The 58,232-nt window shown below is 42.6% G+C and overlaps 3 protein-coding genes across 3 annotated transcripts; 2 read left to right on the top strand and 1 right to left on the bottom strand.

Moving 5' to 3' along the window:
* Positions 1 to 3,221: 3,221 nt before the first annotated feature.
* On the top strand, positions 3,222 to 6,555 carry LOC120030231 (gastrula zinc finger protein XlCGF7.1-like). Its single transcript, XM_038975576.1, has 3 exons — positions 3,222 to 3,246; positions 3,788 to 3,832; positions 4,763 to 6,555. Exons 1-3 carry the CDS (start codon positions 3,222 to 3,224, stop codon positions 5,539 to 5,541), a joined length of 849 nt encoding a protein of 282 aa, XP_038831504.1. The 3' UTR covers positions 5,542 to 6,555.
* Positions 6,556 to 21,253: 14,698 nt separating this feature from the next.
* Positions 21,254 to 27,662, bottom strand: LOC120030230 (5-hydroxytryptamine receptor 3C-like). The gene is made up of 6 exons (XM_038975575.1): positions 27,548 to 27,662; positions 27,286 to 27,443; positions 26,965 to 27,175; positions 23,993 to 24,151; positions 23,663 to 23,834; positions 21,254 to 21,269 (listed from the first exon to the last, which is right to left on the bottom strand). The coding sequence occupies exons 1-6, from the start codon at positions 27,660 to 27,662 to the stop codon at positions 21,254 to 21,256; spliced, it is 831 nt and encodes a 276-aa protein (XP_038831503.1).
* A 16,119-nt stretch (positions 27,663 to 43,781) lies between these two features.
* On the top strand, positions 43,782 to 47,935 carry LOC120030229 (U2 small nuclear ribonucleoprotein A'-like). The gene is made up of 4 exons (XM_038975574.1): positions 43,782 to 43,957; positions 44,138 to 44,329; positions 47,269 to 47,346; positions 47,791 to 47,935. The coding sequence occupies exons 1-4, from the start codon at positions 43,782 to 43,784 to the stop codon at positions 47,933 to 47,935; spliced, it is 591 nt and encodes a 196-aa protein (XP_038831502.1).
* The last annotated feature ends 10,297 nt before the right edge of the window (positions 47,936 to 58,232 follow it).

Below are 58,232 nucleotides of genomic sequence, written 5' to 3'. Positions count from 1 at the left end.
AGCATTGTAGTGGCTGCATCATGTTATGGGAATGCTAATTGTTAAAGACTGGGGAGTTTTGTGGATAAAAAATAAATGGAATGGAGCTAAGCACAGACAAAGTCCTACAGAAAAATTTGGTTCAGTCTGCTTTTCACCAGACACTGAGAGATGAATTCACCTTTCAGCAAGACAATAACCTAAAACACAGGGACAAACCTGGAGTTGCTTACCAATAATACAGTGGATGTTCTGGGTGGCTGAGTTACAGTGTTGAATCTGATTGAAAATCTATGGCAAGACCTGAAAATGGTTGTCTAGCAATGATCAACAACCAATTTGACAGAGCTTGAAGAATTGTGAAAAGAATAATGGGCAAATGGTGCACAATTCAGGTGTGGAACGCTCTTAAAAACGTACCCAGAAAGAAACAGCTGTAATCGCTGCCAAAGGTGCTTCTACGCAGTATTGGCTCAGGTGTGAATACTTATGTAAAGGAGATATTCTGTATTTTATTTAATAGATTTGCAAAAAAATCGAAATATGTTTTCACTTTATCATTATGGGGTAGTGTGTGTAGATGGGTGATATTTTTTTTTATTTCAACTATTTTGAATTCAGGCTGTAACACAACAAAATGTGAAATAAGTCAAGGGGTATGAATACTTTCTGAGGGCACTGTAGATTAATAGAATTTTGCATTTCTTGATTCCAACGTTGAAATGTCTTGAATGTGATTTGGATATAGCTAAATTAATTTGATTGGACACACCTACTCATTCAAGAGTTTTTCTTTATTTGTACTATTTTCTACATTGTATCTCAAATTTGGACTCATCAGACCAAAACACAGATTTCCACCAGTCTAATGTCCATTGCTTGTGTTTTTTGGCCAACGCATGTCTCTTCTTCTTATTGGTGTCCTTTACTAGTGGTTTCTTTGCAGCAATTCGACCACGAAGGCCTGATTTATGCAGTCTCCTCTGAACAGTTGATGTTGAGATCTGTCTGTTACTTGAACTCGGTGTAGCATTTATTTGGGCTGCATTTTCTGAGGCTGGTAACTCTAATGAACTTATCCTCTGCAGCAGAGGTAACTCTGGGTCTTCCTTTCCTGTGGTGGTCCACATGTGAGCCAGTTTCCTCATAGCGCTTGATGGTTTTTGCGACTGCACATGAAGAAACTTTCAAACTTCTTGAAATTTTCCGGATTAAATGACCTTCATGTTTGAAAGTAATTATGGACTGTTGTTTCTCTTTGCTTATTTGAGCTGTTCTTTCCATAATACGAACTTGGTCCTTTACCAAATAGAGATATCTTCTGTATACCAACCCTACCTTGTCACAACTGATTGTCTCAAACGGATTAAGAAGGGGAAAAAATCCACAAATTAACTTTTAACAAGGCACACCTGTTCATTGAAATGCATTCCAGGTGACTACCTCGTGAAGCTGGTTGAGAGAATGCCAAGAGTGTGCAAAGCTGTCATCAAGACAAAGGGTGGCTACTTTGAAGAATCTCAAATTTGTTTAATACTTTTTTGGTTACTACATGATTCCAAATGTGTTATTTCATAGTTTATGTCTTCACTATTATTCTACAATGTGGAAAATAGTAAAACTAAAGAAAAACCCTTGAATGAGTAGGTGTGCCCAAACTTTTGAATGGTGTTACATGTAGGAGCATTAGATATTTATTTAGCATTGCATATTTATATATCTGTTTATCTGAATAATCAATCAACACATGCTTCTCTTTGTACTTCACCATTTAATATTGAAAAATGAAAAAATAAAAAAAACATTTACATTAGATTGACATTTTAGTCATTTAGCAGACACTCTTTTCCAGAGCGATTTACAGTAGCTCCCCCGTGGAAATCAAACCCACAACCCGAAATGTTTTGTAAAAAATAAAAACGTGCTCCTTACCTACTCCAGTCAGCAGAGTGTGTGTGTTTATATACGGTTGAAGTCAGAAGTTTACATACACTTAGGTTGGAGTCATTAAAAATTGTTTTTCAACCACTCCACAAATATCTTGTTAACAAACTATAGTTTTGGCAAGTCGGTTAGGAGATCTACTTTGTGCATGACACAAGTCATTTTTCCAACAATTGCTTACAGAGATTATTTCACTTATAATTCACTGTATCACAATTCCAGTGGGTCAGAAGTATACATACTGTGGTGTACAGCAGGTCAGCCACCAGGGGGAGACTTGTCGAGGCCTGGTGACAGACGGAGTATACATCACAACAAATTTGTGCACAACATTTTAGAGAAATAAGCTTTTTATGCGTATGGAACATTTCGGGGATCTTTTATTTCGGCTCCTGAAACATGGGACCAACACTTTACATGTTGCATTTATATTTTTGTTAAGTATAGTTGACGGGACGCTTCTTCAACAACAACAACCCTTCTAGCTATGACTGGCTACCTTTATAGATCCCCACCGTGGAGGTGTCATAATACCCTTAGCGGTCAAACAGGGAAATTGTTCCAATCGTTTTTCCACCATTCATTTGTCCAATAGGGGATTTTAGAAAACCTGTTTTGTGTAGGCTTACCCTGGCGTGACGCGTTGATAACCATTTAAATCTCTCTCGGACAAGGTGACTTTTATCAATATTTTCAGATTCGAAAACGCTAATTAGCATTAAAGTAGACATCATGCAAACTTCAAATCCCTGCAAGCTCCTGCATGTCATCTCTAGCAGACACCTTTGCTAACAGGTATTGTGTTAATTTAAAACTTGCACAAGACAGTTCAGAATTGTCCATTTAAAGAAATGTAGGCAATTTATTAATTACTACATTTAGTTAGTTCATCCCAAGATTTTTACCTTTGCCTCGATTCAGCGGTCTCGGCCAGATCCTTATGGCATTTGTAGTTCTTTATTATAGCCACATTAGCAGCTAATTTCATTTTGGTGGGGTAAATACTGCAGCATATTTTTATAAATCACCTTGTACTAGAAACATTTACACGGTATCAAAACTTCCGCCAGGGTAAGCCTACATGAAACACAGCCCTTATTAGTAAGTGTTTCTAAAATCCCATATGAATGGTGGAAAAACGATTGGAACCATTTTCCTGTCTGACCGCAAGGTTCTATAGGTATTATGACGCATACTGAGGTAATCTATTATTTAATGAAATTTATGAAAAATACGTTTCCCTCAACTGCGTTACCTAATCCAGTCAGCAGTACCAACTCCAGTCGGTAGATGGCGATATGCGTCTTTCAGCCGAAGCTACCAGTGTGACGTACAATCTAGTTAACCTGACGCTTCTTCAACAACAACAGCTAGTCAGCCACCACCGTAGCTTGCTAGCCAACATAGCCGAAGCATTGGAGATCTTTAGATCAGTTCGTTATATATTAGCCACTGTGTTTTAAAAACACGTCTGTCGTCGTACAGTATAAAGTTAGCTAGTTACCCCCTTTAATTTCATATTTACGTTGCTATAGCTAGCTGGGTAGCTAAAACAGCCTAACAGGCTAGTCGCTCAGGCTAACTAACTAGCCAACCTCTCTGAGCATGAGTTTACTAAAATACTCTCCATCTGCTAAAGAGGAGGTCTGCTGGACGGAGAAAGAAGCTCTGGGGCTGGACATTGTCGTAAAAGAGGAGGAGGAGGATGTTCCAGTGAAAAAAGAAAATAAAGAAATTACTGTGAAAGAAGAGGAAGGAGAGTTCAGCGTGAAAGAGGAGGAGGAGGATGTTACTGTGAACGAAGAGGAGAAAGAGAAGGAACAGGATACCGTTTTTGGAGTGAAGGAGGAGGGGGAGATAACTGTCACATTGAAAGAGGAGGATGAGACTGGAGATCTGATTAACACCGGTAAGTACTATATTAAAAACAGAGGCACAAATTCTGTCTGAAGTTGTTGAACTAATGTGTGGTTTTATAGCAGCATTCTACTGACGTTATAGGCTACATTTGAATATGTTGTTCTGTACTGTATTGTTAAAGCTACACTGTAAAATGTATATACCATCAAATAGTGGGCCACCAACAAAATGCATGAATCAAATGCGGGTGGGTATAATTTGTGAAACGTTCCAACAGAAATCTGTTCAAGAATACAAGAATGCCAACAAACAACGCATACAGAGGAGCATGATCAATTCACCTAGCTAACTAGCTGCCGAATAAGCATCAAATCACCACGTAGCTTATTATTGTTTGTCCATAGGCGCCCAGAGCGAGGACAGACATTTTTCGGAAATAATGGTGGTGAGTGAAAAACTTAATTAAATTCCACTCTCCTTACCCGGTATCTTAGTCTGCCGGTATACAACTTTGTATGCTTTGTTTGTTGGCAACCTTGTTATTTACGAAGTTTTGGGAACAGATTCCCTTTGGAACGTTCCAAAAATTATGCCAATGCATCCAATGATATTGATTTAGCTAAATACTGTTGTCCACAATATCTATTATTTTAGTGCTCTGCTCAGCCTAAAAACTAACCTAATAAACCAGACTCTAATACCAGGTCTTGGTATACACTATACAGTCTGCAACATAGCACTGCAAACAATTTATTAGGCAACCTAAAAACATGACTTTCCGTGAGAGCAAGATTACATTTGAAGTTCTACATTATTATTATGGCCATCAAGTTTTTTAAATTGATGAAATGTTATGAAAACTGACTTCAGGTGATTGAGGGACCTAGTTCTGGATTAAACCTCATAGGAAGAAAATTTTATCATGTGTGGGTTTCATTCAGGTATCTGTTTAACTAAATACTCTGTTTGTTTTTGGCAGAAGAGGGACCAGACTCTCACTCTGACAGCGGGGAGAGTCCTTCAGAGGAACCAGATGCAGAGACGTCCAAACAAGCGAGACGACACCACTGTTCCCAGTGTGGAAAGAGTTTTACTCAGTTAAGGGGCCTGAAAATGCATAGGAGAATACACACAGGAGATACACCTTACCACTGTATCCACTGTGGAAAGAGTTTTAGGTGGTTAGGGAGCCTAAAGGACCATAAGAGAATACACACGGGAGAGAAGCCTCACCACTGCTCCGAGTGTGGAAAGCGCTTTACCCGATTACTACATCTGACATCACATCAAAGGACACACACAGGAGAAAAGCCTTTCCCATGTTCCCAGTGTGGAAAGGGTTTTACCCAGTTAGGGAGCCTGAAGGAGCATGAGAGAATACACACAGGAGAAAGCCCTTTCCCATGCTCCCAGTGTGGAAAGAGTTTTACCCGTTTAAGGAGCCTGAAGGGGCATGAGAGGACACACACAGGAGAAAGGCCTTTCCAATGTTCCCAGTGTGGAAAGGGTTTTAACCGGATAGGGAGTCTGAAGGAGCATGAGAGGACACACACGGGAGAAAAGCCTTTCCAATGTTCTCAGTGTGGAAATAGATTTACCCGGTTAGGGAACCTGAAAGGGCATGAAAGAATACATACAAAACCACAGGAGGAGGAGAAGAAATACCACTGCTCTCATTGCGGAAAGACATTTTTCCGATCAGAGGACCTGAAAACACATGAGAGAATAGAGAGGCTGTGTACTGACTTAAGTTTTTGACTGAGAATGTGTGTTTTGTTCATGCCACATGAAATCAAATTGTAAATGCAAAAGCTTGCTAAGAAATAGGCCTACATTTGTTTTTCATTTTTAACCTTGAGACATACAGGGTGTTTCTCAATATGCATACGTTCTCTTGAGTACTTTCTTGTGAGGATGAATGTGGAGAAGGCATAAAACATTTGATTTGAGAAGCAATCGCACTCCCCGTACTGTATTACCTCACGCTGCATCTCCCCATTCACTGAACCTTCTTCCAGCCAGGACAATGGAAACAATAGAGACGAAACAAGAAATACACAAAGCAAAAGTTTTACTTCATAATTATCAGCTAGATATGTGTGAATCGTAATCCAACTATCCATCTAGCTAGTAAACAGGCAAAAATGATCTAAAACGAATGTTATGCAAGGTAGATGTCAATTCTTCATGGCTTGCTAGCTAGCCAGTTAGTCCTATTGACTTACCCATTCACTGAACCTTGCTTTTTATAGGCAGGACAATGGCAAGAGACAAAACAAGATATACACAAAGCAAACGTTTTACTTCATAACTATCAGCTAGCTATATGTGAATCGTAGTAATATAGCTAACCAGATAGTATAACAAGCAAAAATGACCTAAAACCAATGTGATCCAAGGTAGATGTCAATTCTTTGTGGGTAGCTAGCTAACAATTTGTGGCTATCTGGCTAGCTAACAGTAGTAGCTAGCCAGTTATCTCTATTGATTTACTATGGGCTTAGGACCTACGCACACTACAGTGGGTATTGTAGGCGGGTAATCATGCCAAAATTAACACTGCGTGTATTTATTAACGTAGCAAGATAAAATATTGCAGCCAGGCAACATATGAGATGTGAATAGGCAACATTTCATTCCGAAGGCAGAGTATATTTTCTCTTTCTTCAGCTCAAATAATGGTCGCCATTGATTTCAAGAAAGTATTCACATCCCTTGACTTTTTCCACATTTTGCTGTTACAAAGTGAGATTAAAATGGATTTAATTGTCATTATTTGTCAACAATCGACAGAAAAGAATCAGTCAAAGTGGAAGAAAATGTATTACTTTTTATTAATGGAAAATAAGACACTAATATATTTTTAATTCAATATGTATTCAAACCCCTGACTAAATACATGTTAGAATCACCTTTGGCAGCAAGTACAGCTGTGAATCTCTTAAGAGCTTTGCAAACCTGGATTGTACAGTATTTGCCTATTATTCTTTTAAAAATTCTTCAACCTCTCAGGTTGGTTGTTAATCATTGCTAGACAGCCATTTTTAAGTCTTTCCATAGATTTTCAAGCTGATTTAAGTCAAAACTGTAACTAGGCCACTCAGGAACATTCAATATCGTCTTGGTAAGTAACTCCAGTGTATATACAGTTGAAGTCAGAAGTTTACATACACCTTAGCCAAATACATTTAAACTCAGTTTTTCACAATTCCTGACATTTAATCCTAGTAAAAAGTCTCTGTCTTAGGTCAGTTAGGATCACCACTTTATTTTAAGAATGTGAAATGCCAGAATAATATTATTTTATATCTTTCATCACATTCACAGTGGGTCAGACGTTTACATACACTCAATTAGTATTTGGTAGCATTGCCTTTAAACTGTTTAACTTGGGTCAAACGTTTCGGTTAGCCTTCTACAAGCTTCCCACAATACAGTGAAGGAAAAAAGTATTTGATCCCCTGCTGATTTTGTACGTTTGCCCACTGACAAAGAAATGATCAGTCTATAATTTTAATGGTAGGTTTATTTGAACAGTGAGAGACAGAATATCAACAAAAAAATCCAGAAAAACGCATGTCAAAAATGTTATGAATTGATTTGCATTTTAATGAGGGAAATAAGTATTTGACCCCTCTGCAAAACATGACTTAGTACTTGGTTGGAAAACCCTTGTTGGCAATCACAGAGGTCAGACGTTTCTTGTAGGTGGCCACCAGCTTTGCACACATCTCAGGAGGGATTTTGTCCCACTCCTCTTTGCAGATCTTCTTCAAGTCATTAAGGTTTCGAGGCTGACGTTTGGCAACTCGAACCTTCAGCTCCCTCCACAGATTTTCTATGGGATTAAGGTCTGGAGACTGGCTAGGCCACTCCTGGACCTTAATGTGCTTCTTCTTGAGCCACTCCTTTGTTGCCTTGGCCGTGTGTTTTGTGTCATTGTCATGCTGGAATACCCATCCACGACCCATTTTCAATACCCTGGCTGAGGGAAGGAGGTTTTCACCCAAGATTTGACGGTACATGGCCCTGTCCATCGTCCCTTTGATGCGGTGAAGTTGTCCTGTCCCCTTAGCAGAAAAACACCCCCAAAGCATAATGTTTCCACCTCCATGTTTGACGGTGGGGATGGTTTCTTGGGGTCATAGGCAGCATTCCTCTTCCTCCAAACACGGCAAGTTGAGTTGATGCCAAAGAACTCCATTTTGGTCTCATCTGACCACAACACGTTCACCCAGTTGTCCTCTGAATCATTCAGATGTTCATTGGCAAACTTCAGACGGGCATGTATATGTGCTTTCTTGAGCAGGGGGACCTTGCGGGCGCTGCAGGATTTCAGTCCTTCACGGCGTAGTGTGTTACCAATTGTTTTCTTGGTGACTATGGTCCCAGCTGCCTTGAGATCATTGACAAGATCCTCCTGTGTAGTTCTGGGCTGATTCCTCACCGTTCTCATGATCATTGCAACTCCACGAGGTGAGATCTTGCATGGAGCCCCAGGCTGAGGGAGATTGACAGTTCTTTTGTGTTTCTTCCATTTGCGAATAATCGCAGAAACTGTAGTCACCTTCTCACCACGCTGCTTGGCGATGGTCTTGTAGCCCATTCCAGCCTTGTGTAGGTCTACAATCTTGTCCCTGACATCCTTGGAGAGCTCTTTGGTCTTGGCCATGGTGGAGAGTTTGGAATCTGATTGATTGATTGCTTCTGTGGACAGGTATCTTTTATACAGGTAAAAAACTGAGATTAGGAGCACTCCCTTTAAGAGTGTGCTCCTAATCTCAGTTCGTTACCTGTATGAAAGACACCTGGGAGCCAGAAATCTTTCTGATTGAGAAGGGGTCAAATACTTATTTCCCTCATTAAAATGCAAATCAATTCATAACATTTTTGACATGCGTTTTTCTGGATTTTTTTGTTGATATTCTGTCTCTCACTGTTCAAATAAACCTACCATTAAAATTATAGACTGATCATTTCTTTGTCAGTGGGCAAACGTACAAAATCAGCAGGGGATCAAATACTTTTTTCCCTCACTGTAAGTTGGGTGAATTCTGGGCCATTCCTCCTGACAGAGCTGGTGTAACTGAGTCAGGTTTGTAGGTCTCCTTGCTCGCACACGCTTTTTCAGTTCTGCCCACAAATTTTCTATAGGATTGAGGTCAGGGCTTTGTGATGGCCACTCCAATACCTTGACTTTGATGTTCTTACGCCATTTTGCCACAACTTTGGAAGTATGCTTGGGGTCATTGTCCATTTGGAAGACCCATTTGCGACCAAGCTTTAACTTCCTGACTGATTTCTTCAGATGTTGCTTCAATATATCCACATAATTTTCCTCCCTGATGATGCCATCTATTTTGTGATGTGCACCAGTCCTTCCTGCAGCAAAGCACCTCCACAACATGATGCTGCCACCCCTGTGCTTCACGGTTGGGATGGTGTTCTTCGCCTTGCAAGTCTCCCCTTTTTTCTCCAAACATAACGATGGTCATTATGGCCAAACAGTTCTATTTTTGTTTCATCAGACCAGAGGACATTTCTCCAAAAAATACGATCTTTGTCCCCATGCGCAGTTGCAAACCATAGTCTGGCTTTTTTATGCCGGTTTTGGAGCAGTGGCTTCTTCCTTGCTGAGCAGCCTTTCAGGTTATGTCGATATAGGACTCGTTTTACTGTGGATATAGATACTTTTATACCTGTTTCCTCCAGCATCTTCACAAGGTCCTTTGCTGTTGTTCTGGGATTGATTTGCACTTTTCACACCAAAGTACATTTATCTCTAGGAGACAGAACGCGTCTTCTTCCTGAGCGGTATGACGACTGCGTGGTCCCATGGTGTTTATACTTGCGTACTATTGTTTGTACAGATGAACGTGGTACCTTCAGGCATTTGGAAATTGCTCCCAAGGATGAACCAGACTTTTGGAGGTCAGCATTCTTTTCCTAAGGTCTTGGCTGATTTCTTTTGATGTTCCCATGATGTCAAGCAAAGAGGCACTGAGTTTGAAGGTAGGCCTTGAAATACATCCACAGGTACACCTCCAATTGACTCAAATGATGTCAATTAGCCTATCAGAAGCTTCTAAAGGCATAACATAATTTTAGGGAATTTCCAAGCTGTTTGAAACTTCTGACCCACTGGAATTGTGATTAAGTGAATTAATCGGTCTGTAAACAATTGTTGGAAAAATTACTTGTGTCATGCACAAAGTAGATGTCCAAACCTACTTGCCAAAACTATAGTTTGTTAACAAGAAATGTGTGGAGTGGTTGAAAAACAAGTTTTAATGACTCCAACCTAAGTGTATGTAAACTTCCGATTTCAACTGTAATTGGCCTTGTGATTTAGGTTATTGTCCCGCTGAAAGGTGGATTTGTCTCCCAGTGTCTGTTGGAAAACAGACTGAACCAGGTTTTCCTTTAGGACTTTGGCTATGGTTAGCTCTATTCCATGTATTTTTATCCTAAAAAAACGCCCTAGTCCTGCCGATGACAAGGATACCCATAACATGATGCAGCCACCACCATGCTTGAAAATATGAAGATTGGTACTCAGTTGTGTTGGATTTGCCCCGAACATAATGCTTTGTATAGAGAACAAAAAGTTACTTTCTTCGCCACATTTTTTGCAGTATTACTTTAGTGCCTTATTGCATACAGCATGCATGTTTTGGAATATTTGTATTCTCTTTAGGCTTCCTTCTTTTCACTCTGTAATTTACAGTGCATTCGGGAAGGATTCAGAAGTAGATTTTTTCCCCCCCACATTTTGTTACGTTACAGCCTTATTCTAAAATGGGTCGAATAAAAAAAATCCTCATCAATCCCACATACACACAGTACTCCATAATGACAAAGCGAAAACAGGTTTTTATACATTTTTACAAATTTATTACAAATAAAATCAGATACCTTATTTACAAAATCGAGCTCAGGTGCATCCTGTTTCCATTGATCATCCTTCCAATGTTTCTACACCTTGATTGAAGTCCACCTGTGGTAAATTCAATTGATTGGACATGATTTGGAAAGGCACACACCTGTCCATATAAGGTCCCACAGTTAACAGTGCATGTCAGAGCAAAAACCAAGCCATGAGGTCGAAAGGAATTGAGCTTCGAGCCCGGATTGTGTCAAGGCACAGATCTGGGGAAGGGTACCAAAACATTTCTGCAGCGTTGAAGGTCCCCAAGAACACAGTGGCCTCCATCATTCTTTAATGGAAGAAGTTTGGAACCACCAAGACTCTTCATAGAGCTGGCCGCCTGGCCAAACTAATCAATCAGGGGTGAAGGGCCTTGGTCAGGGAGGTGACCAAGAACCCGATGGTCACTCTGACAGAGCTCCAGAATTCCTCTGTGGAGATGGGAGAACCTTCCAGAAGGACAAACATCTCTGCAGCACTCCACCAATCAGGCCTTTATGGTAGAGTGGCCAGAGGGAAGTCACTCCTCAGGAAAGGCACATGAGAGCCCGCTTCCGAGTTTGCCAAAAAGCACGTAAAGACACTCAGACCACGAGAAATAATATTCTCTGGTCTGATTAAACCAAGATTGAACTCTTTGGCTTGAATGCCAAGCGTCACGTCTGGAGGAAACCTGCCACCATCCCTATGGTGAAGCATGGTGGTGGCGGCGGCATCATGCTGTATTTTTTTTTGCGGCAGGGACTGGGAGACCAGTCAGGATTGAGGGATAGATGAACGGAGCAAAGTACAGAGAGATCCTTGATGAAAACCTGCTCTAGAGTGTGCGGGACCTCAGACTAGGGCGAAGGCTCACCATCCAACAGGACAACGACCCTAAGTGCTGTCATGACTTTCCCTCCTGGGTGAGGATCAAAGAGAGACCCCCCCCCCCCCCCCCCCTCTCTCCCACCAGAGTCGAAGGGGGGGAAATTGGTCCGGTTGTATGACTTAACGACCTGTTGTAAACTTTCTCTCTCTCTTGCCTTTGCAGTATGGAGAATGGAATGTCTGAGTGTTACAACAGAAAGAGACTTTGCAGTACTTTAACATCAAAGATTGGACATTGAAACAATATTTCTAACATAAATAATGTAGGAAATGGTTGGTGGGGACCCAAACAATAATAATTTCAAATCAATTGTTGTTTTGTGATGTCATTAAAGATGGTATAGCAAGATAACGGTAACTCTACAAATGCATATGTCCCAGTTATCAGATTTACATCTAAATGTTGTGGAACTTATATGATTAAATATGAAACTATTTGTGAGAAGATGAAATGTGATTCTAGCCTTCTAAATGAGAATTGTTTTTCATATAGACTTTTGCCAAGTCAGTAACCACGCCCACATGAGCACAGACATTGTGGCAACATGATGGAACCACCCTTCAAGGCGAGTGCATAAAAGGACTGCTAACGAAATTTACATTAGACCAGAAAGCGTGGAGCGGTGGCTACACGTTGAAATAAATACAGACCAGTGTGACCGGCAGCGTGAGCTACATGTCACGAAATGGTAAGACCCTCTGAAACTTAACAGAGAAGAAGAATGCACCGCCTGCAGCTCTGCATGTAACATAGTCTAGGAAACTCGACCGAAGACGAGAAAAGAAGAACATTTCCCTCTCAACACCGTGCGGTACGTCTGATGTATCCAGTCCAACGAACAGTCAGGAACAAAGAAAGCCAACTACTACAACTGAGGACATTGTGACCTCTGGTGGACAACCAGAGACTTACACAACTAGAGACTTCTGTCGTACTGTCGAAATCTGGCGATTTCAGCAGAGAGACGACAAAGACATGCAAGCGTAAATATGTTTAATTTCTAAATCCGATTGAGCGGTGGTTAGGGTGCTAAATATCCATATTGATGATGAGTGTATTTTCCACATGTATGTACAATGGGTCCCCTCTCTGTCTCTTCCACTCTCTTTCCCCACCCCATTCATTGTGTAACAAGCCGTCATATCGGGTTAGTCCCCTCGGGACTTTTCATTGCATTATGTGAGTTATCGATGTATAATCTATCCTGTGTGTGTGTGTTTATGTAATTCTGTGTGATGTTAGTAAATAAATAATTAAGCCAATTTGTGTAGCGCTGAATCATCATTTAGACTAGGGTTTGTGCAGATTTGAAGTCAACGACGTTCAGAATGAGACTATGAGGTAATAATAATAATGAATGGATGACTGGTATGATAACGATAAAGTCTTGAGTTAATTTAAGAAATGGTAACTCATTAAACTTTTTCCGTGGTGCCCCAAGATTGCTAATGAGTTCATTTTTACATGATTAATGAAGTGGCTGGAGAGGTGGCCTGAGAGGCAGCTGGAGAGGTAGGCTGGATAGCAGTAGGCACAGGGGCCTGAGAGGTGGCTAAAGAGGTGACCTGGAAGGCAGCTGGCATGGCCAGTGTGTCAGCTGGAGCAGGACGATTAGTGACAAGTGAGGGTGCAAAGTCACATTCCTGAAATATATCAGGGTTGTATGCCCAAATGTCTTTGCACCTGAGTCCAGCCTGTATATTGGTGGGTGTTGTGCTGTTTTGACAATGCCTGGAATGTCACATATGGTCATGGTCTTTCCGGGGTTCATCCTCATCCAGGCATCACTGGCAGAGTTCACAATTGTCTTCAATGGCCCGTACACACTCCTGTCCAGGGACTGGAGCTTTTGTGAAAAGTGTAGGGGGAAAGAAAGCAAGACTATGCCAGAGCACCTACAGAAATCAATGGCCCTGATAGACAGGTGTGAGCTGTGGTTGTCAAGGAGAAGGACCATCTTCCTTTCCAGGCTGACCTTGGTATGTTTGGGGAAGTGTTCAAGGAAAATGAGGAAGTTATCCTCCTGCATCCAGCCAGATCCATTTCCACTTCCAACACATCCAATTGGTCCATCCCGTACAAAGTGGTTCTGGTATCTTTTGCATGGGAAAACAAAAGCTGGGGGGGATTTAGTTTCTTATTGCATTTATAGCACATGCCACTGACACTAGTGTACCCCTTTCTGCTGAGGTGATTGATCCAACCTGTTTGGTGCCACGTTTCGCGACCATTTCTATCAGGTGTTTGTACTGTGGTTATTCCTGTCTCGTCACCATTCCATATGTCATTTCCATTAAAGCTGTATTTATTTACCACCTCTTCTAGTTTGCTGAAAAACTCTGCTTCATTTGTTCTGTTGAAACGTGTGGCCCGTGACAGACAAGTTGCTTCAGCACTCCTAATGGAGAGAGTAGGGTGCCGCTTTAGGTAAGACGAGAACCAGTCTGCTCCCGCCATAGAGTTCTCATCCCATGACTGAGGATGCTTGCAACCATATTGTACAGCGAGTTGGTAGGCACATTTTCTGACTTGAACAATATAATAAAATATGTTAATTACTTTTCCCAATTAATACTTTACATTAATAATTTACATTAGTACTCCCTCCATTGACCTTAATTGCCACCATTGTTAACTGCTAATTTTGCCCTGACTTACTCCTCACTAATTCCTATCAAATGCTTTTCTCACGAGGTGACAATCCATAATATAGATCAGCTGCTCTCAAGAGATACTCTGACAACTTCTGCTCCTGCTCATCCATGAAGACCCTGTTTCTACTGCGGTAGCCAACATGAGGAAGCTCTCTCGACCCCTTCTCCTGTAGCTTCTTTCTCTCTTTGCAGAGTCACATGACATATGCCATACAACTTCGCAACCGATCTGATTAACTTCCCCTACTCTGCTACATAATTTGATGCTCTTTTCAAAGTGTGGAGAGATACTCCCCTGTCTGTCTTTCTTGTCCATGATCTAGACATGCTGAAGTAAAAGAAAACGTACCAAAAACATCCAGTTTTACTCAGGGTTAGTTGTAACATTTTCTCACGTTGTTACAACTAATCCTGACCCTTGCTGCCATTAGCTAGCTTCCATTTGAGCTAAATGTTAAAACTTTAGCATTGCTAACTTGCATAAAATATCTCTCCACAAACTGGTTATAAACCTGATATAAGTTTGGTGAATGGAACTACAAAGCAGTTGATGTCATCACAAATACAAATATGGTTAAAATAATTACTTTCTTACCTCAAAATCAGATATCTGTCAATAGAATCTGCAGAGTTTTTCACAGGGACTTGCCTTTTCACATGAGGGTTCAGGACTAAACTGAACATGTGCACAGTGAATCACATGATTCTACCTCACTCCTGGCTTTGCAAGTGTTACAACTATCCCGTGTTACAACCATCACCGGTCTCCCCCTGCATAATGAGTAACGATAACTTGGCTGTATACATGGGAATGCCTAGCACCAATGTTCCCTCTAAAATCATTGCGTGCCCACAGTAGCCCGAGACTGCCACGCAGCACAGAAATATCAGCCCACAGAGAAAAGCACAAGATTGAATTTCACTCAACTTTCTAGAGCAGTTGTCACCACTACAGCCCGACATCGATGGGGCTGTAGTGGAGCAGGTCAAGTTCCGGTGTCCACATCACTAAGCAATTATCATGATCCACACACACCAATACAGTCGTGAAGAGGGCACTACAACGCCTCTTCCCCCTCAGGAGGCTGAAAAGATTCGACATGGGCCCTCAGATCCTAAACATTTTATACAGCTGCACCATTGAGACAATCTTGACTGGCTGCATCACCACTTGGTAAGGCAACTACTTGGCATCTGACCAATAGGCGCTACAGAGGGTAGTACGTATGGCCCAGTACATCACTCGGGCCGAGCTCCATGCCATCCAGGACCTCTATACCAAGCGGTGTCAGAAGAAGGCCCGAAGAATTGTCAGACTCCAACCACCCAAGTCATAGACTGTTCTCTCTTCTACTGCACGGCAAGCGGTACAGGTGCACCAAGTCTGGAACCAACAGACCCTGAACAGCCTCTACCCCCCAAGCCATAAGACTGCTAAATAGTTAGTCTGGGTAGCTATTGGTTAACTCTTTAACAACCTGCATTGACCCTTTTTGCACTCTTTTGACTCATCACATACGCTGCTGTTACTGTTTATTATCGATCCTGTTACCTAGCCACTTTATCCCTACCTATATGTACATATCTACCTCAACTACCTCGTACCCCTGCACATTGACTCGGTACTGGTACCCTAGTCGATCGCCAAACATTTCTGTAAAAAAACAACAATAAAGCCTTGTGTTCCTATTTTGTTTTATTTGTCGCGGGCTGTTGACGGTAGGTGCACCCGATTCAGCTGCCATGTGCGCCGGATAGGCGAACTGTTGCCATTTTGAACCATTTAATGTTTCTGAAGGTACAAACTCTGCCTTCCCGGCGGGCCCAGAGAGTAGATCGGGTGTACTATGGTCATACCGCTGGCCAATTGGATGGCTCAGATTATCGTGTCTGCAGTAAATTAGCAGGCATTAAAGAAAGTTACAGAAACATTGATACTGTAAGATTCAAAAAGTTTAGAACCATGACTAGAAAGAGACTTACAGTGAATACAGCAAAGAGCTGCTGTTTTTATCCAATCAAATCAAATGTTATTTGTCACATACACATGGTTAGCAGATGTTAATGCGAGTGTAGCGAAATGCTTGTGCTTCTAGTTCCGACAATGCAGTAATAACCAACGAGTAATCTAACCTAACAATTTCACAACAACTACCTTATACACACAAGTGTAAAGGGATGAAGAATATGTACATAAAAATATATGAATGAGCGATGGTACAGAACGGCATAGGCAAGATGCAGTAGATGGTATAGAGTACAGTATATACATATGAGATGAGTAATGTAGGGTATGTAAACATTATATTAAGTGGCAATGTTTAAAGTGGCTAGTGATACATTTTTTTACATACATTTTTCCATTATTGAAGTGGCTGGAGTTGAGTCAGTATGTTGGCAGCAGCCACTCAATGTTAGTGGTGGCTGTTTAACAGTCTGATGGCCTTGAGATAGAAGCTGTTTTTCAGTCTCTCGGTCCCTGCTTTGATGCACCTTTACTGGCCTTGCCTTCTGGATGATAGCGGGGTGAACAGGCAGTGGCTCGGGTGGTTGTTGTCCTTGATGATCTTTATGGCCTTCCTGTGACATCGGGTGGTGTAGGTGTCCTGGAGGGCAGGTAGTTTGCCCCCGGTGATGCGTTGTGCAGACCTCACTACCCTCTGGAGAGCCTTACGGTTGTGGGCGGAGCAGTTGCCGTACCAGGCGGTGATACAGCCCGACAGGATGCTCTCGATTGTGCATCTGTAAAAGTTTGTGAGTGCTTTTCGTGACAAGCCGAATTTCTTCAGCCTCCTGAGGTTGAAGAGGCGCTGCTGCACCTTCTTCACAACGCTGTCTGTGTGGGTGGACCAATTCAGTTTGTCAACATTTTTAGTCACCTCCTTGTCTTTAGGAGTCTCATTGAAATATAGGCATACATTGAACACCACACATTGGCTGCTACTGTAGGCTGAATGATAGAAAAATTTAAAATGTTATTGTCAGGCTTCGAAGAGTGATGGGTGTGGAGTCAGGCGCAGAGAGCAGAGGATTCGGAAAAACCATTTATTCCGGAACAATCACAGCGAACAAAAAGAGGGTAACGCCGAACACAGGCGTAAAACACTCCAAAATGTACAACACCGGTACACACGCTGTACAGCGGAAATAAACGAAAGGACACTCCTTAACCAAAAACAGCAAACAAGCCCGCACAAACACAGGCGGGCCAACTGAACTTAAATAACCCCAACCCAAAACCCCAAACAAGGAACAGGTGAAACCAATTAGACCAAACAAAACGAAAAGGGGAAAAGGGATCGGTGGCAGCTAGTAGACCGGTGACGACGACCGCCGAGCGCCACCCGAACGGGAAGGGGAGCCACCTTCGGTGATAGTCGTGACAGTTATGAGATGCATTTCCTCCATTGTTTTTTATGGTAGGCCACTCTGGAAGGCCTACATTATGATCAAATAGCCACAGTAGCCTACATGGCCACTATTAAAACTGTAACTTAAAGTGGGTACAGCCTCAGTGTTCACAGTAAACGTGCCCTTGAAGTTGCACAGAATTTTCACAACGTTCAAGTTTGCGCTCAGCAGACTTAATTTGCTCAATGCCCCCCAAAAATTGAGGGAACATTGCCTGGTACCACACTGCCAGGTCTCTGACCTCCTCCCTGTAGGCTGTCTCATCGTTGTCTGTGATCAGGCCTACCACCGCCGTGATGTCTGCAAATTTAATGATAGTATTGGAGTCATGCGTGGCCACGCAGTCGTGGGTGAACAGGGAGTATAGGAGGGGACTAGGCACACACCCCTCCCACGTGTTGAAGGTCAGCGTGGCGGATGTGTTGCTGCCTACCCTTACCACCTGGGGGTGACCTGTCAGGAAGTCCAGGATCCAGATGCTTAGGGAGGTGTTTAGTCGCAGGGTCCTTAGCTTAGTGATGAGTTTTGAGGGCAGAATGATGTTGAACGCTGAGCTGTAGTCAATGAACAGCATTCTCACGTAGGTGTTCCTTTTGTCCAGGTGGGAAAGGGCAGTGTGGAGTGCAGTAGAGATTGTGTCATCTGTGGATCTGTTGGGCGAATTGGGGTGGGTCCAGGGTGTCTAGCATGATGGTGTTGATGTGAGCCATGACCAGCCTTTCAAAACATTTCATGTCTACAGATATGGGTGCTACGGGGTGATATTCATTTAGACAGGTTACCTTGGTGTTCTTGAGTAGAGGGACTATGGTGGTCTGGTTGAAACATGTAGACATTACAGACTGGCTCAGAGAGAGAGGTTGAAAATGTCAGTGAAGACACTTGTCAGCTAGTCAGCGCATGCTCCGAGTATGCATCCTGGTAATCCTTCTGGCCCTGCGGCCTTGTGAATGTTAACCTGTTTAAAGGTCTTACTCACATCAACTACGGCGAGCGTGATCAGACAGTCGTCCGGAACAGCTGGTCTTCTCATGCTGGTTTTGCTAGCTTCGAAGCGAGCATAGAAGGCATTTAGCTTGTCTGGTAGGTTCACGTCACTCGACAGCTATCGGCTGGGTTTCCCTTTGTAATCCGTGATAGTTTGCAAGCCCTGCCATTTCTGACGAGCGTCCGAGCCGGTGTAGTAGGATTTGAACTTGGTCCTTTACTGATGCTTTGCCTGTTTGATGGATCGTCGAAGGGCGTAGCGGGATTTTCTTATAAGCGTCCGGATTAGTGTTCCCCTCCTTGAAAACGGCAGCTGTAGCCTTTATCTCAGTGTGGATGCTACCTATAATCCATGGCTTCTTGGATATGGATATGGATATGTACGTACGGTCACTGTGGGGACGTTGTCGATTCACTTATTAATGAAGCCGGTGACTGATGTGGTAAACTCGTCAATGCCATTGGATGAATCCCTGAACATATTCCAGTCTGTGCTAGTGTAACAGTCCTGTAGTTTAGCATCTGCTTCAGACCACTTCCGTATTGAGCTCATGATTGAGTATGAACTGTATGAACAATAAAGTCATCGCTATCATATCAAACTCATTGCTATCATAAGTAAACTGAAACAAATTAACAATAGCCGAATGAGGATTACATTCAAATGCAAAACAAAATCATACAGTATTTTATATGAACTCCCATGATAGATAGGATTTACCATGTAAGATATTTGATTTCTAAAAATCATATGGATATTAACTCTATCAGCGAAAATATAGCATAACATGTCCTTCAGACATATCACTGGCTCTACTTACAAAAAGTCAAAAGTACGACAATAGTTCATAAAAAAAAATCTGACCTTGAATTGCAGCCCTGTTTCTTGGTAAACATATAGACGCATCAGAAAAGACAACGTAGTCTCAGAGCATTTCGTATTATTCTGTACGTAAATCTGTGACACTCCATTTAGTGTGATATGTTAAGTTTCGTACGATCTGTATTAATTTGTGGATGTCCATCAGTTCACACATATGCTGAGCACTTGTTGGCTGCTTTTCCTTCACTGCTTTTCCTTCGTCCAACTCATCCCAAACCATCTCAATTGGGTTGAGGTCGGGGGACTGTGGAGGCCAGGTCATCTGATGCAGCACTCCATCACTCTCCTTCTTGGTAAAATAGCCCTTACACAGCCTGGAGGTGTGTTGGGTCATTGTCCTGTTGAAAAACAAATGATAGTCCCACTAAGCCCAAACCAGATTGGATGGCGTATCACTGCAGAATGTGGTGGTAGCCATGCTGGTTAAATGTGCCTTGAATTCTAAATAAATCACAGTGTCACTAGCAAAGCACCCCCACACCATAACACCTCCTCCTCCATGCCTCACGGTGGGAAATACACATGCGGAGATCATCCGCTCACCCACACTGCGTCTCACAAAGAAACAACAGTTAGAACCAAAAATCTCCAATTTGGACTCCAGACCAAAGGACAAATTTCCACCGATCTAATGTCCATTGTTCGTGTTTTGTGGCCCGAGCAAGTCTCTTCTTCTTAATGGTGTCCTTTAGTGGTTTCTTTGCATTCATTCGACCATGAAGGCCTGATTCACACAGTCTCCTCTGAATAGTTGATGTTGAGATGTGTCTGTTACTTGAACTTTGTAAAGCATTTATTTGGGCTGCAATTTCTGAGGCTGGTAACTCTAATGAACGTATCCTCTGCAGCAGAGGTAACTCTGGGTCTCCCATTCCTGTGGCAGTCCTCATGAGAGCCAGTTCCATCATAGCGCTTGATGGTTTTTGCGACTGCACTTGAAGAAACTTTCAAAGTTCTTGAAATGTTCTGTATTGACTGACCTTCATGTCTTAAAGTAATGATGGACTGTTGTTTCTCTTTGTTTATTTGAGCTGTTCTTGCCATAATATGGACTTAGTCTTTTACTTAATAGGGATATCTTCTGTATATCCCCCTACCTTGTCACAACACAACTGATTGGCTCAAACTCCACAAATTAACTTTTAACAAGGCACACCTGTTAATTGAAATGCATTCCAGGTGACTACCTCATGAAGCTGGTTGAGAGAATTCCAAGAGTTTGCAAAGCTCTCATCAAGGTAAAGGGTGGCTATTTGAAGAATCTCAAATCTAAAATATATGTTGATTTGTTTAACAATTTGTTGGTTACTACATGATTCAATATGTGCTATTCTACAATCAAGAAAAATTAGTAGGTGTTCTAAAACTTTTGACTGGTAGTGTATATGTTACGAATTCCAATTTGTTGTGGCTAACATTAGCTAGCACTAGGGGTTAAGGTTAGGAGTTAGGTCAAAGCATTATGGTTAGGGGAAGGGTTAGCTAAAAGGGTCAAGGTTATGGTTAGGGGAAGGGTTAGCTAACATGCTAAGTAGTTGCAAAGTGGCAAAAATACTAAAGTTGTCCGTGATGAGATTTGAATACGCAATCTTTGGGTTACTAGACATTTGCGTTATACACTTACCCATCCACCCTGACCAATCGCACTCCTGTCATTTTTTGCCTTAAATAACCTTATATCTTATGTAACCATACCAATCGTAAAATATTATACTAATTTGAGTACCATGTTATCTCTAGTCTGAGACCAGCCTGGAAGAGATCAGGGAAGGTCATCATCAGGTCAACACCTGTGTCCTCAGCACTGCAGAAGGAGAAAGAAACACTAAGCCTCCTTCAACGGTAAGAGAGGGACAACTTTTAGTACTGGGAAAAAGATGTGTCTTACTAGTGCTCATGGAGGTTGTGTATGAAGCGTAGCAAACCCAACATGTTCTCAGGGTAGGGCTTCTTTTTGTTATCAAGTTTCTGGATCAGTTCAGATGCCAGCAGCGAACACAAAACAAAATCTGTAAATTGCGTACCTCTCAGTATTAAAGCCTTCTACACACTCTTCCAGGGGATATCCCACTCTATTGTGTTAGTGTTTCCATATACTGTACAGATTTAAATATACACTGGGTGGTTCGGGCCCTGAATGCTGATTGGCTGACAGCTGTGGTATATCAGACCGTATACCATGGGTATGACAAACCATTTCTTGTTACTGCTCTAATTACATTAGTAACCAGTTTATAATAGCAATAAGGCATCGCGCCTAAGAACAGCCCTTAGCCGTGGTATATTGGCCATATAACACACCCCCTTGTGCATTATTGCTTAAATATACACTGAGTGTACACATTAGGAGCACCTTCCTAATATTGAGTTGCACCCCCTTTTGCCCCCAGAACTGCCTCAATTCGTCAGGTCATAGATTCTACAAGGTGTCGAAAGCGTTCCACAGGAATACTGGCCCATGTTGACTCCAATGCTTCCCACAGTAGTGTCAAGATGGCTGAATAACCTTTAAGTGGTGGACCATTCTTGGAACACACAGGAAACTGTTGAGTGTGAAAAACCCAGCAGCGTTGCAGTTCTTGACACACTCAAACCGGTGTGCCTGGCACCTACTACCATACCCCGTTTTAAAGCCCCTTAAATCTTGTATCTTGCCCATTCACCCTCTGAATGGCACACATACACAATCCATGTCTTAATTGTCTCAAGGCTTAAAAATCCTTCTTTAAACTGTCTTCTCCCCTTCATCAACACTGATTGAAGGGGATTGACATCAATAAGGGATCGTAGCTTTCACCTGGTCAGTCTGTCATGGAAAGAGCAGCTGTTCCTAATGTTTTGTACACTCAGTGTACATGTTAAGGTAAGCGATAAAAAATGACATCTGTCTCACCTTTGATCTCCACTGATAGAAGGCTCTCTCCATAGCACATTGCTCCAGAGCTTGTATGCTGCAGTTGCTTGACTGGTTCCCCTACTGACGTCAAATTCCATTGTTTCACAACGCCAAACATCCAGAACTTTCAAAAGCACTTCACAAACTGTTTGTTTAAAATTAATATTGGTACTTTTTTTTTGCGATAATATGTTCATAAATAGACTGAAAAACAATACTATGGTACCAAGTGAAGGGTTTCCTTCTCCATGACCCCTTGTTTCATATACACCCTTTAACACCACTGATGAGTTTGTGGTTTGAACTCAAACAAATGCTTACACACCGAGACACACACGCACATTATAATAATGTTGCATCTATTATAAAGCATGTAAAGATACACATTCTATCAAATCTTTAAAGAAAATGTGTATTTTACGAAAGGATAAAAGGAACATTGAATTTTTTTATAGTGTTCTGAATATTTATTCATAAACAGAAGAATGTGCTTTAAAAAATTGTATTACAGAGAAGTTTACTAACCCATAGATTGCAGACAAAATGTCCTAAATGTAGAATAAAGGTTGTTTTCTTTATATCATGGGAAAAAGTATATGTTAAGTACTACTTTGGTTTTGGGGGGATTTATTTTGTTATGAAGGACAGTAAACACATGAGCAAAGCAAACTAGCAGTTTATTTACTATCCGTAAACTCAACCACAAAGTAATATCATGAAGGACAACTCTACAGATACAGACACCATGTACAACCAATTTGAAAGAAGAAGAAGATCACACGGGTCATGTAACTTAAAAATGTAAGGTCAAACACAAGGTATGTGAGTATAGCTAAATATATATTCTAGAATATAGGCAGATAGCCTATATTTTGCCTTCACCTCACTTGCTCACATTGTATATAGACTTATTTTTCTACTGTATTATTGACTGTATGTTAGTTTTACTCCATGTGTAACTCTGTGTTGTTGTATGTGTCGAACTGCTTTGCTTTATCTTGGCCAGGTCGCAATTGTAAATGAGAACTTGTTCTCAACTTGCCTACCTGGTTAAATAAAGGTGAAATAAATAAAAACACAAGGGGCCTAGAGCGCCAAGACATACGTACTGTATGATCTACACACACCTTATAAAGTGCAAAACTAATGAAGCCACTGATGATAAGTGAATACCAGAAAACCAATGGTGGTGATGAGATAAAGGCAAAAGTAAGCCTGGTCAATTTGTCGGCCCACTCTCTCCCAGTACCCAGGCTTTTTCTTGTCACATCTCACGCTAGCAAAAAACCATTTCTGCCGTATGTTCCGCACCTCTAGGATCCGCTGCAGTAGGCGGGGGTTGCTCAGCCAGTCTCCATTTAGTTCCTTGTTTGGAATGTCCTCAACCTTCACCAGGCTGATCTCAGCATCTCTCTGAGACTCTAGGAAGAAAATTGGAGGTTTTGTAGCAAGTATTAGACACATAAGGAAAGATCTTGAGTATCATGAACAATCCCCTTCCTCCCCTCCTAGAATCAACGTGGCGTTTACCCAAGAATGAACACTCTTATGAGGATGACAAAAGAACGAGAGATTTCACCTCTTTGGCAGTCGGTCTCTTCCGGAGTCTCCCCAAAGGTCTTAGAAGAGGTCTGGATGTCGTGATCAACCCTGCTGTCCATATCAATCAGGAAGCTCACCAGCATGGTCTCCAGGAGACTGAGGCCCGTGAGGGCAAAGATTACGATGCAGTAAAGAGCTGGAGATGGAGGACAAATGATGTGAAGAGGAGATGAAGACTTCACATTGTACATTTCCTATCCTTAATAACAAAAGTGCATGTTTAATGTGGGCTTGTGTTTAACAGTGTTACATGATACTGTGCACAGCGGGCTTATGTTATCATAAACTGATAGAGATGTGTTCCTATAATCACGTAACTGCTTGACATGTTCTTTTTATCAACCAAATGTCAACTGTGGCCCCAGATGACCAGACTTGACCATTTACGGTACAAAATAACATGAAGTGCTAACAGCTTAGCCATAATCAAAAAGTTAATTAGAAAACATTAGCCTTGCAAAACTGTTTTAGCTTAGCTAGCATCTATTTGTCACTGTCCACTATTGTGCTATCACAGACTGGAACATGATCCGGGATTCTTCCGATGGCATTGAGGAGTACACCACATCAGTCACTGGCTTTATCAATAAGTGCATCAAGGACATTGTTCCCACAGTGACTGTAGAGACATACCCCAACCAGAAGCCATGGATTACAGGCAACATTCGCACTGAGCTAAAGGGTAGAGCTGCCGCTTTCAAGGTGCGGGACTCTAACCCGGAAGCTTATAAGAAATCCTGCTATGCCCTCCGACGAACCATCAAACAGGCAAAGCGTCAATACAGGGCTAAGACTGAATCGTACTACACCGGCTCCGACGCTCGTCTTATGTGGCAGGGCTTGCAAACTATTACAGACTACAAAGGGAAGCACAGCCGCGAGCTGCCCAGTGACACAAGCCTACCAGACGAGCTAAATCACTTCTATGCTCGCTTCGAGGCAAGCAACACTGGGGCATGCATGAGAGCATCAGCTGTTCCGGATGACTGTGTGATCACGCTCTCCGTAGCCGACGTGAGTAAGACCTTTAAACAGGTCAACATTCACAAGGCCGCAGGGCCAGACGGATTACAGGGACGTATGCTCCGGGCTGTGCTGACCAACTGGCAAGTGTCTTCACTGACATTTTCAACATGTCCCTGATTGAGTCTGTAATACCAACATGTTTCACGCAGACCACCATAGTCCCTGTGCCCAAGAACATGAAGGCAACCTGATTAAATGATTACAGACCCGTAGCACTCACGTCCATAGCTATGAAGTGCTTTGATAGGCTGGTAATGGCTCACATCAACACCATTATCCCAGAAACCCTAGACCCACTCCAATTTGCATACCGCCCAAACAGATTATGCAATCTCTATTGCACTCCACACTGCCCTGTCCCACCTGGAGAAAAAAGGAACACCTATGTGAGAATGCTATTCATTGACTACAGCTCAGTGTTCAACACCATAGTACCCTCAAAGCTCATCACTAAGCTAAGGACCCTGGGACTAAACACTTCACTCTGCAACTGGATCCTGGACTTCCTGACGGGACGCCCCCAGGTGGTGAGGGTAGGTAGCAACACATCTCCCGCGCTGATCCTCAACACTGGAACCCCCAGGGGTGCGTGCTCAGTCCCCTCCTGTACTCCATGTTCACCCACGACTGCATGGCCAGACACGACTCCAACACCATCATTAAGTTTGCAGACGACACAACAGTGGTAGGCCTGATCACCGACAACGACGAGACAGCCTATAGGGAGAAGGTCAGAGACCTGGCCGGATGGTGCCAGAATAACCTATCCCTCAACGTAACCAAGACTAAGGAGATGATTGTGGACTACAGGAAAAGGAGGACCGAGCACGCCCCCATTTCATTGATGGGGCTGTAATGGAGCAGGTTGAGAGCTTCAAGTTCCTTGGTGTCCACATCACCAACAAACTAGAACGGTCCAAACACACCAAGACAGTCGTGAATAGGGTACGACAAAGCCTATTCCCCCTCAGAAAACTAAAAAGATTTGGCATGGGTCCTCAGATCCTCAAAAGGTTCTACAGCTGCAACATCAAGAGCATCTTGACTGGTTGCATCACTGCCTGGTACAGCAATTGCTCTGCCTCCGACCGCAAGGCACTACAGAGGGTAGTGCATACGGCCCAGTACATCACTGGGGATAAGCTTCCTGCCATCCTGGACCTCTACACCAGGCGGTGTCAGAGGAAGACCCTAAAAATTGTCAAAGACCCCAGCCACCCCAGTCATAGACTGTTCTCGCTACTACCGCATGGCAAGCGGTACCGGAGTGCCAAGTCTAGGACAAAAAGGCTTCTCAACAGTTTTTACCCCCAAGCCATAAGACTCCTGAACAGGTAATCAAATGGTTACCCGGACTATTTGCATTGTGTGCCCCCCCCCCCCCCCCCCCCCCCCCCTCTTTTACGCTGCTGCTACTCTGTTTATCATATATGCATAGTCACTTTAACTATACATTCATGTACATACTACCTCAATTGGCCAGACCAACCAGTGCCCCCGCACATTGGCTAACCGAGTCATCTGCAATGTGTCCCGCCACCCACCACCCACCAACCCCTCTTTTACGCTACTGCTACTCTCTGTTTATCATATATGCATAGTCACTTTAACTATATCTACATGTACATACTACCTCAGTCAGCCCGACTAACCGGTGTCTGTATGTAGCCTCGCTACTTTTATAGCCTCACTACTGTATATAGCCTTGCTACTGTCTTTTTACTGTTGTTTTTAGTTCTTTACTTACCTATTGTTCACATAATACCTTTTTTGCGCTGTTGGTTAGAGCCTGTAAGTAAGCATTTCCCTGTAAGGTCTACATCTGTTGTATTCGCGCACGTGACAAATAAACTTTGATTTGATTTGGAGAGGTAGATATGGATTGAGATTTGACATGGTATGATTGGTAGTTAATATTATTACCTATGAGTGGCAGGTCATCTGCTGTGGAAGGCAGGATGTCATTGAGAATCAGCAGTAAGACAGAGATGGACAAGAGTATGGTCACTTTGTAGCCCAGCTTTTCCCCCTTGGCCTCATCAATGAAAAAGGAGGCCAAGTCCAGGATGAGGAAAAATAAGAGTGGTAGTAGGAGGTTGATCACATATAAAAGGGGTCTTCTTCGTATGCTGATCTGTGAGGGAAATAGTAACTTACTGGACTTAACATTGTTTTTTGAGAATGATCAAATACCATGAGAGAACACATTCCTGTTCAAGTTCTTGCTCTCTCTGATTTGCATACCTTGTAGACCAGCTTGTCCCAAACAATGTTGTTGTCGTAGATGAGCTTTTCCATGGACAACCTAATGCCCAGGAAGTCCCATTCCCCCAATGTAACCATGACCTTCTCGGAAAATTGGCTCATGATAATGCTGTTGGAGAAGGGCCCCAACTTTATACCTATCAGTAAAAAGATTAAAGAAAATCTATTATACCTCGTGTGTGTGTGTGTGTGTGTGTGTGTGTGTGTGTGTGTGTGTGTGTGTGTGTGTGTGTGTGTGTACCTTTAAGCATAAAGGAAATAAAGGTAATGCTGCAGTTCTGGGTGTCAAAGGGGAACTTAAAAAGATTCATCTTGCAGGTGGTGGTCAACCGGCGGCTTTCTGTCACATAGGCCATGCCAGAGTGGGCCACCTCTGTGTAGGGGCTCAATGTGATACTGCCTGTATCAGAAATGCTGAGGGTGCAGACAACAGTGTATCAGTATTCAGCTACAGTTAGAGTTGACCTATTTTAAAGAGACATACTGTCATTAAATAATGATTTCTTTGCTAACATTACATCATGGAGCAACAGATTTAGTTTAACTTCACTTGGCATTAGATATCAGACTGCAGGTCAGGCCCATTGTGTTTTTCATTAAAAGCAAACAAGGCGTCGCTCTCCCTAGCTGAGTAAACCCAACTCTGTCCATATGCAGTATACATCTCTATGGAGTTGAGTTGCGATGGGTGTCGGCGGAGTGTACCACCGGCTATATTGAGTTGCTATCAGTCGATACTGTGGTCCTTTCTTTGTTTGCTGAAATCCATACTTTTTAATATAACTCATCAAATACAATCATCTTTCTCCTTTCTGTTGCTCTAAGATGGCAACTCAGTGCAAATGCCCATGTGCAATCAATTGAATCTCAGCCTACGATTAAAGTTTAATGAAAAATGATGGATTTCAGCAAACAAAGAAAGGACCACAGTTACACAGGACAAACATAGGTACACAGTAAGGGTTTAACAATTGACATTTTTACAAGTATCGTCTGATAGCGACTCGATGTAGTCATAGGACACTCCAGATATGTATGGACTGAAATGACAATGAGACATATTTACTGTTTTTAAGATGCTTATGAAGAGAGCAGATTCCAGTAGGAAACACATCCGTTCTAATTACTAGGAGTGAAAACAGCCTTTTCATAAAAGTACCTGTAATCTATGGTATATATTGTCCCTGAAACAGTGTGATGGGGTTCAGAAAAATGGGGTTCTCACACCCAATGCTAATGTTGTTTTGGATGTTTTGGATGTGTTATTGAACCTCTTGTCAAACATGCACCATCATCGACATCGACATTCACTAGAGTACTCTACACTTCGATTACTTTTTACATCATGGCATTGTAAGCATGTGCAAATGATTTCAATAATTTCAACATCCCTATGATGAATGGTACTCACTCCTCTAAGATCATTACATCTGGTATCCACAGCATGTCTCTGGGAACTGCTACGCTCTCAATCCTACACCAGTCATTGGGTTCCCACGATATCAGTTCATTCTCCCAGCCCTGTAAAAAGACATGGGAGTGAAGAGGCTCATGGGTGAATAAAACCACAATCTATTTTTGAGTCATTACAGACCAAGGTCAAAACTAAACCTATGTGTTTTTATTAAAACATGATATAACACTGCAGTGAATGGATGGTGTTATTGGTCAAGAGTGTAATTGAGTCATGAGGAACCAATGACATTCATATCGATGATGAATGGTTCTTGTGTCTGATTAGGCAGGTTGAGTATTCACTATCAAATATGAGGAGAGCAAGAGGTCAAATGAGATGAAGACATTCACAGCCTTTTAGAGATGGATTGACGTTATATCAATATAATCTATAGTTACTGGGCAATTCCATGGAAAGGAATTACGCTGAGGCTCATATTTTCCGCTTTAAAATCTATTCCAAACAAAAACCAATGATCGCAAAGTTAAACAAACCATACAACTCTATGTTAAAAGTAGTTCTTGTGCAATCCCCCCCCAAAAAATAAAAATAATAATAATCGAATGTGTCATCCAGACAGACACTCAAAGTAGATCGCTGTCCATGGTGCTGAAGTTGAAACATGTCTATGCAGCTGTATGCCTATCGAATCGATGATAGGCTTTCTATGGTGCCAGGGCTTTGCTTTAGCTAATGGATAAATGTTGATTAGTAGGTCTGTTTGGTCGCAATTTTCTCAGGTTAAGCCTAACATTTCAAGAAGCTATACACTGTGTCACAATGTTGCATTTTTAGACCGCTGGCTGATGGCAATAATGGATTTACTTTTTGAGTAATTAAAGTTGGGAATTCAAACATTGCAGATTATTATTATTTTGTATCGAACATTAATTTGACAATCAGCTACCAATGGATTTGGTAGCTGTCCTGTATAGGCTATCTGAACCTGCATTACATGAGCCGTCCTCGCGCTTTCTCCCAGCTTGGATAAAAAGTTGTTGTTTGTAAAAACCAGTCTATTAATGCCAAATAATATAGTCAGTCCACCCTCAAAACACTAGCTTACTAGAGATTGTTTCATTATGCAGTGTACTATCAATAGCTACAGTATATACTGTCTTTTGCTGCTATTTAGGTGCTATTTATACATTTTTTTCCTGAAATCCTCCTTTTTTTGTGTGCAAATTTGTGTCCACGGCTTGTAGGGTCTGAGTTGCGGGCCAGCCTGTTTTCTATACTGTGTATTGCCAACCCATACAGTCTTTCCTTAGACATTTTGCATTGTATGTCCGTTGCACTGCAAACAATTGAAATATAGTCTTGATTCTTGAATGATGCATGCCAAGATATAGCAGAGACAAGAGACTGTTAATATTGCAACCACACAACTCAAACACCTGTTTAAAAAAAAACATGATTAAATGTACTTACCATTGAGATCATCACATGGGAGGTGAAGGTTTGGGACTTCTCATTCTGCAAACAATCCGAAATGAAAGGATGTCACAGAGACAACACTGGATGGAGTGTGTGGTAGTGCATGCAGTACATATTGTGTATTTACTTACACAGATATCATTCAGTGCACTGTATTACAAAGTGCTGAAATCAGTTTAGTACTAGTCACTTTAACATACAGGACAACCAGTTAAATGTAACTAAATGTAATCAAAAATGTAATCCATGGAATCCCCAAAAGTAATAATTTATCATGAGAGAGCTATAAACAATAACTAGTAATGCTGCATACTCGAAGAAAGGTTACAATCTCACCTTTCTGGTAAAAATAGTTATACATTGCTGAGGTGTAGCCACTTTTGAGGACACAAGCTCAAGTACACAGTACAAATATGATAAAAATTTGAAATATTTTATATGATGTATTTCCTATTCAACAAAACTGTATGAATAAGGCTCAAAATGACATATGCTTTCTAAATATAGTGTGATAAAATTACAAAAGGGCTAACTATAAGATTTCACCTTCCTTATAACTGTAAAATACATATTTGTATATTTAGTGTTAGAGAAAATGTGCATATTTTCTAAAGGTCTCTTGATCAAAACGTTTGCCCCCATCGCTGTGAATGTCTCACAGAGCTCTATCTTGGCTTCCTGAACTCATTAGGAACTCGCCTTTCATCTCAAATATATTGTCCATGACAAGCAGAAAGTGTTTTTTGTTTAAAATCTGTGAATTGTTTTAAATGAATGACTATAAATTGATCACCAAATGTGCTACAGTGATGAAACCACTCTCTTCTGCTGCGCTATGATGTAAGGATTGCAGGCATGTGCTTTGTCAGTGGCTGTGACACGAGGTTCGGCTAGGAGTTGATGGACAGTCGGAAGAGCGAATGAAATGGTAGGAGGGACATCCCAGCTTCAAGTGGTTTCAGATTTCACATCCTACTTCACACAGGCAAAAATTATATAGATCCAGGGCTCCCGCTCAATGCAAGCCATTTTCGGTCTACGTTGTCCACAGATCGATTTATAAGCAAAAATGTCGGTCTGAACTGGTACCAGAACCATGCAGGTCCCCTAAACAGGGGACTTTAGATGTTTATTAACATACAGGACAAAGGATGCAGGAATGTATCAGTCAGTGATCAATCCACAAGGAATATCAAACAACAGACAGTATTGAAAGTTCGATCTGAATCTGTAAACTACAGCGAGCTAAAAACACTTACCACATCCAAAATACCATATAGATAAGTGTCCACCATAACCGGCGTAGGTGTTGTCCAGTTCCACACCGGCCGCACATTTGATAAACTCTCACTTTTCTGTGACAGACCCAGGTGATCTAGAAGACGATGATAGGAACAATTGCTCATACTTGAGACGCCACCTGCTAAGGAGATGAGGTCCCATATTAGACATTATGCTGGTACCATAATAATGGCAAACAGGACAGGTTAACTTCCTCTCATCAACCAAGTGTAGACTGTGCAACTCACGACTGTGCAAGGCATTAGCTCTGGGAGCTAATGTATGTCTACAGGTCTCAAGCAAGGTTACTCATCATGCGGAAAATGGCTAATTGAACCACCTTGAGAACTCACCCATCAGAGCCAGTGAATACAGAAGCCACAGAGCGATCATCATTGCTGTGTGTGCAGGCTCACAGAGTGGTGTCCAAGTGGCAGGGCTGCGTTTTTTATTTGTGTGTGAGTGTATTGCTAGTGCGCATGACTCAGTCAACACCATCATTTTTCATTACTTTTGTCAGGGGAACAGAGTAATAAAACAATATCCATTCTGGTTAAAATGTGTAGTTCCGCCTATTGCCTAGGGGTAAAGCTCCAGTACTGAACGACAAAGATTGGATTCAGTGGACTGATGGTGAGTGTCTGCTCCTAACCTAGAGCTGAGATGAGCAGCTTGTGGTCAGTAGCCTCATCTCACCTCATGTTTAACACCACTGCGTTTGTGGTTTGATATAAGAGAGAAGAATATGTGCTTTAGAAAATTGTATTACAGAGAAGTTTACTAACCCATAGATTGCAGACAAAATGTCCTAAATGTATAATAAAGGTTGTTTTCTTTATATCACAGGAAAAAGTATATGTTAAGTACTACTTGGGTCAAATCGTCTGCCCACTCTTTCCCCTTACCCAGGCTTCTTCTTGTCACATCGGCCAATTTCCAACCTTCCATTCTTCAGCAAAATTCTGGAGAAATTGGTTTTCAAACAGCAAAATAATTTTTTAAGTTGAAAAAAAAATCCTGTCTGGTTTTCGTGCCCGCCACAGCACAGAGACAGCCTTAGTTAAAGTGGTAAATGGTCTTAGAGCCAACACAGATGCTAAACAGCTCTCTGTCCTTTATTAAGTGCTGCATTTGACCCTATTGACCATGATGCCCTTCTGGACAGACTGGAGAGGTGTGTTGGCCTCTGGTCCAGTTCTAAATTGGTTTAGGACTGGTCAAGAGTTGTTTTGTCACCCTTGTTGAACATAACTCAGTGAAAATAGATATCACATGTGCCTTTCCACAAGGTTCGATTTTGGGTCCGGTTTATATACTGTATGTTACACAGAGTTGTCAGAAAGCACAGCATTTATTTGTACTGCTATGCAGAATATTCACAACTTTACATTTCCATGTCACCAGATGATTTTAGCTCCACATATATTATTAGACTGTATTAGTTAGTGATTTAAATACTTGGATGGCTCACAACTTCCTCCAGCTAAATTAAGACAAGGTACTTATTATTGGAGCCAAAGCACAGAGAGAGAATCTGGCTGCACATTTTAATTCACGGGAAGAAAAGATAAATCACCAGGTAAAAAGCCTAGGTGTCATTTTGGATTCTGAACTCAATTTCAAATCACACATTGGGAATGAGACCAAAATTGCTTTTTACCACCTGAGGAACATTGCCAAGGTGCGGCCGTTTCTATCTCAGGCTGACACAGAGAGACTCCTCCATGCTATTAATACAAGCAGGCTTGACTACTGTTGATCCTCTTTAATGCTCTCCTGTCTGGTCTACCCAAGAAAGCCATTGGTCAACTGTAAAACATACAGAATGCTGCAGCACGGGTACTGACCAAGACCAGACGGAGAGCTCACATTACACCGGTTTTAAGGTCTCTGCACTGGCTGCCTGTGAGTTTTAGAATTAGTTTTAAGTTTCTTCTATTGTTTTTTTTAATCAATCCACGGTTGTGCACCCCAATACATAAGACATGCTTTTGAGTTATGTCCCACATAGGTCCTCTGGCACTGGCCTTTTAACTATCCCAAAGCCTAAGGACTAAGAAGCATGAAGAGGCAGCCTTTAGTTACTATGCCCCCAGCCTCTGGAATAGCCTGCCAGAGAACATGAGTGGGGCTGAAACTGTGTAAATATTTAACAGAGATCTTAAAACACATCTTTTTAGCTTTGTTTTTCCCTTAAGGTACTTTTTCAGTCATTCCGTTTTTATTGTTATTCTTTAGTTTTTTTAATCCTCTTATGTTTCTGTTTTTTTTATTCATTTATTTATATTTCGGTTTTTCCCTGTGAAGCGCATTGCGTTGCATTCATGTATGAAATGTTCTATATAAATGCAGCTTTGATTTGATCTCACGTTAGCAAAGAACCATTTCTGCCGTACTGTACGTTACGCACATCCAGGATCCGCTGCAGCAGGCGGGGGTTTCCTTCAAGGTCCTTCTTGTTTGTAATGTCCTCAACCTTCACCAGACTGATCTCAACATCTCTCTCAGGTACTAGAAAGAAAATGGGAGGTTTTGTAGAAAGTATTGCAAACACAAGGAATTTTTTAGTTGACAAGACAAAAAAAAAACACAAACCAACAGACATTACACAAATATACATTTATTCCCTCACCCTCTCGACCTGCTTACTGAAGTACATATAAAGTAATGGTTTTATACTGCTACGAGTTGTAGTCCATATATGGGTATTTCTATAAATAACGGGGACAATGTGTGACATTGGGAACAACATTTGAAAATGGTTTGAAACAAAAATGATTTACATGCAGTTACACATGTGTTTTTAGAGGAATAAAAGTGAATATATGCAAATTGGTCCATAACTCCAGCTATACAACAACATAGGTCTAAGACTATACATCTGTTAAGCAGGGCTCATACAGATATTGACAAGTCAAATTCAAGAACTTTCAGGGACTTTTTCATGCATTTAAGAATAAGGAATAAGGGGGGGGGGTTGTATATGTTGTACAGTGCGTGAGCGCAGAGTTTGATGGTGAGCCGTGCATTGCATGACGTGCAATTTTCTATCAGGTACATTGTTAAACATATTATATTGCGTATTGTACTTCTTGTATTATTTTGGTAACTACTGTACATTGCCCAAAGTGAACAAATGTAACCGATGTGAAATGGCTAGCTAGTTAGCGGTGGTGCGCGCTAATAACATTTCAATTGTGTGACGTCACTCGCTCTGAGACCTGAAGTAGTTGTTCCCCTTGCTCTGCAAGAGCCGTGGCTTTTGTGGCGTGATGGGTATCGATGCTTCGTCGGTATCAGTTGTTGATGTATGCAGATGTTGATGTGTCCCTGGTTCGAGCCCAGGTAGGGGCGAGGAGAGGGACGGAAGCTACGCTGTTACACAAACACCAAATCAGCATGCGTGAGTGCAGAGTTTGATGGTGAGCCGTGGATTGCATGACGTGCTGTTTCTATCAGAATAAATCTCCATGACTGTCACGACTTCTGCCGAAGTCGGTTCCTCTCCTTGTTCGGGCGGTGTTCGGCGGTCGACGTCGCCAGTGTTCTAGCCATCTCCGATCCATTTTCCATTTTCCATTTGTTTTGTCTCGTTTTCCCACACACCTGGTTCTCATTTCCCTCATTGTGTGTTGTGTATTTAACCCTCTGTTTCCCCCATGTGGTATTGTTTATCTGTTTTATGTATGCGCAACGTTATGGGTTATGTTGTATTTCGTGTTCGTTTGTGCCGTGTGCTTTTGGTTCGCCAAATAAAAGGCTCCGTTTTGCTACCAAATATCTGCTCTCCTGCGCCTGACTTCCTTACAGCCCTTCACGCATACCTTGACAATGAATGGTGCTACAAGTTGGAGTCCGTGTCGATTGTACACAACGCAAGAAGAGTACTGTTACACAAGCCTCTTGTATTGTTTAAAATTGCAGGTGTAACATGGCAAAACAAAAATATTTGTCATGTTATTTCATTACCAGATGATATTGTGAATAAGCCCACCATTTACATTTACATTTAAGTCATTTAGCAGACGCTCTTATCCAGAGCGACTTACAAATTGGACAAAATTACAATTGGTATTGGTTGGCCACCCATGACGAGACTGTAATTATTAAACAATGGCATATGGGGGTGAATGGTGATGATTAATAATATATTTGCAATGGTTCCCCATTGAACACCATATTGCATGCATTTGCATGATGATAGGGCCAAAGGTAAGTTTGGCTTTTTTGATAGTGTCACGCCCTGGCCTTAGTATTCTTTGTTTCCTTTATTATTTTAGTTAGGTCAGGGTGTGACATGGGGAAGGTATGTGTTTTTGTATTGTCTAGGGTGGTTGTATGGTTTAGGGGGTTAAGTAGAGTAGATGGGTTTGTGTTTAGTGTAGGTGTCTAGCTGTGTCTATGGTTGCCTGAATGGTTCTCAATCAGAGACAGATGTCATTAATTGTCTCTGATTGGGAGCCATATTTAAGACAGCCATAGGCACTAGGTTAATGTGGGTAATTGTCTATGTTGTACGTTTGTAGCTTGTGTGTGCACTTACGTCTATAGCTTCACGATCGTTTGTTGTTTTGTTTCAGTTTGTTAAAGTGTTCGTTGCGTGTTTTTTCCTTTCTCTAAAATAAAAGAGAATGTATTTTGCACACGCTGCGCCTTGGTCCACTCTCTCTCAGCAAGACGATCGTGACAGATAGAGATGTTTGAATATACCAGATCTTGGAGCCTGTACAGTTTTGCTAAATTCTCCTAAAGGGGGCGCCAGGTCACTGAAAAATTGGGGTTCAACCACACACATAGTGGGCGCAAAATAAAGGTCCAGAAATATAATTTAAGATTGGAGAGGTTTTGGCCTACAGAACACTTCTGTCTTTGTAAAGTGGACATTCCCCTCCATATAAATTTGGAAATCAAAGTGTGCAGTTTCTTCCAATATCCCAGCGGCAGTGAAAGTGGAATCATAGAGCTGTAAAAGTTTATCCGAGGAAGTATATTAATTTAATTTGTGCATTGAGACCATCTTTGTAGGTCTGATTCTACTTGTTTATAAACACTATTAAAATTGGTAGTGGTGGTGTAAGGACGGATGGATGTCAATACCTAGATATTTGAAATGGCTTACCATTGGGATGTCAGGGGACCGGGAGCTATTTCTCATATCGTTATAAAGCGGTAGTAGTGAGGATTTGGCCCAATTAATTTTGCAACCTGAGATTGAACTGAAGTTTTTAAAGATATTGAGAAGGACAGGTAGAGAACGAGGAGCATCTCCAACATATAATAAAATATCATCCGCATAAAGGGAGATAGTGGTCAGAGTTGTGAGCAGTGATAGGAACATGTGTGGACTGACAGACGGTTCCAGTGATAAAGCAAAGAACAAGCTGCTGAGAGGACATCCTTGCCTTGTACCTCTGGCAATGGGAAATTGTTTAGAACATATACCGAGTGTACAGAACATTAGGAGCACCTTCCTTATATTGAGTTGCACCTCCGAATATCTGGACTCCACAAATTGTTGAAAGCGTTCCACAGGGATGCTGACACATGTTGACGCCAATGCTTCCCACAGTTCTGTGAAGTTGGCTGGATGTCCTTTGGGTGGTGGACCATTCTTGATATACACAGGAAACTGTAGAGCGTGAAAACCCCAGCAGCGTTGCAGTTCTTAACACACCCAAACCGATACGCCTGTCACCTACTACCATACCCCGTTCAAAGGCACAAATATTTTGTCTTGCCCATTCACCCTATGAATTGTACACATACACAATCCATGTCTCAACCGTCTCAAGGCTAAACAAATAATTCTATAACCGATCTCATCCTCTTCATCTACACTGATTGAAGTGGATTCAACAGCTGACATCAATAAGGGATCATAGCTTTCACCTGGATTCAGTCTACAGTGCCTTCGGAAAGTATTCAGACCCCTAGACATTTTCTACATTTTGTTACGTTACAGCCTTATTCTAAAATGTATTAAATAATTTTTTCCCCCCTCATCAATCTACACACAATACCCAATAATGACAAAGCAAAAACAGGTTTTTAGACGTTTTTGCTAATTAAAAAATAATAAACTGAAATATCACATTTACATAAGTATTCAGAGCCTTTACTCAGTACTTTGTTGAAGCACCTTTGGCAGCAATTATAGCCTTGAGTCTTCTTGGGTATGACGCTACAAGCTTGGCACACCTGTATTTGGGGAGTGTCTCCCATTCTTCTCTGCAGATCCTCTCAAGCTCTGTCAGGTTGAATGGGGAGTGTTGCTGCACAGCTATTTTCAGATCTCTCCAGAGACAATAGATCGGGTGCAAGTCCGGGCTCTGGCTGGGTCACTCAAGGACATTCAGAGACATTCAGAGTCCCGAAGCCACTCCTGCACTGCCTTGGCTGTGTGCTGTTGTGTCTCTGAATGATTAAATAAGATGACAGGATATTTTTCAAATTGATTACCTAACGTTTAATTGATTACGTGATTTAATTAAACCATGTAACAATTAACTCATTAATAACCTGGGGCACCACGGAAGAGTGTTTATAGAGCTGCTGTCTTCCGAATAAACTTTTTTAAAGATCTAAAGATCTTTTATATCAATATCAGTCAATTATTAATCATCACCTTATTCAGTCTCATTCTTATTGTCATAAAGTACTTGGTTATCTATACGAACTCTGGCTAACAAGTTGAATCAGCAATACACAAATTGGCTTAATACCTAAATAATCACACAGAATTACATATATATGCACAGGATAGATCATACATCGATTACTAATCATGTCATGAAGTCCCTAGTGGACTAACCCGATATGACGGCTGGTTACACAAAGAAAGGGGGTTGGGTTTGAATGAAAGAGCAGAAAGACTGAGGGACAAAGGAATTGGGACTCTATCGGACCTTGAGAACCTATGCTACCGTAAATACAGAATCGTATGCATTCTAATAACCGCCCATTCGGAAAAGGAAAATGCAAGATATATATTTACTCTGAGCTGCGCTTCGATAGATGGGTCGAAGATGGAAGACTGGTTTGCCAAGCAGAGATCGCCATTGTCCTTTGAAGAATCTTTCTGGACGTGGTGTTGTAGAGCGGATACGTTTAAGTACCCTTCTTAGGAGATTGTCTGTCCTCGTCCTAGGCTGCGTTCTCAACTGCAGCTGATAACCGCGACGACTAGGATGTAATCACTTCTTCTTTTGTGAATAATTGTTCAAAGTTCATACCATTCTGCCATAATCAGCTCGTACTGTATTCTGGCTGGTCTAGTCGAAATTCACAATTCTAACGTGGCAATCGTCACCTCCACGTTATCTTGTCTCATGTAAATTTCGTTAGGTTGTAGTTGAAATTAGCCCTTTTAAACGTACGGACACCAGTCCTCACGTCATTGGGAACTAAGGTTGACTTCCGTCAACAGGCTTTTGTACTGGGGAGAGAAGGGCGTGTTTCATAGTTCTCAACCAATGTCTGTTCACTTGGGTGTGGCCACTGACTGGGCCTAAGTTATACTATGAAACAATTATCTTATTGTTGTGAGGCTAAAATTACATTTAATCTTTTCACAAATAGTTTCATATTTAAACATTTCAATGGCACAACAATTCCATGTGAATCTGATACCTAGAATGTGTAGACTTTCCCAGATCCAATTTATGTCATATATAATGTCCCAGACAACAATTGATCTGACATAATATTATTTAAGTACCAACAGACACCCTTCAACTAGTTGAGAAAAGGGAAATATTGTTCCATTCCCCAACCTTTTGATGTTACCATACTTTCTCTATGGTAACAAAGGGCTTTCCAAGAGTCCATTCTGTAGAATGGAGAGAGAATGGGGAAGGGTATTTATGGGGGGGGGGGGGGGGGGGGGGGGGGGTCATAAACCTCACCCAACAGGGCAAAATCATGAAGGTGCTTAGGGTCATATTCCTGTTGGAAGGGGAAGCTTTGCCCCAGTCTGAGGTCCTGAGCACTCTGGAGCAGGTTTTCATCAAGGATCTCTCTGTACTTTGCTCTGTTTATCTTTGCCTCGATCCTGACTACTCTCCACCATGCCACCACTATGCTTCACCATAGGGATGGTGCTAGATTTCCTCCAGACACTTGGCATTCAGGCCAAATAGTTTAATTTTGGTTCAGACCAGAGAATCTTTAGGTGCCTTGTGGCAAACTCCAAGTGGGCTGTCATGTGCCTTTTACTGAGGAGTGGCTTCCGCCTGGCCACTCTACAATGAAGACCTGATTGGTGGAGGGCTGCAGAGATGGTTGTCCTTCTGGAAGGTTCTCCCATCTCCACAGAGGAACTCTGAAGCACTGTCAGATTGAGCATCGGGTTCTTGGTCACCTCCCTGACCAAGGCCCTTCTTCCCCGATTGCTCAGTTTGGCCGGCCAGCCAGCTCTAGGAAGAGGCTTGGTGGTTCCAAACTTCTTCCATTTAAGAATGATGGAGGCCACTGTGTTCTTGGGGACCTTCAATGCTGCAGAATCTATTTTAATACCCTTCCCCAGACACTATCCTGTCTCGAAGCACTACGGTTAAATTATTTGGACCTCATGGCTTGGTTTTTGCTCTGACATGCACTATCAACTGTGGGACCTTATATAGACAGGTGTGTGCCTTTCCAAATCATGTCCAATCATTTTCATCTACCACAGGTGGACTCCAATCAAGTTGTAAAAACATCTCAAAGGTGATCAGTGGAAACAAGATACACCTGAGCTCAATTTCGAGTGTCATAGCAAAGGGTCTGGATACTTATGTAAATGTCATATTACATTTTAAAAAATGTATAAATTTGCAAACATTTATTAAAACCGGTTTTCACTATGGAGTATTGTGGGCAGATTGCTGAGGATTTATTTGTATTTAATCCATTTTAGAATAAGGCTGTAACGTAACAAAATGTGGAAAAAGTTAAGGGGTCTGAATACTTTCCGAAGGTGCTGTATATGCAGTTATCTTAGCCGGCAAGCCAGCCAGATAAAGTTAGTTATTTTAGTATGCACTAAGTAATAAGCCAGAAATCAACTAAGTAATAACTAAGTAATAAACCAGAAATCAACACCAATTAATCTAGCCCAAGCAGGAACCCAGAGACCACAACAACAAAAATCCAGTAGATATACAGTAGAGAGCGGAGACTTACCGATTGACGGCTGAGTTGGCAACCAAATAAGAGCCACGGGTGCTTCAGAGCGAGAGGCCGGTTCACCGGCCGAGGAGGAGACAGCTAATAGAATAGCAATAGTACTAAAACCCGGAAATTAGTCTGGGTCGTTCAGCCATTCCTTTGGGGGAAATGTATGGAGAAAGAATGGAGAAAAACACAGAAAATAAGGTCTGAGGTTAATACAGGCTTTGGAGATCTTATACGTTTTGTTCTATGAGAAAATCAAGATCCCTGCTGTTCACAGCGTGGTTACCAGGGGACTAAAACAGCTGAGAAGTTGTGCCTCACCCTACAAATCTCTTAGTGGTTGCGGAAATTAACCCACTATGCTGTTTACTTTCTGCATCTACATCATATCACTGAGTCTACCTTTAATAACATGTATATAGATAATGTTACAGTTACATTTGCTGTGCTATTTTAGCCAGTAATATTACTGTTTAGTGTTATACTACTTATTTCAGGGGAAATGTGCAGTATCTATTAGTATTCTAAAGTACACTGAACCAAAAATAAACGCAACATGCAACAATTTCAAAGATTTTACTGAGTTACAGTTTATAAAAAGAAACCAGTCAATTTAAATAAAATCATTAAGCCCTAATCTATGGATTTCACATGACTGGGAATACAGATATGCATCTGTTGGTCACAGATACACTATATATATATGCACATGACTAGGAATATAGATATGCTAGTCACAGAACTTTAAAAAAAAAGGTAGGGGCGTGGATCAGAAACCAGTCAGTATCTAGTGTGACCACCATTTGCCACATGCAGAGCAACACATCTCCTTCACATAGAGTTGATCAAGCTGTTGATTATGGCCTGTGGAATGTTTTTCCACTCCTCTTCAATGGCTGTGCGAAGTTGCTGGATATTGACGGGAACTGGAACACACTGTTGTACACATGACTAGAACACGCTTGTAACGGCTTTCCTCCTCCTCTTCATCCGAAGAGGAGGAGCAGGGATTGAACCAAAATGCAGCGTTGTGTGATGACATATTATTTATTTAAACAAGACACAAAACGAACTATACTTGATTAACTACAAAACAACAAACGACGTAGACGCACCTGAACATAAGAACTTACGTATAACGAAGAACGCATGAAAAGAGGAACAGACTACATAAACCGAACAAACGAACAAACAAAACCGAAACAGTCCCATGTGGCGTAACATAACACAGACACAGGAGACAACCACCCACAACAAACAGTGTGAAAACACCTACCTTAATATGACTCTCAATCAGAGGAAATGAAAACCACCTGCCTCTAATTGAGAGCCATATCAGGTCACCCTTTAAACCAACATAGAAACAGAAAACATAGACTGCCCACCCAAACTCACGTCCTGACCAACTAACACATACAAAAACTAACAGAAAATAGGTCAGGAACGTGACAACGCTATTGTACACATAACATGGTGAGTCTGGTGAGTATGCAGGCCTTGGAACAACTGGGACATTTTCAGCTTCCAGGAATTATGTACAGATCCTTGCAACATGAGGCTGTGCGTTATCATGCTGAAACATGAGGCGATGGCGGTGAATGAAAGGCACGACAATGGGCCTCAGGATCTTGTCACGGTATCCCTTGACTAGAAGAATAAATATAAAGGATTTTTGTTTGGGAATAACTGGGCCAGTACATTGTGGAACATTCAGAGAGAAATGTATTATGTAGAATGAACATGCCTCTCTGACACGTGGAATAAGGAATCGTGTCAGCTCTATTCATTACATTTCTATCTGAAACTTAACATTTCGTTACGCCACTTGTTATGCCGGGTCTTGGCCTTTAGGAGAACCCGTGGACAGGAAGGGGTTAACGGCCAATGTGATTATCCGGATCTTGTGATCCAGAGCTGAGCCATGAATGAGTGCCTTTTATGTGCAGTGAGCAGACTGCATCTCAGCCGGTAGAGCTGCCTGAAAACCACACATCGTGGTGAGTTGGATCAAATGGAATGATTACCTGTATATAGATCTGTTCATGTGCTGTATGTATTGCTTGTGAAATCATGTTTGCCTATTTGAACTGACCTGCTTCTATGAATGTTCCTATGTATCTCTGACAAGTTTGAGAGACAGCTTTGCTGCACCCGTGGTGCCATTCGTGAGCGATCCAGATTGTTTAAAAGTGTTGCTGACCATACAACCTTACCTTTTTCATATCATTTTTTCAAATAGCAAGTTTTAAATATGTTTGTAGAACTATGAGAGGGCTAATCTGCTTGGAGAAAAACATTTACATTACATTTCGTCTGGTTTTCTAACAGAGTGGGTCATTCATTCATAGCCTCCTGGACTCCAATACCCTCAACCCCGATCTAATGGTGAATTGACTTTATAGTAGCACATGACAACAGGCACTGCTGTTGATCTACTGTATTCTACAAATAAAGAAGGCTGAACTGAATGATAACCGAACCACCTTGCTGACGGTAAACTACTGTATTATGTTCCTCTAGACAGAAAATGCTTGTTAGTGTATTCTTTCTACCAGTGCTGTAATGAACTCATGTCAACATTCCAAAATTCAAGATAGACCAACACATCTCAAAGGTGAAAAATGGTTATACATATTCAATGTTGGTCCTGAAGGTCTACCGCAGCTGCTGGTTTCCATGCAATCCCTCCGATCAGTGACTGATTCAGATCTGGGACCAAATACTATTTGAAATAATTTCAAATACTTTAGCTGTGCTTCATTGAGCTTCCCTGTTGCAAACCCCACCCACATAGCAACCCAGGCAGGCTGAAGCAAACGCTTAAAGAACGGAAAAGATTTCAAATAGTATTTGAACCCAGGTTTCCATGGTACATCAGCTGATTTAACTATCTTGTCAGTCAATTATATGTACAATTCAGCAGATGTTTGGGTGAGCGATTAGCATTTTGGCTGCTTGTTTATGTTTAACTCCTGGAAAAGAGGTTTTGGTAATTAGTACTCTCAATAACTAAATCATGATGCCTTTGTCGTTTTAATTTGAGGGTGGATATTGGGAGTTATGGCGCCATGTATCTGAATCCCCTGGTAATCTGGCTAGTTGGCACCGAGAAGTGAGGTGTTGGAGGCTGTAGCTCAGCCTCTTGGCCATGGAGACAGGGGGGCCTCCTGCTGCACCAGGCCAACCCGGTCAGCCAGGCCCGGTGCTGGGGCTTCGGAGTCTCTCCTTTGCCTACCAGGGATTGCTAGAGATCCCCTACGAAGTCATACTAGCCCAGCGAGACACCCTGGAAGTGTTGGACCTCAGCTACAACCTGCTGGAGGAGTATCCTTCTGCTCTGAGCCCTGTAGAGACAGAGGCAGATACACACATATTACATACACACGTGCTACACACACACATCTGAATTCCATCTCTCTTTCACACACCATTCAGAGACATGCTATGCATGTGTACTATACTATTAACACACAGTCTACCTGGCAATGTTTCTCCTTCATTCAGCTGCCAACGGAGCCCAGCTCTCCTGGGTGAACTGGAGAAGCTCAGCACTCTGATCCTGGACTGCAACAGCTACTCGTCCCACGTCAAGTTCCCCTACATGCCTAGTGTCACCACCGTGTGGATCAACAAGAACAAGATCGGCAACCTGCCCATCTTCGTTGAGGAGATCCGAAGCAAGTTCCCCAACATCAAGTAAGACTGGCTTTTACTGAAGCCATTGGGGCAGTGTGTGCGTGTGTGTTTTTGCCTGGGTGACAGTTTCTGTTGAAGCCAACATCTTTGTTGTTTTCATTCCAAACTGCGTTCAGTAGGGTGCAACATTGTGGAGCATTGAACAGACATGTTAATACAACATAAAAAACATGAGACCATAACACAAACACCATTTTCAAGTTTCAATGTCACATGCACAAGTACAAATCAAATCAATTTATATAGCCCTTCTTACATCAGCTGATATCTCAAAGTGCTGTACAGAAACCCAGCCTAAAACCCCAAACAGCAAGCAATGCAGGTGTAGAAGCAAGGTGGCTAGGAAAAACTCCCTAGAAAAAACAAAACCTAGGAAGAAACCTAGATAGGAACCAGGCTATGAGGGGTGGCCAGTCCTCTTCTGGCTGTGCCGGGTGGAGATTATAACAGAACATGGCCAAGATGTTCAAATGTTCATAAATTACCAGCATGGTCAAATAATAATAATCACAGTAGTTGTCGAGGGTGCAGCAAGTCAGCACCTCAGGAGTAAATGTCAGTTGGCTTTTCATAGCCGATCATTAAGAGTATCTCTACCGCTCCTGCAGTCTCTAGAGAGTTGAAAACAGCAGGTCTGGGACAGGTAGCACGTCCGGTGAACAGGTCAGGGTTCCATAGCCGCAGGCAGAACAGTTGAAACTGGAGCAGCAGCACGGCCAGGTGGACTGGGGACAGCAAGGAGTCATCATGCCAGGTAGTCCTGAGGCAAGGTCCTAGGGCTCAGGTCCACCGAGAGAGAGAAAGAAAGAGAGAATTAGAGAGAGCATACTTAAATTCACACAGGACACCGGATAAGACAGGAGAAGTACTCCAGATATAACAAACTGACCCTAGCCCCCCGACACATAAACTACTGCAGTATAAATACTGGAGGCTGAGACAGGAGGGGTCAGGAGACACTGTGGCCCCATCCGATGATACCCCCGGACAGGGCCAAACAGGAAGGATATAACCCCACCCACTTTGCCAAAGCACAGCCCCCACACCACTAGAGTGATATCTTCAACCACCAACTTACCATCCTGAGACAAGGCCGAGTATAGCCCACAAAGATCTCCGCCACGGCACAACCCAAAGGGGGGCGCCAACCCAGACAGGAAGATCACGTCAGTGACTCAACCCACTCAAGTGACACACCCCTCCTAGGGACGGCATGAAAGAGCACCAGCAAGCCAGTGACTCAGCCCCTGTAATAGGGTTAGAGGCAGAGAATCCCAGTGGAGAGAGGGGAACCGGCCAGGCAGAGACAGCAAGGGCGGTTCGTTGCTCCAGAGCCTTTCCGTTCACTTTCACACTCCTGGGCCAGACTACACTCAATCATATGACCCACTGAAGAGATGAGTCTTCAGTAAAGACTTAAGTTGAGACCGAGTCTGCGTCTCTCACATGGGTAGGCAGACCATTCCATAAAAATGGAGCTCTATTAGGAGAAAGCCCTGCCTCCAGCTGTTTGCTTAGAAATTCTAGGGACAATTAGGAGACCTGCGTCTTGTGACCGTAGCGTACGTGTAGGTATGTACGGCAGGACCAAATCGGAAAGATAGGTAGCAGCAAGCCCATGTAATGCTTTGTAGGTTAGCAGTAAAACCTTGAAATCAGCCCTTGCCTTAACAGGAAGCCAGTGTAGGGAGGCTAGCACTGGAGTAATATGATCAAATTCTTTGGTTCTAGTCAGGATTCTAGCAGCCGTATTTAGCACTAACTGAAGTTTATTTAGTGCTTTATCCGGGTAGCCGGAAAGTAGAGCATTGCAGTAGTCCAACCTAGAAGTAACAAAAGCATAGATTAATTTTTCAGCATCATTTTTGGACAGAAAGTTTCTGATTTTTGCAATGTTACGTAGATGGAAAAAAGCTGTCCTTGAAACAGTCTTGATATGTTCGTCAAAAGAGAGATCAGGGTCCAGAGTAACGCCGAGGTCCTTCACAGTTTTATTTGAGACAACCATCAAGATTAATTGTCAGATTCAACAGAAGATCTCTTTTTTTCTTGGGACCTAGAACAAGCATCTCTGTTTAGTCCGAGTTTAAAAGTAGAAAGTTTGCAGCCATCCACTTCCTTATGTCTGAAACACAGGCTTCTAGCAAGGGCAATTTTGGGGCTTCACCATGTTTCATTGAAATGTACAGCTGTGTGTCATCCGCATAGCAGTGAAAGTTAACATTATGTTTTCGAATGACATCCCCAAGAGGTAAAATATATAGTGAAAAGAATAGGTGGTCCCAAAACGGAACCTTGAGGAACAACGAAATGTACAGTTGATTTGTCAGAGGACAAACGATTCACAGAGACAAACTGATATCTTTCCGACAGATAAGATCTAAACCAGGCCAGAACTTGTCCGTGTAGACCAATTTGGGTTTCCAATCTCTCCAAAAGAATGTGGTGATCGATAGTATCAAAAGCAGCACTAAGGTCTAGGAGCACGAGGACAGATGCAGAGCCTCGGTCTGATGCCATTAAAAGGTCATTTACCACCTTCACAAGTGCAGTCTCAGTGCTATGATGGGGTCTAAAACCAGACTGAAGCATTTCGTATACATTGTTTGTCTTCAGGAAGGCAGTGAGTTGCAGCGCAACTGTTTTTTCAAAAAAAATTGAGAGGAATGGGAGATTCGATATAGGCCGATAGTTTTTTATATTACAATGCAGTAATACATATCAATGTAATCCTAAAAACATCATAAGGTAGAACAAACAAGAAATACAAATAAGATAAGAACACAAGAAAGTAAGTAAGCTATATACAGGGTCAGTTCCAATACCATATTTACAATGTGCAGGGGTACTGCAGTGATAGAGGTAGATATGTAAAGGAGTAAGGTGACTAGGCATTTAAGTGTTGTTGTCTGACCTCTGGATGTTTTTACTTCCTTTAGGATTCTCAGCATGATGAACAACGAATCAGCACCCAGCTACTTCAATGGAGGGAGTCTAGACCAGTACATAGACTACAGGTGAGCTTGAGTGGACACAGCTGATACACTAAAGCTGCACCTTTTTGATCAGGTGTCTTTTTAGATTCAGATGAGAAGGATGCGTTGTCTAACCTTACACAGGTCATACGAATATGACATGATTCTATAACTCAAAATAAGTTAGAGTTAAAATTGTGTGATATGCATTGCATTCGGAAAGTATTCAGACCCATTGACTTTTTCCATTTTGTTACGTTACAGCCTTGTTCGAAAATGTATTAAATTGTTGTTTTTTCGTATCAATCTACACACAAAAACACTTGCGGGTCATTTTTGGAACGCGGACCGCCTGTTACCGACCCCTGCTATATACCAGACTTACTGTTCCTCATCAATATGTTCTGTCATTACTACAGTATGAAATTATGTGCTTTATGCTTTTTGTGTCTCGCCCACCAACATGTTCCTCCTCTGGCCACACAGGCAGTATGTGATCAGTCAGATCCCAAGCCTGAAGATCCTGGATGACACTGAGGTTTTGGAGAAAGAGAGAGCGCAGGCTAAGAAGACCTATAGGATGCAGAGGACCAGGGAAGGCAGCAAAAAGAGGAAGGAACTTCAAAATTAAACCCTCCATAACACTGCTCCCTATCGAACTGAACTTTATCAAAGATTTATCAAGATGAGAAAAATAATCATTGTGTAGATAGATGACTAGTTCAAGGCAAGTTAGCACAATTTCAAATATATTTTCAACATGTTTATCTATCAAAATGGGATAATTTCTCTTATGACTTTATAGTTGGGGTGTTCTAAGCTGACATATGGAATTGTTTTAAGATGGTCATACTATGGAGCATTTAAATATTTGATTTGGAATTTTAGGACCCCTTCAGATATAACACATATTTGATAAAATATTGAATTTGGCCTTTACTACTATAGCACATAGAAACACATTGAATAACACATTCATAAATGGCTAAAAAGACCGTCAGAAAATAAATCATAAAGGAACAAGGTTTTGAAGTGTCTGTCCTATATCTAGAAGATATAAGAATGCTCAGGAAATATACATTATCAGTCTAAAGTTTGGACACACCTACTCATTCAAGGGTTTTTCTTTTTTTTTTTTAAACTATTTTCTACATTGTAGAATAATTGTGAAGACTTTAAAACTATGAAATAACACATATGGAATCATGTAGTTACCAAAGAAAGTGTTAAACAATTCTGAACATATTTTATATTCTTCAAAGTAGCCACCCTTTGCCATGATGACAGCTTTGCACAATCTTGGCATTCTCTCAACCAGCTCTACTTGGAATGATTTTCCAACAGTCTTGAAGGAGTTCCAACATATGCTGAGCACTTGTTTGCTGCTTTTCCTTCACTCTGCGGTCCAATTCATCCCAAACCATCTCAATTGGGTTGAGGTCGGGGGATTATGGAGGCCAGGTCATCTGATACAGCACTCCATCACTCACCTCCTTGGTCAAATAGCCCTTACACATCCTGGAGGTGTGTTGGGTCATTGTCCTGTTGAAAATCAAATTATAGTCCCACTAAGCGTAAACCAGATGGTTTGGTGTATCGCTGCAGAATGCTGTGGTAGCCATGCTGGTTAAGTGTGCCTTGAATTCTAAATGAATCACAGAGTGTCACCAGCTAAGCACCCCCACACCATCACACCTCCTCCTCCATGCTTCACGTTTGGAACCACACTGGCAGAGATCATCCGTTCACTTACTCTGTATCTCACAAAGACATGGCAGTTGGAACCAACAATCTCCAATTTGGACTCCAGACCAAAAAGGACAAATTTCCACCGCTCTAATGTCCATTGCTCGTGTTTCTTGGCCCAAGCAATTCTCTTCTTCTTATTGGTGTCCTTTAGTGGTTTCTTTGCAGCAATTTGACCATGAAGGCCTGATTCACGCAGTCTCCTCTGAACAGTTGATGTTGAGATGTGTCTGTTACTTGAACTCTATGAAGCATTTATATGGGCTGCAAGTTGAGGCTGGTAACTCTAATGAACTTATCCTCTGCAGCAAAGGTAAATCTGTGTCTTCCTTTCCTGTGGCGGTCCTCATGAGAGCCAGTTTCATCATAGCGCTTGATGGATTACAGTACCGAAGCCAATCCTGCGTTGTCTTGGCTGAGGAGTCGTAGTCCTGTTGGAAGGTGAACCTTCGCCCCAGTCTGAAGACCGGAGCGATCTGGAAACATTTTCAGCAAGGATCTCTCTGTACTTTGCTCTGTTCATCTTTGCATCGATCCTGACTAGTCTCCCAGTCCCTGCCTCTGAAAAACATCCCCTCAGCATGATGCTGCCACCACCATGCTTCACCGTAGGGATGGTGCCAGGTTTCTTCCAGATGTGATGCTTGGCATTCAGACCAAAGAGTTCAATCTTGGTTTCATCAGTCTAGGGAATCTTGTGTCTCATGGTCAGAGTTCTTTAGGTGCCTTTTGGCAAACTCCAAGCAGGCTGTCATGTGCCTTTTACTGAGGAGTGGCTTCCGCCTGACCACTCTACCATAAAGAACTGTTTGGCGGAGTGCTGCAGAAATGGTTGTCCTTCTGGAAGGTTCTCCCATCTCCACAGAGGAATTCTGGAGCTCTGTCAGAGTGAGCATCGGGTTCTTGGTCACCTCCCTGACCAAGGCCCTTCTTCCCCCGATTGCGCAGTTGGACTCCAATCAAGTTGTAGCAACATCTCAAGGATGATCAATGGAAACAAGATGCACCGGAGCTCAATTTGAGTCTTCTTCTGTAAATACGTTTTTTTTTTATTTTTTTTATTATTCTTTACATTTGTAAAAATGTCAAAAAACGTGTTTTCGCTTTGTCATTATGGGGAGAAAAATAATTAATTTAATCAATTTTAGAATAAGGCTGTAACGTAACAAAATGTAGAAAAAGGGAAGGGGTTCTGAATACTTTCTGAATGCACTGCATACCCCTTCACCCCTTCAAATTAGTGGATTCGGCTATTTCAGCCACACCCGTTGCTGACAGTTGTATAAAATTTAGCACACAGCCATGCAATTTCCATAGACAAACATTGGTAGTAGAATGGCCTTACTGAAGAGCTCAGCCACCTTTCCAACAAGTCAGTTCGTCAAATATCTGCTCTGCTATGAATCACGCTTCACCATCTGGCAGTCAAATGATCGAATCTGGGTTTGGCGGATGCCAGGAGAATGCTACCTGCCCGAATGCATAGTGCCAAATGTAATGTTTGGTGGAGGAGGAAGAAGGATCTGGGCTGTTTTTCATGGTTTGGGCTAGGCCCCTTAGTTTCAGTGAAGGGAAATCTTAATGCTACAGCATACAACAACATTTTAGATGATTCTGTGCTTCCAACTTTGTGGCAACAGTTTGGGGAAGGACCTTTCCTGTTTCCGTATGCCCCCGTGCACAAAGCGAGGTATATGTAGAAATGGTTTGTTGAGAACAGTGTGGAAGAACTTGACTGGCCTGCACAGAGCCTTGACCTCAACCCCATCGTACACCTTTGGGATGAATTGGAATGTCGACTTTGAGCCAGGCCTAATCGCTCAACATCAGTGCCCGACCTCACTAATGCTCTTGTGGCTGAATGGAAGCAAGTCCCCGCAGCAATGTTCCAACATCTAGTGGAAAGCCTTCTCAGAAGAGTGAAGGCTGTTATAGCAACAAAGGAGGGACAAACTCCATATTAATGCCCATGATTTTGGAATGAGAGGTTCGACAAGCAGGTGTCCACATACTATTGGTCTTGTAGCGTACCTGCCCTATCCAGAGTAGCCTACTTTCCCTTCTCTCACAGCTGGAAGTGCTAGCTAATCCTTTACCCTCTTCCATGGCTGTTAGCTAGCTACCTACCTACCTACCTTGCTACAAATGCATTTGAAGTTACAATGATAACTACATCAACATAGCTATCTAGCTAATATGAAGTTAGCAAGCTGTTGATATTTAATTCACATAGCTAGCTATACAGTATGTAAAGTTAGCTAACTATCAAACATTACGTTAGCAGCTCATTTGATTTAGCATGCACATTACGCTTCTGTAGCAAGCTAGCTAGCTATCGTTTTTGATCATTTTCAAAATAGATTTACTTACAGTACTTGAATAGGTTCTCCCATTGACTCCATTTTCTGGGTCCTTAGAAAAAGTAAATAATGGGAAATCTTCTAAGTTTCCGGCAGCAGCTAAACACAGCCAGCCATGTGGACGATTGGAGGACTAACAGACTAGCTGTGTTCGAATACTCATACTAACCGTACCATTTGTGATGTGAATTGAGTATATAGCATTGTAATGACCTGGCAAGATCATAATTGTCCAGACAGAGGATTGAGTTTACGATTCATGGTTTATTCCCAACTCTCCCCCTGGGAGAAAGCTGCACCCGGTAAACAACCTCCCCTACCCTCTCCAGGACACTGCAGGGTCCCACCCAGTGGCTGTCCAACTTGGGGCATCTGCCTTTCTTTATCAGGAGGCTGTAGACCCAGACCAGCTTCCCAACCACAAAGTGCCTTCCCCGGGTGTGCACGTCATAGTTCCTCTTCTGCCTCCCATCTGCATTCACCAGCTGCTCTCTGGCGAAGGTGTGGGCTGTCTCCAGGCGGTCCTGGAGTCTCCGGGCATACTCCGGCCCCGGGGGAACAGGAAGGCTATCCAGGGGCCGACCAAACGCCATCTCCGCAGGGGTGCGGATCTCTCTCCCCAGCATGAGGAGGGCAGGCGTGCAGGAGGTGGAGTCTTGGACAGTGGAGCGGCATGCCATGAGGACCATAGGCATGTGCTTGTCCCAGTCATGCTGGTGTTTGACAGAGACGATGGCCAGCTGCTGTCCAAGCATTTTGTTGAAGCGCTCCACCAGGCCATCACTTTGAGGATGGAGAGGGGTAGTGCAGGTCTTGTGCATACCCAGCCTCTCACACATGGTGGCGAACACACGGGACTCAAAGTTTCTGCCTTGGTTGCTGTGGATGGACTCCGCAGCTCCAAACCTGCTGAACATCCCCGCTGTCAGGGCGTCGACAATGGTCTCTGCTTCCTGGTCAGGCAGAGCATAGACCTCGGGCCATTTTGTGAAATAGTCCATGGACGTGAGTGCCCAGCGGTTTCCACTGTCTGTAGTGGGGAAGGCCCAACCACATCCACTCCCACCCTCTCCATGGGAGCCCCAACTGGGAACTGTTGGAGCTGAGCATGAGAGCGGCCTGGAGGGCCCTTTCTCGCTGTGCAGTTATCACAGCTATGGCAAAAGTCCTTCAAATTTCTCGTGCTGCCCCCAGTAAAAGCCCCGATGGAGGCGGCGGAGTGTTTTTGTGACCCCAAAGTGTCCAGTCCCCACCCCCCCATGAGTGCTCTGGAGCACAGCCTCCCACAGTGCTTTTGGGACCACCACCTGCCACCTCTCCTCTCCCGTAGCTGACTCCTTCCATGCACGCTGTAGCACACCATCAGCCAGCCACAGTCTCTCAAACTTTGACCACAACCCTTTGGTCGCGAGTGAGAGCGCTGTCACCTCTTCCCACGATGGCCTCAGCTGCGCCTCTACCCACTGTAGGTCTGTGTCCCGTCCCTGCTACTGCCCCCATTCAGCCACGTCGACAGTCTGCAGCTCACAGCAGACAGGCCCGATCGCCCAACACACTGTGGCACAGACCCCCTCTGCACACAGCTCTCTCTCACAGCCCTCTCTCCGCTCACAGTGGCAGCAGCCGTCTGCAGTACAGGGCCGATGGGACATGGCGTAGGCGTTTGAGTGGCGTGTCCCTGCCCTGTGCACCACTGTGAAGTCGTCGGGCAGAAGCTCCTCCAACCAGTATGCAACCTGCCCCTCTGGCTCTCTGAAAGACATGAGCCACTGGAGAGCAGAGTGGTCAGTCCTTACAGTAAAGGGCAGGCCACCCAGGTAGTACTTGTGTTTGATGGAAGCCACAACAGCAAGGAGCTCCCACCGGGTGACACAGTAACGGCGCTCATGTTTGTTGAATGTTTTGCTGAAGTACGCCACCACACTCTCCCCCCCTCGCCCCACCTGGGCCAGCACCCCACCCATGCCCACATTGCTCGCATCTGTGTCCAGGATAAAGGGCAAGGTGGGGTCAGGGTGGGCAAGCACAGGGGCCTTGATCAGTGCACGTTTGAGGGTGTTGAAGGCCTCCTCGCACTCCACTGTCCAAGTGAAAGCCTTGTCCTTCGGCAGCAGGCAGTTCAGGGGAGCAGCGACGCTTGAGAAGCCCCGTACAAACCTCCTGTAGTACGAGGCCAGGCCCAGGAAGCTCTTCAGCTGACGCTGGTCGGTGGGGATAGGCCAGTCTTGGACAGCCCCCACCTTGTCCTCCATGGTGCTGATACCCTCCTTCCCCACTCGGTGGCCCAAGAAGGACCTCTCTCCTCATGAAGTGGCACTTCTCGGGGTGGAGCTTCAGGCCTGTGGCAGCCACCCTCTCCAGCACACGCTGTAGCGCCCCCAGGGCTGACTGGAAGGAGCTGCAATGGGCCAGGATGACGTCGAGGTATACCAGACACTCCTGTCAGGGATGCCATCCAGCACCTGTCCATCAAACGCTCAAAAGTAGCTGGAGCGTTGCACAGGCCGAAGTACAGGACCTTGAACTGCCAGTGTCCTCTGTTAGTGGAGAATGCAGTTTTGGCTCTGGCCTCTGGGGAGAGGGGCACCTGCCAGTAGCCACTGAGGAGGTCAAGTGAGGAGAACCAGGAGGACCCCTAACCAGGTCCAGCGACTCATCGATACACGGTATGGGGTATGATTCCTTCCTGGTTACCTCATTCAGCCGCCTGTAGTCCGCACAGAACCTCAGCTTGCCCCCCTTCTTAGGGACCATGACGACTGGCACTGCCCAGGGGCTGTCTGAGGGCTCGATGAAGTCTGCCCACTGCATCTCCAACAGAGCCTTGTCTGCCGCCTCCTGGCGTGCCAGCGGGACACGGCGGGGACGCGGGTTGCTCTGTGCAACACAACCAACTAACAGCATAACACATAAAACACAGCTGTCTGTGCGGGTCACTACAGTATGCTTATTGGTCATAGTATGGATATAGTTAGTATGCCAAAAGTTTCCGGATGTCGTACTTAATTTGCCAAAATATGAAGTATACACACAGAAGACACTATTTCCTTACTTTAGGGCACATAATGCAATTCTTCAGCAAATGGGCGTGGCTTCACATCGTTTTCAGATTTGAAGAGAATGGTGGAAAATATGCAGCCGAAGTACGAGAGCGAATACAAAATCATTGCTTTAACTAATTAGGACAAATGTTAAGAAACTGTTGAGCAATGTAATAAAGTAATGACTTTTCAAATAAGTTACCTTACACGTGATGTTGGCTGACAATTTGTTAGTTATGCTGTCTTTACGAACCACATAGCATATCATTACAGCAGTATGTACTGGTATGTTAGCTAGCTACCTAACGTTAGTTGACTACTTAGCCTATAGTTAAAACTGGCAAGTTTGATGTATATCTAAATGCGCAACGTTTATTGACTTAATTATTCCTGTCATTCTTAGCTTAGCTAAATGGTATAGTCATTGTGCGTTCTCAATGGACATTCGCGTGCTTTCGTGAATTCACTCTGGCTATCTTCTCCGATTTCAGAGCACTCGTCTGGGTGTACCAGAGCCAGAATAATGAATTTACGAGCGCTCAACACCTGTTGAATATGGCCGGTGTCAGTAAACCGCGGCAAAAAAGCGTAATTAAATTGTTGCCAGCAGCACAATTACAGTCACCAACGCTCTGGATAACATGTAAACAGCCTAACCAGCTCTGCTAGGGCGAGTAAAATGGTCAGAGTGGTCTGATTTGTGTCTGGAAGTAGCTATCAAGCTAGCCAACGTTAGCTTGGGTGCTTGAATTTACGAGCACTCCACATTGAATTTAAGAACACACCCGAAGTCGTAAGATGTCTAACTAGTAATTTGTTATGCTAAGTAGCTACAGTAGCAAGCATCAACTTCCAGTAGACAGGCGAAGAGCTAGTACGCTCAACTGAAAGCATACTGTTTGTTTACAGTATACTAAAATGAACTAATAGTATATAGTATGTAGTACATACTCATTAGGTATGTAGTATACAGTACGTTAGTATGGGTCTTCGAACACAGCTACTGAGTTTGGTCTTCCAATATGGCGCTTGGTGCGGTTGCTAGATGATTTCTGACAACTGCAAGCCCTCCATACATCTATTTAAAACAAGTAATGATACATCTTTATCTTGTGGCATTAAACGTTAAGACATTAACTGTAATAAAAAGTAATACACAGCACATGACCTTGAGTTCTGATGCGGTTTTAAATGGATGGTAGACAATGACATACCTTGTCTAAATGGATATTCATGTGATAAGATTAATCTATTGAGTAAGGTAAAAAATGATGTCATACATTAGCAATCGAGCTATACAGGTGACTGGCCTATAGTCTTTCAATGCAAAAATATACTAGCTTGTTTGCATTTTCACACTTTTCTGAGATTCTGAGCAGTGGTTGGTCAGATCAGAAAAACACCTGCCCAACACTATTTGAATAAGATGTTATCATCCATATTATGAGTTAACCATTCAGAAAGAAAACAAAAACAAACGTTAACTTGTCTCACTCACTACCTCACTACTTAGGTTTATCGAAGTGGATTTATGGCATGGACACCATCTTTGGTGCTCTGCATTTACGTGCACGTGGAAATTATAGTAAAAATTCATGACATTTTTGGCATGAGGTTAGCAGTGTGTTAGCAGTTCAAAATCACATTTGATTATGATAAATTGTAGAAATGGGCGGGGTTTATGACTTTGTGGCTGTGCTAACTAGTGACGATCCAACGTCATTAGCTACCCTTACGTCCACTTCAGCTGTACAGAGAAGAAAATTGGTATGTGTGACTATTGTTTTTTTTGTTGCAATTATTTGTTATCTCGACCATATGCTTTTAAAGTAAAATTACTGCATTTGAGGTCGAGGGCTGTGCTGTGACAGCATAACTAGCTAGCCAGTAACGTTGATTGCTCTTCAAAACTTGCGAGATCGCCAGGCTATAGTTACAATATAACGTTAGTTGCTAGGGAGCTAGCTAGAAAGCCCTAAATATCTCGACTCTATTCTCATGTTTTAATGACACAAAGAAAGCCTGATGTTAGCTGTGTCTGGTGTGGGAGACTCAGTTCCAGCCAGGTCCTAACATTAATTGGCTAGGTTAGTATTATATTGCCTCAAAGCTAGCTTTATCAACTTGTTAGATACCTTGCAACAAGTAACAGGCCAAACATCAACATAAGGTGGAATCACATCATTACATTCTCCCATTCTAATAGAATCTCATTCTATTTGTATGGGCTAACCACTGTATAATTATTGGGATAACATTTAGCTAACGTTAGATAACAACATTGACCATTTATATGAACATTTAGATAACATACACAGTGACTAGAGAAAATATCAAATATCAGTAGAAAATGCAGATTGGTATAGTTGTTGGATAACTATGTAGGCTGTACTTGGAAAGCTTCGAGAGTACATTGGGGGACAGGGCTTTCCTCATCATGAGGTGACTGTCATCCCACCTCTTTATGCACTTGTCATTCAATTCCATTTTCTCTGAAAGGCCCTATGTGGTACGAAGATGCACTTTCTTATCAGAGTTCCCCTTTGACACAGAGAAAGATGGGACACATAACCTTGGCTTCCCATGCCAGCGGTGCAGTGGCTATTAAATCACAAACACTGACTTCTGATTACACATTTATAGAGGCTGATGTTGCTCGGTGGATTTAATTGACTGTTTAATCTTGGCAGAGGATCTTAATTTCTAGGTAATAGGCTAATAAGCAACTTTTAGGGCTACTGCAATGGAGTTGTAACCTATTCCCTATCAGGCCTGTTCCTAGGCCTATTTGGTTGCATTTTCCTGAGTATAAAAAGGACCTTAGGTTAGGTAGGGATTGGTGGGGCATTAATTCATCCCTCAGTTTTAACAACACTAAGGTATTTTCACTTGAGTGATTACGGTAATTTTTTATATGCAGCAGAGTACAGGCCTAATATCCCATATTGTAATTTGTAACACCATCTGTATGTACATCTGAGACACTCCATTTAGTATGGTATTGTTGTGAATACAGATATACCCCTTTTATGTCCCGCATACTACAGTGTATTCGGAAAGTATTCAGACCTCTTGACTTTTTCCACATTTTGTTACATTACAGCCTTATTCTAAAATGGTTGAAATACTTTTTTTTACACATCAATCTGCACACAATACCCCATAATGACAAAGCGAAAACAGGTAAAAAAAAAAATGAAAAGGCACCTAGTGGAGTCTAAGACCATGACAGACAATATTCTGTGGACTGATGAAACCTAGTTTGAACTCTTTAGCCTGAATGCTAAGTGTCACGTCTAGGAAACCTTGCTCCATCCCTACCGTGAAGCATGGTGGTGGTAGTATCATGCTGTGGGGATGTTTTTCAGCAGTAGGGACTTGGTTACTAGTCAGGATTGAGGGGAAAGATGAATGGTGCAAAGTACAGAGAGCTCCTTGATGAAAACCTGCTCCAGAGGGCTCAGGACCTCAGACTGGAGCGAAGGTTCAACTTCCAACAGGACAACGACCCTAAGCACACAGACAAGACAATGCAGGAGTGGCTTCGGGACAAATCTCTGAATGTCCTTGAGTGACCCAGCCAGAGCCCGGACTTGAACCCAAGTGAGCATCTCTTGAAATACCTGAAAATAGCTGTGCAGCGATGCTCCGCATCCAATCTGACAGAGCTTGAGAGGATCCGCAGAGAAGAATGGGAGAAACTCCCCAAATGCAGGTGTGCCAAGCTTGTAGCGTCATACCCAAGAAGCTGTAAACGCTGCCAAAGGTGTTTCATCAAAGT

The sequence above is a fragment of the Salvelinus namaycush genome, chromosome 36 (genome assembly GCF_016432855.1).
Source record: "Salvelinus namaycush isolate Seneca chromosome 36, SaNama_1.0, whole genome shotgun sequence".
Classification (NCBI taxonomy): domain Eukaryota; kingdom Metazoa; phylum Chordata; class Actinopteri; order Salmoniformes; family Salmonidae; genus Salvelinus; species Salvelinus namaycush.
This window is presented reverse-complemented; position numbering and strand designations above follow the sequence as displayed.

What these genes read in the sequence shown, in the direction of transcription:
- LOC120030229 (XM_038975574.1), top strand. Translation starts at nt 43,782, where the DNA reads ATGGAGACAGGGGGGCCTCCTGCTGCACCAGGCCAACCCGGTCAGCCA. An exon ending in AGCTACAACCTGCTGGAGGA is followed by an intron (nt 43,958 to 44,137) that starts GTATCCTTCTGC and finishes TCCTTCATTCAG; the next exon opens with CTGCCAACGGAGCCCAGCTC. An exon ending in AGCAAGTTCCCCAACATCAA is followed by an intron (nt 44,330 to 47,268) that starts GTAAGACTGGCT and finishes TACTTCCTTTAG; the next exon opens with GATTCTCAGCATGATGAACA.
- LOC120030230 (XM_038975575.1), bottom strand. Translation starts at nt 27,662, where the DNA reads ATGGCCTATGTGACAGAAAGCCGCCGGTTGACCACCACCTGCAAGATG. An exon ending in GGGACAAGCTGGTCTACAAG is followed by an intron (nt 27,176 to 27,285) that starts GTATGCAAATCA and finishes TTTCCCTCACAG; the next exon opens with ATCAGCATACGAAGAAGACC. An exon ending in AGATGACCTGCCACTCATAG is followed by an intron (nt 24,152 to 26,964) that starts GTAATAATATTA and finishes CTCCATCTCCAG; the next exon opens with CTCTTTACTGCATCGTAATC.
- LOC120030231 (XM_038975576.1), top strand. Translation starts at nt 3,222, where the DNA reads ATGCGTCTTTCAGCCGAAGCTACCA. An exon ending in TCTTTCAGCCGAAGCTACCA is followed by an intron (nt 3,247 to 3,787) that starts GTGTGACGTACA and finishes GGGAGATAACTG; the next exon opens with TCACATTGAAAGAGGAGGAT. An exon ending in TGGAGATCTGATTAACACCG is followed by an intron (nt 3,833 to 4,762) that starts GTAAGTACTATA and finishes TGTTTTTGGCAG; the next exon opens with AAGAGGGACCAGACTCTCAC.